The sequence below is a fragment of the Pelmatolapia mariae genome, linkage group LG16_19 (genome assembly GCF_036321145.2).
Source record: "Pelmatolapia mariae isolate MD_Pm_ZW linkage group LG16_19, Pm_UMD_F_2, whole genome shotgun sequence".
Classification (NCBI taxonomy): Eukaryota; Metazoa; Chordata; class Actinopteri; order Cichliformes; family Cichlidae; genus Pelmatolapia; species Pelmatolapia mariae.
The window spans coordinates 19,484,999-19,556,844 of NC_086241.1; the positions used below are offsets into that span (position 1 = coordinate 19,484,999).

Here is a 71,846-nt window from a genome sequence, read left to right on the forward strand (position 1 = left end):
GGGGGCAGAAAATGTGAGTTGTGCCAAAAGTCCAATGAATTTTAATCAATTCAATTTTAATTGAAATACGTTTTTTTGTGAAGACATTCTTAGTTTTGTTAAAGTTTTCTACCACACTAGTCTAAGGAGCTTGGAAAGAAAAAGCACCTGGAAGGGATTTTAAAACTGGATTATAGATGGCTTTGAACAGAGACAGTGGCTCTGTTCATTGTGTACACAATGAACAGAGCCACTGTCTCTGTTCAAAGAAGGTCGTCCACAGTGGACATAGATGGCTTTTTTCACTCCTATTTCAAACCATCTGTCTTCTCTGTCCAAAATGTGAACATTGGCATCCTTGAAAGAGTGACCTTTGTCCTTTAGATGCAGATATACAGCCGAGTCTTGTCCCATTGAGGTTGCTGTTCTATGTTGTGTTATGCTTTTATGAAGTGGCTGTTTGGGCTCTTCAATGTAGAGGTCTGAGCATTCCTCGCTACACTGTACAACACACACTACATTGTTAAGATTGTGTGTTTTCTATTTGGGATTAACCAGTTTTTGTCTGAGTGTGTGGCTGGGTCTGAAGTAAACTTGGAATCTATAATCCAGTTTTGAGATCCCTTCCCAGGCGCCTTAACACCCATTCACATACTTGACCTCAGATAGGGTGGGGCTAGGCTTCACAATGGGTTCAATGATTATGACCCACACCCATTTTCACACCTTGGCTTGTGTGATTAGGTAGAGGATCAATAGGGGGTCCGTGACCCTCTTGGGGACAATCCTATAGGTCTTAAGATATGGGAATCTCCACTAATTGCTCTTAAAACTGAAGAAGCTTCTTGGATAAGAGGTGAAATACCTTCCAAGCTCCTTAGACTATGATGACCTGGATGACTGAGAACTTTCACAGACATCTACCACACTACTTTGCTTGTATGAGTCCACTCGGTGTTCACATCAGTCTGTAACTTTGCCAAAAATGTTTGGTTTTTTTATTTTTGCAACAATTGTTTTGATCTTCTGTTAATCACTGATGCTAAAACTCTTAAAAATCACTTAATGAAGCTTTAGAGGCACTTAAAGCAAAACTGTTTAAATGAATAAACACTGCATTTACCAGGAATTCCTCACATGTAATGGATCAGCAGTGAACTACAGAGAGAGAAGCCAAGCACTGCTGAGTCACACTGGTGCATATGCATAATGAAATATTTAGTGTAAAAAACTGCTTTGCAATGTGAAAAAAAATATTTATATCATTTGTAATGTCTGGACTTTAGTGTTATTGTTTTTGAAAGAACAAGATGGCAGATACAAGTGGAGGAAATGAAGGGTGGCTGGCCTCTCCCTTAGATACTGTAAGGACATCAGCCATTCAGTAGGGGTTCAGAGTAGTGCTGTTACTCCTCCACATCAAACGGTGCCAGTTGAGGTGAATCAGGCATCTGACAAGGATGCCTCCTGGGTAAAGTGTTCCGGCTATGTCCCACTGGAAGGAGGCCACGCTGGAGAGATCATATCTCTCAGCTGGTCTGCAACGCCTTGGCATTCCCCTTGACAAGCTAGAGGGAGGTTGCTCTGGTGAGGCAGGCTCGGCTTCTCTGCTTAGGCGGCTCCCCCAGCAACACAGCCCCAAATAGGTCGAAGAAAATGGATGGATGTTTCTTTTTATGAATAGATATTTCATTTAACTATGGCTACGTTCACACTGCAGTATGTGAATCCGTATTCGTATGTGGTTCTGAATCCGATACATATCCGATGTTTTAGAAAGTGACTGCTGTTTGGCCAGATGTTAGTGAAACTGTTGGGAAGACAACGTTGGAGAAACGTGAACATTTTATTTGTACTGTATAATCTGCAGATTCTGACAGAAATCTGCAACTATCCTTTGAAGCACCGCTCCTCTCTAAAACAGCAATAAGGATCATTATTAGGTTATCTACATTATTATGTAAATAACAAAGTAACTTAAAGCAAAAATTGGGAAACGTAAAGTCCGAAGTCTTTATATTAAGGGCCATCAGTCAAACAATATTGTTTGCTCTGGGTCTAAACAGAGCGCGTTGTGTGTGACGTCTTCTTTTGCGCATGCTGGCCGCTTTGAGGGTTCCCACTAGAGCGCGTTTGCTGTAGCATTTTATCTGTAGTGTGAACGAGCAGACAAAAAAATCGGATTTGATCAAAAAATCGGAATTGAGCATTAAGACCTGCAGTGCGAACGTAGCCATAAAGACAGAATAACTTCAGCTTTGTGTCTTTTTTTTTCATTCTAGCTAGACAAATCACGTTCCTTTTTCACCTCAATACGGAACTTTCAAGTTCGACCTCATCGGCTGTATCCAGCCCAGAGTCGATCGTGACCAATTAGCCAATCCACCGCCTTTAATTTCTTATACTGTTACAAAACAAACAAACAAACAAACAAACAAAAGAACATCGCCCATAAAAATGAAAAATCACCATCGGCCACCGGGCAAATGCCCGGTATAAAATAAATAAAGTGCCGAAACACTTTAAACACTATAACTGGCATTATTTTTTCTTAGAAAATCTGTGTTAAATCAGTAAAAAAATCAACAGTAGAAGAATTTGAATGAGCGATCAGCTGATATCACCAGTTACCACAATGGCACGAAAACATTTTAAACCAAAAACAAACAAACAAACAAAATAAACACAACAAAAGAGCATCCGTTTAAGGAGCTTCATTTTGCTGAAAAGTCATTTAATTTTTCTGTGTTTGCCTGATCCTCTTATCAGCTTAGACTAAATTTAAAAACATGTACAATCAGACGCCCAGAACTGATGAATGTCCTCACAGACATCTTGAACAGTTTGGACATCAGTGGCCCTAGGTGAAGAAATCACCCCAATCCTTGAGTGTCAGTTCACATTTGGAGTATTTTAACTGTGCACCCAGCTGAAGGTAACGCTTTGGCTTATTATAAGCTGCAGTTTTAACAGTGTATTTAAGCAGCAGTCCTGTCTTTGATACAAAAGGGCACTTATCTGTGTACATTTGGAGTTTGGGGGGGAAATATTATCTATATTTGGAAAGGTTCTGGTCAGCAGATAGGTTTATTGTATGTCTTGTCTTTTGTGTCTTAAGAGACCTCTTGGTTGGATGACTTGTAGACTTTCTAATGGTTAACCAATGGATTTGCTCACCTGTGTTTGTGCCTGACATGTGCGCCCTGTGAGGTTTAATTCTAGGTGCTAGGTTTAAACTTTTAGGTGTGCTCAGCTCAAAAGCCCAATCATAATATCATCCATGTCATACCTTGTAAATCATCCTTCATAGTTAACGTAAAATTCTCAACAGAGTCCTCTTCTAGCTCACAAACTGTACGTGTGTAGTATTCCATAACTGTTCCAATATTCCTAAGAAAATACACAATATTTCATCTCATATTTCTTTATATCACAAATTACCAAAGGAGTGAGAAGTCAAAGGGGAGACATGACCAGCATCTGAATAAAACTTCATCCTCTTCCTCCTCACCTAAAGCCTCCTCTACTGTCTGGGCTTTAAAAGATGAAAACATAAACCTGCTTATTTATTCTGGATATCGTCACAATTACTTATTTTCAGCAGATTAGAGCTTGATCACAGATTAGGCTACATTCTCGATCGATCAATCAATCAATCAATCAATCAATCAATCAATCAATCAATCAATCAATCAATCAATCACTGTATTTATAAGCACATTTAAAAAACAACACAGGTTGACCAAAGTGCTGTACAAAGAAAAAAAACAAAACAAAACAAAAAAACAAGCACCAAAGAAATAATAGAAAATGTGACTTTTTTTCCATAGGTGTCCAGCAATGTTATATCCACTTCAAAGAAGGTTTCACTAATGCTGGCTGTAGCTTCCACCAAGAGAAAGCTTAAGCCTGAATTGACAGCCTCTGTTGTTTATTTCAGCAGTTTCACTCATTACAATCACAAACCTTGATTGTAGAGCTTGTTGCCATTTTTCAGCTGAAACTAAACTCATTGTTTATTCTCCCCGTTTCTCCTTATTTCTCTCCTAGTAATCTTTAGCTTTGTTTCTGTTACACCACAATTAAATCCGTATTGCTTCTTTCAAAATAACACATCCCCCTTTATAGGAAGTAAGTAAATAGAATTTATTTATATAGCACATTTCACAGATAAAAATCATAAGCGCTTCACAATAAAACCAGAAATATATATAAAATAATAATATGAAACAATGAAAAAAATAATTAAAAGCTCGTTTCCATAGAAATGCCTTCAGCTGCTTTTTAAAATAGTCAGTGGAGTTTGTACAGGATAAAGACAACAGAAGAAATTACACAACCTTGGTGCCACTGCCTGAAAAGCCTAATCCCCACATGCTTCGAACCTAGTACGTGGGACCAACAGTAACCTCTAACCTGAAAACCTGAGGTCTGAAGCATGAGGTTTTAACAGTTCAGAGATATATTGGGGAGCTTCACTATGTAGAGCTCTAAAGGTTTTTTTTTTTTTATTACTGAAACCTAAACTGGACTCGAAACCACTGAAGAGAAACCAAAACTGGAGTGGTATGTGACCTCTTGTTAGTGCCAGGTAAAGTCTTGCCACAGTATTCTGTACACTCTGAAGGCGATCCAAAGCTGATTTCTTGAAAGAAGTAAAAAGACCATTACAGTAATTCAAACGAGAAGAAATAAAAGCATGAATAAAACCTATTCATGAATGAATGAAACCTACTGACATCTAGTAGTGAGATTTTACACATTCTAACTTGTTCTTGTATTTTTACATTGTTTTTTTTTTATTTACTTGTGGGTTGTAGCTCTTTGTTAATGAGTGTACAGTTCAACAGTAACTCTTGCGGTGAGGAGAGTTGTTGAGGTGCCTTGTTCACTGAAGTTCACTGTATATAAAATTTTATCATGAAAAGAATAAATGAAAGATGAATCCAAGCAGCGACCCCAAGATATGAATCCTTCATTTGACTGGTCACATGTTCCTTAATTTCTATACAACAAGGCGGGGTTTTTATGTAACTACCTAAAAGGCTTTGAATTTTTCAGCTTTTTGATTATCAGTCCAAACTGCAATCCAGATCTGCTGGTTTTACATTGTTTTGAGCACATGTATTTGCTTATGACTTCAAACTGAAAGCATGGGAATCAAGCTGCAGATTATTGTTTTCACATTCCTCTGTCATGGAGAGTTAAGGCGGGGTATGTTTTCAGAGTCATTTTCCCAGGCCACTAGAGCATGCAACCTTGAGTGTTTCACATGTGGTTAAGGAAATGAGTTGTTACCTTACTTAACAGATGTCAGTGTATGTTCTTGTTATTTTGATCATTTAATAAACAAAAGTAATATTAATCTTGAGTAGATTAAACACCCAAGAAAATGGTTAAAAACATTAGAAAAACCAAACCTGTGGAGGTTTTGTCATGCTTGCAGTTCAATTTTTAAAGTCATCACTCTGTCATAGCATCAAGTATACCAATTTTTGTCACTGTTAAGTTACAGATGACTAATATACATTGGATGTGACACATGAAGGAGATGCACATGGAGAATATAACATGAAATGTTACAATATTTATGAAATAAACACAATCTTTATGGAAAAACAAATGATTTAATGATTTTTTTAAATATAGATGGTAATAATTTCAGGCTGTGTCACAGTGTTTGTGCAAAGTTTCGTTCAGGTTGACCTATTGGTTAGGGAGCAGGAAGGATACATACAGGCATATACAGGTCCTTCTCAAAAAATTAGCATATTGTGATAAAGTTCATTATTTCCTGTAATGTACTGATAAACATTAGACTTTCATATATTTTAGATTCATTACACACAACTGAAGTAGTTCAAGCCTTTCATTGTTTTAATATTGATGATTTTGGCATACATAACTCATGAAAACCTAAAATTCCTATCTCAAAAAATTAGCATATTTCATCCGACCAATAAAAGAAAAGTGTTTTTAATACAAAAAAAGTCAACCTTCAAATAATTATGTTCAGTTATGCACTCAACACTTGGTCGGTAATCCTTTTGCAGAAATGACTGCTTCAATGCCGCGTGGCATGGAGGCAATCAGCCTGTGGCACTGCTGAGGTGTTATGGAGGCCCAGGATGCTTCGATAGCGGCCTTAAGCTCATCCAGAGCGTTGGGTCTTGCGTCTCTCAACTTTCTCTTCACAATATCCCACAGATTCTCTATGGGGTTCAGGTCAGGAGAGTTGGCAGGCCAATTGAGCACAGTAATACCATGGTCAGTAAACCATTTACCAGTGGTTTTGGCACTGTGAGCAGGTGCCAGGTCGTGCTGAAAAATGAAATCTGCATCTCCATAAAGCTTTTCAGCAGATGGAAGCATGAAGTGCTCCAAAATCTCCTGATAGCTAGCTGCATTGACCCTGCGCTTGATAAAACACAGTGGACCAACACCGGCAGCTGACATGGCACCCCAGACCATCACTGACTGTGGGTACTTGACACTGGACTTCAGGCATTTCCCTCTCCCCAGTCTTCCTCCAGACTCTGGCACCTTGATTTCCAAATGACATGCAAAAGTTGCTTTCATCCGAAAAAAGTACATTGGACCACTGAGCAACAGTCCAGTGCTGCTTCTCTGTAGCCCAGGTCAGGCGCTTCTGCCGCTGTTTCTGGTTCAAAAGTGGCTTGACCTGGGGAATGCGGCACCTGTAGCCCATTTCCTGCACACGCCTGTACACGGTGGCTCTGGATGTTTCTACTCCAGACTCAGTCCACTTCTTCCGCAGGTCCCCCAAGGTCTGGAATCGCTTCTTCTCCACAATCTTCCTCAGGGTCCGGTCACCTCTTCTCGTTGTGCAGTGTTTTCTGCCACACTTTTTCCTTCCCACAGACTTCCCACTGAGGTGCCTTGATACAGCACTCTGGGAACAGCCTATTCGTTCAGAAATTTCTTTCTGTGTCTTACCCTCTTGCTTGAGGGTGTCAATGATGGCCTTCTGGACAGCAGTCAGGTCGGCAGTCTTACCCATGATTGCGGTTTTGAGTAATGAACCAGGCTGGGAGTTTTTAAAAGCCTCAGGAATCTTTTGCAGGTGTTTAGAGTTAATTCGTTGATTCAGATGGTTAGGTTAATAGCTCGTTTAGAGAACCTTTTCATGATATGCTAATTTTTTGAGACAGGAATTTTGGGTTTTCATGAGTTATGTATGCCAAAATCATCAATATTAAAACAATGAAAGGCTTGAACTACTTCAGTTGTGTGTAATGAATCTAAAATATATGAAAGTCTAATGTTTATCAGTACATTACAGGAAATAATGAACTTTATCACAATATGCTAATTTTTTGAGAAGGACCTGTGTATATATATATATATATATATATATATATGCTATGATAAATATAGTAAGAAGGTTATCACAATCCTAGGGATTTATCCTTTAGTCGAAGGCAGAATTTTTATTATGGGAGAAAAACGCTGTATTTGTCTGAAAAAAACTACCAAACATAAGTTTAAGATTTAGCGGAGAAATCAAGCACACACAAAGAAAGAAAAATTTGGTCTTAGTCTTCTTAGAGATTCTTTTTTCGTTTCTACTTATATTTGGCCTGATCATTAATAGGATTTTACTTTACAGCTCTCCAGGTGATTGGTGGAAGTGTGACAGTGGTTCAAGGAGGCACTGCTATCCTACCATGCCATGTCACTGGTACCAATGATGACCTGACACAGATTACCTGGCAGAGGAGGACGAGAGAAAAACCTCACAATGACAATTTCCTAACTATCTTGCCCAGAGAGGGACAACAGTTTGTCAATGGAGATGATGATCGATTTAAATATATCGGGAATTTTAATCAAAAAAATGGAACACTCCAATTAGCTGATGTTACTCTGAAGGATGAAGGCAGATACACGTGCATCTTTACGTTGTTTCCCAGTGGAAATCAGAAGACTGAGATACTTCTAATAGTGATTGGTATGTACAAAATATTCCAAAAATTCTGGGCGTTTGTATGTGAGGCAGAGACAGAGTTACTTTTACCACTCTGCTTGCATGTTGACCTACTTGTGTGCTGTACCTCTCCTAGTGCCTCCTTTCGCAAGTGTCAAGTACAATCTTCCCACTTTGGGCACAGAAGAGGTTTTATTTGCTACCTGCACGGCTGCTGGATCGAAGCCTCCTGCAGAGGTGAGGTGGCTCACTGGTGCTTTGGGAGACAAAGTGAGGATGACAACAAACTCCACCCAGTATGACAACGATACAACTACCACAGTCAGCTCTCTGTTTGGTGTACCTACGAGAGAGATTAACGGTCACCAGGTCCAGTGCGTCATCAGCAGTGACGCCATGTCTAAAGAAGAAACCCTGCCCTTCAGCATACAGATCTACTGTGAGTATCAGCTGTTAATAGAGTTTATTATTTGTCTTTTGTGTCATTTTTAATGAAGATTTTTTTTTAAATTTCACCATAAAAAATGTATATTAAAACAATATACAGATATACACAGCCATAGATTGAACTGAAAAAAAGAAGTTGAAAAGAAGTTGAACTGAATCAGGAAAAGCCCCGTAAGGCAGTATCAAATACTCTTTACCAGTCAATTTGTACTGTCTAGATATTTCAGCTGCCTTAAATAAGTTTTGTTCACATGAGCGCAGGTATCAACTTACCAGTATTCATCATTTAATATTTTTTCAGTTGCATGTATATGTTCAGGTCAGATTTAACTTACAGCAGCTAAAGTCAGAAAATGGCTCAGCAATCCAGTTGTTTTGAAGCAGAGGTACCATTTATGATTTTAGGGGCACACCACTATCCTGCAAAGTAAAGCTGCTGACGATGTCTGTTTTTAGCCATGCCTATTTTGTTTGTTTCTGGTCTACTACTTCCAGCATGACAAAACACCAAGTGACAAAGTATGTCTCAAACTTGTTTGTCACGCCTGACAATGAGTCCATTATTTTCACCCATCTCTACAGTCATAAGATCCGTGCAGTACACATGAGAAATGGCAGAGGATGAAGCAAAACTAATAGAGGCTTGTTTTGAAACTGAACACAGGTTCCTCTGGTTTTGTGCGGTGTTATGTTTCTGGTGGAAGTCCCTGAGAAGAACACAAAACTTAATATCCTTTTTTCAGACAACATGATTGTAAGTGAGCCTTTGGCAACCTTCAATGTGTAGCAAAGGATCACTCCTTCAAACTAAATAAAAGGAACCAAAATGTATGGTTTTGTGTGACATGATAGCATTCAGGCAAATGTGAAATATGACTTTGACACCATTATTTCCTCATTTCAGAATTAACACTGTTCTCTTTCTGTTTTTGCAGTCTCTCCCACAGAAGTGAACATTAGAGCAATTTCAGAGAACTCATTTGAGTGTGTGACAGAAGCCAACCCAAGCGCAAACTTTACCCGGAGCAGGTAAAGTAGTTTGAATAATGATTTAAGCTGAAACTTTAATTTGCTTCTTTTTGATTGTCTTGTGCGACCTGTTCTAGAAAAGCCCTGAGGAAGAAAGTGAGGTATTGTATTTAGTGATATACAGCAGCGGTCCCCAACCCCCGGGCCTCGGACCGGTACCGGTCCGTGAGTCGTTTGGTACCGGGCCGCGAGAGTTGAGGCTCAGGTGTGAAATGTATGGTTTTCAGGGTTTTTATCGGTTTTCAGCATTATTTTGCTATTGTTTTTATCGTTAACTCAGTTTTCCTGGGTCTTTTCACGTGTGTTATGAATAAATCTTCTTTTTTTCGGTACCGGTACTAGTTTTATTTTGTTGTATTTATCCGCGACACCTTGAAGGCCGGTCCATGAAAATATTGTCGGGCATAAACCGGTCCGTGGCGCAAAAAAGGTTGGGGACCGCTGATATACAGTATAACACATAATTAAGTTGTTGGGAGTGAATTTTGGAAAATTAAAGAGGGCAACATTTAAACTTTAGCTGATGGGTGTTTCCTGAACATGCACGCATTATGAACAGACTGTAGGTTCTGAAAAAATAATAATTTTAGGAAAATATATACATTAGAAAATATAAGCAAACTTGTTTTCAGATCACAACAGAACTGGTATGTTTAATAAATCTGCTTTTAACAAATCACTAATTAAATATTTTCCCTCTTAAAACATCCACCTCCTCCCATTTCTCTTGTATGTACAATGTTTCTCATATTTCGTTTATTTCGTTTAAGAATGTGCACCACATGGATACGGCAAGTATATGTATCCATGTGGTATATGACAAAAAAATCTTACATCTTACCATTCTGCATTTTATGCACTTATTTTACAAAGTAGAGAACTTTTGGGTATTATTGTTTTTAGATGTTTTACTAGGTTTTTGAGGGTTTTGTTCTTTTTGTTTTCCAGTTTCCTCCTTAGCTGTAGTTAAAAATGCATTAACATGGAAAGTTATGCTATGACAAGGCATCTGCCATGTGTTTGTCCTTCCACAATTCACAACAGTCTCTACCCCTAGAATATTATTCATACTTTAGTGAAATATTTACAAGATTAAGTAATGGGTCTTCACCCAAACTGGGGTCAAGATCATAACTCTCATTTTATGGGCACTTTTCTATGTTCACAAGAATTACTCCTCCTCCTGGAGTATTCGTCAAATTTTAGTGAAATTAGATAAATGTGACCTGGATATGACAGTTTGGGAGCTTTCTTGACTTGAGTGGATTTGAATTCTCATTGTTTTGTGCAATACAGCCAACCAGTGTCATTTTAACTTATAACTTTGTGAACATATCACGGCACTGGCTCCACATGTCTGAAAGCCCCCACCATCATTCCCATCTCCCAAAAGACTGGAATAGACAGCCTCAATGACTGCAGAATCATAGTCCTCATGTCGTGGTCATGAAGTGTTTTGAGTGGATAGTGTCTCAGCACATCACAAACCTCCTTCCTCCCTCTCTCGACCTCTACCAATTTACAGTTTACAGCACGAATCAGTCCACGGAGGATGCCATCACCATCACCCTTCACAGAACGCTAAGCCATCTGGAGAACAGGAAGAACTATGTGAGGATGCTCTAGGGTTCAACACCATAATCTTATCATCACCTTCAGATGCCCTACCCACCTGGTCCTGGATCATAGGTTCCATCACCACCTGGCCCCAATCAGTTAGACAGCCCCCATCCAAGTCTGTCTCCAACTTCAGGTTTCTGGGCCCCCACATCTCTACCAACCTCACCTGGACCCACAACACCATTGCCCTTGTAAAGAAGGTCCAGTAGTGGCTGCACTTGCTCCTTGTCCTGAGGAAGAATAACTTTGAACCAGTAGCTACTGCTGGTCTTCTATTTCTCCTCAGTGGAGAGCATGTTCTCCTACTGGCTGGGTGCTTGGTATGCTGCACAAGGGGGAATTAACACTACCCGAAAAATCACTGGTTGCCCTCTGCCACCCATGGAGGCTGTTACCAGATCCTCCTGTCTCAGGAGAACAAAGTCCACTCTGGACAGCGCCTCGGGTTAATCAGGTCCCAAACATCCAGACTCACAAACAGCTTCTTCCCCAGGGCTATTTAGACTGTAAACAAACACTATCCCCCACATAGTATGTGCCTTTGTATTGTATTTCTACCTCTTGTTTTGTATATATTCTCTCTCATCTGTTGCTTATTCCTGCTGTATTACTATTTATATTTGGTGTGGTGCAACCACAATTTATTTGTATATGTACACTGACAATAAACAGCTATTCTATTGAGGGTTTATGGATGGATGTTCAGCTTAAGTAGATGCTATAATAAGTCATGGTTGGTTCTTCAGATAACAATCAACAAAACAAACATTTAAGGTATTTATTTAAACTGTTTAGTTTTAAGCAGTTACTGTGAGCAGTTTCACATTTTACTGTATTCCCTCTGGCAAAAACTGTTATTACTGCAGGCTGTCAGAGTCATTACTGGCTCTGACAGTAATGCTTGCTGTAATGTTTTTTAGCTTGACTGAACAGATTTAGTGAAGCTTGAAACACCCCCAAGGTTTTACACTTGTTGTTTTTGCATTTTTACTTTAAGTGCATTTTGATCAGCAGTTTACCTATCGTGATTTTAAGACCAAAATTCATGATCCATTTCTCATTTGTGTGTGTATATATAGATATATATGTACATTTCCTGTACACAATTAGGTAAAAAAGAGGCCACAAAAGAAGGTTGATCGTGTGTAAAATGTAAACTACTTCATGAAACTGTATTTCTTTTTGGGTAAATCACTGTGGCGACTTATGTCGAAGAAGAGTCAAATGACCAAATTTATGTGAGGACACATGAAGTCTGAAGCATAAAGCCCAGCAGACAGAGAAAGTAGATGAACACTTTTATGATAACCATAATCTCCAACATGTGTTTTAGGGTTTTTTAAGCCATCTAATACAAAGGAAGCCTGACTGCATTGAACTTGGTTTGTGGATTACCCCTTTGGGCAGTACTTTGTACCTGTGCTCTCCTGGTGCTCCAGAAACCCTGGAGGGTTGTGTAAGCTGGTTCAGCTCAGCAGACAAAAGCTAAAAAGAGTTTTGAAAGATGGTTTCATTTAATTAATCTCAAATAAAAACCAATCGGTCATGTCTTGTCCAACTGTAAGGGTAACATCTTCAATTGACATGATCGAATGGGACTTATTTATGGATATAAAACAGTGGGCACTAAATAAATAACTATACGGTCAGGTGCAGTACAGACTTACCTGTTTTTTAGGGTAGGTTATTTCCATGATGTGTGCACAGTTCATATTGAACATAAGGACTTAGGTTACGTTCACACTGCAGGCGAAAGCGCATCAAATCCGATTTTTTTTGACCCTATGCGACCCATATCCGATCATGGTATGACAGTGTGAACAGCACAAATCTGATATTTTCAAATCCGATCTGGGTCACTTTCGTATGTGGTACTGAATCCGATACATATCCGATGTTTCAGAAAGCGACTGCTGTCTGAACGGTCATGTCGCATTAAATCCGTCTTTTACGTCACTGACACAAGTCAGACGCCAATTATCAGCGCCGGAGAAGACATCGCGAACGCTTCCTGGCCATCCAGTGTAGATGTTAGTGAAACTGTTGAGAAGACAACGTTGGAGAAACGTGAACATTTTATTTGTACTGTATAATCTGCAGATTCTGACAGAAATCTGCAACTATCCTTTGAAGCACCGCTCCTCTAAAACAGCAATAAGGATCATTATTAGGTTATCTACATTATTATGTAAATAACAAAATAACTTACAGCAAAAATTGGGAAACATAAAGTCCCAAGTCTTTATATTAAGGGCCATCAGTCAAACAATATTGTTTGCTCTGGGTCTAAACAGAGCGCGTTGTGTGTGACGTCTTCTTTTGCGCATGCTGGCCGCTTTGAGCGTTCACACTAGAGCGTGTTTGCTGTTACATTTTATTTGTAGTGTGAACAAGCAGACAAAAAAATTGGATTTGATCAAAAAATCAGAATTGAGCATTAAGACCTGCAGTGTGAACGTAGCCAAAGTGACCCAGATCGGATTTGAAAATATCGGATTTGTGCTGTTCACACTGTCATACCATGATCGGATATGGGTCGCATAGGGTCAAAAAAAAAATCGGATTTGATGCGCTTTCACCTGCAGTGTGAAAGTAGCCTAAGCTGCACACCTGCCACTTCATCTGTCATTCTCTCTCCCTCCCTCTCCTGTTGCTACTTCAATCATGAAACTTATCAATGATCAGCTGATTGGCTTTTCTGTCGCAAGTCCTGTCTCTCTTGTTTGTTTATCTCCCACTTTGCGCCAGAAAGAGGAAACCAGCGAAACAGCAGCACGTTTAAGCTTGATAAGCTCTTGTTAGAACTGATATGACTTTCTAGTATCAGCTGATGTTTGCTGGAGCCACAGATGTAAAAGCTGCTGGTCATGATATCGGTTTGGATATGTGGTGAGAGGGAAACATGAATATGAAACCAGGAGATGTCCTTACGGAATCATCAGAGCTGAACAGGTGATGGAGAAACAGGTTTACCTTTTAGGTGACATGAATGAGTTGAAGGGAAGTTATGAACTGATTTTGAGAGACAAAGAACACCAGGATCCTTTTCTAAGTAGCTGACAGCTGGTAACTGTGCAGGGGCGGGTCTAGCAAAGTTTTGTCAGGGGACGAGGTAGGGCATTCACAGCGAAAGGGGGGCACAAAGCAATACTTTTCTTTCTTACTCTCATTTAAAATGTCTAGCTTTTAACAAATGATTATGAATCACAATAAAAATAACCATGTACAACTCACTAAAAGCAGTTTCTCATCTAGAGTGTTCCACTGTTTGATCACTGACACTGAGGAGGAATTTGATTTCATATGAAATAATAATTTTTAATATTCTTTTTTCATTTGGAAAGAAATGTAAAAAACAAACTCTGGAAGAGCAAACACTGCACTCCTATGACAGGAAATATATTCAGTCACGGGTCTGCAAAGTAGTGCATTGCAGTTCAACTAGTAGCACTAAATTGCCCATAGGTGTGAATTAAGATTCATTATAATGATACCAAAAAACCCATTGGACCCATTTCAACCATACATACATTGCACAAATATCACATTGGGAAGACAGGTCGGAGAGAAATCGCATGGTAAGAAAACAATGAAATTCACAACATCCGGGGACAAGAGGAGAAAAAAGAACTTTACTCAGACTGAGCTTCTATAGGAGAGCAGTTAGAGAACAGAAAAAAGGGTGATTGTATATGTGTGTCTTTGTGTACAAGTGTATTTGTACGTGTGTATCCTGTGTCCAACTCGAGAGACAGAGTGTCCTTACACCTACTTTTAAACAAAAGTCAACAATCCCCTAGCTGACACAGGTGATCTTGAAGAAGTAGGAGGATAGGGCAGAGAGTAAACACAGTCTTGTAATCTGAGATTTGTTGTTCCAGCTTCAGTCTTGGAGCTTCCAGCTGGTGAGGGGAGGCCGCATGAAGGCAGTGGTTGTTTGGGTTTGGAGCGAGGAACTGCATCCACTTTCGCAGTTGATCTAATGTTAATCACTGGTCCCCAGATCTATCGATTCCCGTTGTTTGAGTCACGACATTTAGTTTTCTTCTGTAAAATGAAACCAAAAGAGCAGAGTTAGATATTCTTTCTGTTTCTAGTTCTAGGCAATCCCCAGGAAGATGAATGGTTATACGAGGGGATTTCCACAAAATGTTTTTCTCTCCTTACCATTCTCTAGTTTGGCTGGTAGCATGAGATGGTAGTTGCAAACATTTCAGGTCACACAGATAATCCAGCTACTCCAGGATGGCAAATCCACACATGCTCTTGCAAGAAAGCTTGCTGTGTCTCTGAGCACAGTCTCGAGAATGTGGAGAATATATGTGCATATTTCTGACCCAACTGTCAGAATCAGACTGCATGGAGGTGGCATGTGGTCTTACATCATTTAGTGAGATTTGTGCTCACAACCCAGCACCGTGCAGTTTAATACCTATTCCTTATCGTTGCCTGTCCAACACACCTGTTGTCACTTTCATTTCATATCCCTGAAGTTTCACAGATTTTTTGTTATAATCTGACAACAAGTGTTTCCCAATTTCTCTGAGCTGTGCACTCTTATCACATTTTGGACAGTGGCAACAAAAACTAGAGGCAGCATAAGTTTTGCAGAAGTAATCTGATCAGTCAGATTAGTTACATTCTGTTTCCGTCTTTACTGTGATGATGACACAATTTCCATGACAGTGAAGTAAAACCACTCAAGTTGTTTTTCCATTTATCTCTGTACCTTGTGCATGCTGTGAAGAAATGAGTGCTTTAAATTGTCCGTCTGTGGCTCGCAGCTTACCCACACTTTGTAAAAGCTGCATGATGGCATCAGTCAGTTTACTCGTTTGACCTATTTACTCACTCTAGCAGTTCTAAACATCTCAGTTGCACTGAGCTATCTTGGTTTCTTCAGTAATAACTTCATGGCATTATTAGAAGCTACATTAACTCGCTTTCCTATAAATTTCCAGTTTCTCTCTTCCAATTCTCTTCCGCATGTGTGTTTGTGGCCATGTTTATTTACATTCACTTTGAAGCAGCTCCTGCTTATCTGTCGAAGCTCGGCCGATTAACTCACTTGCTCCTCATTGGGTTGTTATGCTGCTGCTAAAGGTTGAAATAAACTCTCTTGCTGTCACACACTCAAACAAGGTGGTCGAAATTGCTTCAATGGTCACTTCTGTGGGAGAGACAGAAAAAAACAGAACTGTTATAATAATGAACTGAAGAAATACTGATGAACTCACAATAATGTTTCACATACGTTTGCATCCTATGATAAAACTGTTTATGTCTCATGGCTGTGAAGAGTAATTTGACTTCAAATCAGCAGTATCATCTTGAGGCTGAGATTAGTTGTGACAATGAAGCAGGCCAAAGAATATATGGTAAAGAGACCTCAAAAAGAATACATTTGCCATCAGATTGAGAAAATGGCTCAAGACTGAGCATTTCTGAGGATCCTCATCAAAGGTCCATACTCCAGAGAAGGGTTAAGTAAGTAATACATGTGCTTTCTCTCTGAAGAATTTCTTTTTTACAGCATATGTATGACCTGTTTAACTTGCACTGATAACTCCTTTGACCACATGTTTTAGGTTAACACTTTCAAATTGCAAACACTACACTTGGATCCCCACTATATGTTTTACCTCTTTAATTTATGAAGAAATTAAAAAAAACAAACATTTTTATCAACCTCCAAAAGTTGATTCTGTTCATCTGGACGTAGCGTTTTGTGGGAGAAACGTTTCGTCACTCATCCAAGTGACTTCTTCAGTCTCAGCTGACTGCAGGTTTCCCCAATTCTTATAAACAGTACATTTGCATAATGACTGAAACCAGCCCACTGAAGGAACAATGGGCTGGGAGGTCAGTTCCTTAATCATAATTATGCAAATTCTCATGACCATTGATCAACAACCACTGACCAAAACCCACTGATCAAAGACCACTGATCAATGGCCATGAGTACCATTCGCAGAGAGTTGGGGAATGGCTGCAATCACAGCATTGTAAGATGGCGAAAGATGTACCCTTAGGCCCCCTCCTCGATTCAGAGATGGTCTTTCCCTTTTCACGTAAATGGCCTCCTTGACTCCGCGCTCAAACCAGCGTTCTTCCCTGTCCAGGATGTGTACATCCTCATCATTGAAAGAGTGTCCACTGGCCTGTAGGTGTAAGTAGACTGCAGAGTCCTGGCCTGACGAGGTAGCTCTTCTGTGTTGTGCCATCCGCTTCGCCAGAGGTTGTTTGGTTTCCCCGATGTATAAATCCTGGCAATCCTCCTGGCACTTAACAGCGTACACTATGTTACTCTATTTGAGTCGAGGGACCCGATCCTTGGGGTGGACCAGTTTTTGGCGCAGCGTGTTTTGGGGTTTAAAAGCCACAGAGACCCGGTGTTTAGAAAAAATGCGTCTCAACTGTTCCGATACTCCTGACACATATGGGATCACTACAGGTTTTTGCTTGGGCAGCGGTTGTCCTTCTCTCCTGGAACGGCTGGAGCTTTCTTTAGGTGTCTTTCCAGCTTTGACAAAAGTCCAGCTGGGATAACCACATTTACTCAGGGCCTTCTTGATGTGCTGTTCTTCTGCCTCCCTGGCCGCTGTGTCAGTGGGGATGGTGTTCGCTCTGTGTTGTAGCGTCCTGATGACACCCAGTTTGTGCTCCAGTGGATGATGAGAGTCAAACCTTAGATACTGATCCGTATGTGTAGGTTTACGGTACACGTCAGCTTTTAGATGTCCCAAATTACTGATGGAAATCTGACAGTCTAAGAAGGCTAACCTGACACTTTTCATATCCTCCCTGGTGAATTTGATGTGTCGGTCCACCGAGTTAATGTGATCCGTGAAATGTGGTACGTCCTGAGATTTGATTTTCACCCAGGTGTCATCCACATATCTGAACCAATGGCTTGGTGGTGTTCCAGGGTAGAATAGCAAAGCCCTCTTTTCCACTTCTTCCATGTACAAATTGGCCACGATGGGTGAAACTGGGGAGCCCATGGCACACCCATGTTTCTGCCTGTAGAACTGACCCTTGTATGTGAAGTAGGTGGAATGAAGACACAGTTCCAAAAGCAAACACACTTGGTCGATGCTGAGAGTGGTCCTGTTGCTGAGGTTGGGGTCATCCTGTAATCTCTTACGGACCACCTCCAACGCTTCCGTGACTGGGATGCAAGTGAGGAGAGATGTAACGTCGTACGAGACCATGGTTTCATCTGCCTCCATAATGACATCTCTCACCTTCTCAACAAAAGGGTGTTCTGGATGTGGTGTTCAGAGCTGCCCACCAGCGGGTTGAGGATCGAAGCCAGAAACATGGAGATGTTATAGGTGACAGAGTTGATCATGCAGACAATCAGTCTTAAAGGTGCACCCTGCTTATGTATTTTTGGTAAACCATACAGACTTGGTGTAGACTCCCTTGGGTATAGCCTGTGGTATGACCTCCCAGCCCATTGTTCCTTCAGTGGGCTGGTTTCAGTCATTATGCAAATGTACAGTTTATAAGATTGGGGAAACCTGCAGTCAGCTGAGACGGAAGAAGTCACTTGGATGAGTGACGAAACGTTTCTCCCACAAAACGCTACGTCCAGATGAACAGATTCAACTTTTGGAGATTTACTTTCCTGGATGATTGAGAATGCATCAAGACATTTTTATCAACCCCCTTTAAAGCACATATGCTTTAAAATGAAATAAATTATAAATTCTCCAATATACAGACATGCAGGTAAATGTTAGAAGTACCTTATAAGATATCCAGAATTATAAAAGTACCATGCTGCAGCCCCAATGACATTCAGGAAAACCAAAACACCAAATAAGGCCCAAGCCGCAGAGCATGCTCCTACATAGACACAAGAATGAAGAATATGAGACTTTGATGGTATTTAGTTTCAAATTTTACATTCGGATGACTGGGACAGCATTCAAATAGCATGTAATACCTGTACCTGTACACATTCAAAAACTCGATATGACCATGAACAGAACCTATCACAAGTCAGGACATGCTCTAAGTTTTAAGTGGCAGGACTAACTTGAATAATATAATGTACTGGATGACTGGAGCATCAGTTATCTATCAGTCATTCATTCATTCATTCATTCATTCATTCACTTGTATGTTTGATGCTGGCTCTTGAGTAAGACAACTACTTCTTTAACACTGTCTGCTTCCCAAGAATTTCTAACCACTTCATTTGGATGTGGGTGGAACGGTCCATAGGGAGAGTCCATCATTTTACTCCAAGTCTAGATGTTCAAGTTTCTATTTATTTCCTTTGATTGCAGTCCACAAAAAAATAGAAAAGAATAACTTCAGAATGATACAATATGCACAAAAGTTTGGAAATCAGAAACAATTTGAGAACGATTTGGACAAAGTGCACAGCTAAATCCAAGCTGACTTCACCTGATGCCACATGCACATAAAGCTGACCGTGTTTTCTTCCATATGCATTAGATGCTTCACACTGATAGAGGCCATTTAGATCAGTGGTCCGACTCAGCAGCTGTAGCTCTGCACCATCTACTTTGACAGCAGACTGTAGCAAAGACTGGCCAGATCTGGAAAAACATGAATGAGGCGCAATGTGAAATGCACAGAGAGGGCAAAAAATGTTAGTTATGCTAAAATTCCAATGAATTTCAGCTATTAGTTTGTTAGTTGTGTTAGTCATTTTCCTTGCTCACATAAATGCTACTATGTTCTTGAAACCTAAATACATGATCTACAGTGGGGTGAAAGAGCATTTAATCAACCACCAATTGTGCAACTTCTCCCACTTAAAAAGTTGAGAGAGGCCTGTAATTTTCATCATAGGTATACCTCAGCTATGAGAGACAAAACGAGAAAAGAAAATCCAGAAAATAACATTGTCTGATTTTTAAATAATTTATTTGCAAATTATAGTGGAAAATAAGTATTTGGTCACCTACAAACGAGGAAGTTTTCTGGCTCTCACAGACCTGTAATTTCTTCTGCAAAAAGCTCCTCTGTCCTCGACTTGTTACCTATATTAATGGCACCTATTTGAAACTCTTTATCAGTATAAAAAACACCTGTCCACAACCTCAAACAGTCACACTCCAAACTCCATTATGGCCATGACCAAAGAGCTGTCAAAGGACACCAGAAACAACAGGCTGGGAAAACTGAATCTGCAATAGGTAAGCAGCTTGGTGTGAAGAACTCAACTGAGGGAGCAATTTTTAGAAAATGGAAGTCATACAAGACCACTGATAATCTCCCTCGATGTGGGGCTCCACGCAAGATTTCACCCCATGGGGTCAAAATGATCACAAGAACGGTGAGCAAAAATCCCAGAACCACACGGGGGACATAGTGAATGGCCTATAGAGAGCTGGGACCAAAGTAACATCAGTAACACATTACGCTGCCAGAGACTCAAATCCTGCAGTGCAAGACGTGCCCAGGCCCATCTGAACTTTGCCTAAGAGAGCATTTGGATGATCCAGAAGAAAATGGGAGAATGTCATATGGTCAGATGAAACCAAAACAGAACTTTTTGGTAAAAACTCTACTTGTCGTGTTTGGAGGAGAATGAATGCTGAGTTGCAAAGAACACCATACCTACTATGAAGCATGGCAGTTGGAAACATGCTTTGGGGCTGTTTTTCTGCAAAGGGACCAGGATGACTGATCCATGTAAAGGAAAGAACGAATGGGGCTCTGTATCGTGAGATTTTGAGTGAAAACCTCCTTCCATCACCAAAGGCATTGAAGATAAAACGTGGCTGAGTGTTTCAGCATGACCATGAGCCCAAACACACTGCTTGGGTAACGAAGAAGTGGCTTCGTAACAAGCATTTCAAGGTCCCAGAGTGGCCTAGCCAGTCTTCAGATCACAATCCCATAGAAAATCTTTGGAGGGAGTTGAGAGTCTGTGTTGTGTTGCTCAGCGACAGCCCCAAAACATCACTGCTATAGAGGAGATCTGCATGAAGGAATGGGCCAAAATACCAGCAACAGTGTGTGAAAACCTTGTGAAGACTTAGAGAAAACTTTTGACCTCTGACACTGCCAACAAAATGAATAAAACAAAGTACTGAAATTAACTTTTGTTATTCACCAAATACTTATTTTGCACCATAGTTTGTCTGATTTTTAAATTATTTATTTGCAATGTGATTTTTCTGGATTTTCTTTTCTCATTTTGTCTCTCAGAGCTGAGGTATACCTATGATGAAAATTACAGGCCTCTCTCATCTTTTTAAGTGGGAGAACTTGCACAATTGGTGGCTGACTAAATACTTTTTGGCCCCACTGTATGTGTAAAGCTCACTTTACATATTAATATATATATATATATTTTTTTTTTTTAATACAAAGACAGTCTTAGCTAACTCTTTGTTCAGTCTGTCAGTTAAGATTATAAAATGTTGAGACTTAACATACACAAATGCACAAACATTGCATTTATCACAAATTTCTCACATTTAATGGTTGTGCAAACTAGACAGAAAAGCCAAGAAGGACCACTGAGTGACACTGCAGTTTGATCTGAAAAAGTTTATGCACCATGAAATATACAGAGTAAATAAAACTTCATTCCCATGTGAAAAAATATTCATGTTATTTGTAAGTTCACTCTCAAAAACAATAACGCACTTTAAAATAATCGAGATGGAGCTTAAATGCTGTTTTTTTGTTGTTGTTGTTGTTGTTTTTTTTTACATTTTTTATCAACTATTACAGAATCAGTCAACACATGTAGACAAATTCTATTATTGTAAATTTGAGTTTTTGTTGCTTTTTTTTATGCTGCTGTATTTAGTACTTCACTGCAGTGGAAATGTACTCTTTGACTCTTTACTCCAACACATTTGATAACAACAGTTAAAATTTAATTCAGACAAAGGGTCAACATTGTAATTTTTATTTATTTTGCATTTTTATTTCTGAACATTTTTTGCATTGTTGTCTTTAGTGTATCACTGCTGATCACACTTTTAATTTAAAGGTGTGTCAGCAGTGAGCTGACACACTTTTAATTTTACATGTAGGATGGTACTGGAATAATGTTAAAAGAGACTGCCACACTCATGCAATACCAGGCTAGCGGAAAAATTTCACAGAAAATAAGTTTTGTGTCTAGGAAAAGAGACTTTGACTTGTTTAAAAATTTAAAAAGAATTTAAATAAAACAGTTAAGCAAATATTCACTATATTAAAAATGGTGCCTCATAGGGTGTAATAACATAGCTTCAGATGCCATTGTTGGGGGCAATGTGGACGACTAGGAAAGTGAGGATGAGAGTCTAGGAAACCTGGAGGAAGATTCTGGAATAGATTTCCTCTCATAGGTTCTGTTTTCTTTCCTTCTGTAACAATTATGTGATCAGGCATCTCCCATTGACCTCATATTACACTTTCCTGATGATTTAAGCGAATGGCCTGTATAGTTCCAGTAACTATTATTAGAAGAGTGACAGAGCATTCTCACCCTCTTGGGATCCCTGAAATGGGTACAAGAGAGAAAGACCGTTCCTGTCTAATATCACACCTGTGAAGGATACTGAGGAGGGACATGGGGCTTTCAGTTGGCTTATGGATTTGTACCTTAAAAAGTGTAAAGGGGCAGTCTTGTTAGAATTTATCTTTAATACATATTTACATCATTATTTTATCCCAAAAAGTTGATTCTGTTCATCTGGACACAGCGTTTTCAGTGGAGGAATGTTTCATTACTCATCAAAGTGACTTTGATGAGTCTCAGCTGACTGCAGGTTTCCCCAACCTTATAAACAGTATATTTGCATAATTACTGAAACTAGTCCACTGAATGAACAAAGGGCTGTGAGGTCAGTTCCTTGATCATTAATATGCAAATTGTCATAACCATTGATCAACAACCACTAATCAAAGACCATTGATGATTGATCATTGAAAGATGTACCCTTAGACACATATTTCACCATGAAAGATGGTGAAAGATGAAAGATATATGATATCGATATGATATTGTTATTTTGCTACGAATTCATTGACTTCATCCATCATTTCTGATTTTTTTTTTCCATTTGTTTATTGAGAGAAATTTACTGTTTTGGCCTTAAAAAATGCCAATGTCTGAGATGAAACTGATGGACAGTGGACAGGTGATTGTTACTGTGAGAGCTTTTGTGTTTCAGTTTATTAAACCTGCCAAAGAAAACCACAATTTTCCTGAGCTGCTCTCTCTGTGCGCGGAAATTTCTCCTCTTTGAGAGAAGAATAAAAATTCAGCAGTGATTTTTTTTGTGTGTGTGACTGTGTGTAAATGTGCACAGTCATCTTTTATAAATGTCAGTTCTAACCAAGCATTGTTTTCAAAATACTTATACATACAACATAGCTGCAGTCACTCATCCACGTGTATTTATTTAGACAAAAAAAAACTAAAGCAAGAAATTTGTATTGCGATTTTTGTAAAGGGAGCTGTGTGGCAAACAGAGTAGGACCCATGTGCATGACTCAGAAATAGGGGGGAAACTAAAAGGCAGTTTTATTGCTGAACTTGAGCTAAGTACAAAAATAATGCTGGACAAAAACAATAACAACAAAAACTCAAAATGCTGGATCGAAAACCCAGAAGCGTGACAGATTTGGCACAAAAATGGCACGACGTATATTTGTTTATGTTTGAATCCCAATTTCCCATTGATGTCACGTTGGCTGGTCACGGAGAACCAACAAGCTGGATTTGGTCCGTGGTCCATACAATGCTCAGGTGCTCAGATGGTCTGTTGAAGTAGAAATATGCATCGACAGTAGCTACTGATTCAGGTAATCAATTTGTCTTCTAGTTGCTGACTTAACTTCTGTGGTAATCTTCAGTGGCTCCTCACTATTTTTCAATTGTTGTTTTATCATATCCTTAGCCACCCTGTCATTAACTGACTGATCTATAGCAAAACCTCTGGTTCATTGTTTTTTTTTTTTTCCTGTGCATGGATTCGGCTTTAAAGCTTTCCAGATACTGTGGTGACCTGCGCAATAATAACTACATATCTGAGCCAGCAGTCTTCTCCTGGTCTGAAATCTTTTATGTATCAGGCGAATGTGTAAACATGTAATTAACATAGTTTTTCTTAAGGGTAACTATTACAGAATCAAAACATGCCACAAAAGATGATGAAACTGATGGAGTGAAACAAAGTCGATGCTTACAGTATCCAAGCCACAAACTTATAAAGGGCATGATTATGTCCTCATAACATCCTCAGCTTCTTTTACTTTCAACTGAAGAGCAATCATATATGAACATGCCACTATGTAGCCACCATAGAGTGACTACCAGGTGACAGCAAATGCAAAACTTTACAGTTAAAGCTTTTTTAAACAAATGTGGCACAGCTGGCTATGAAACTAAGGCTATGTTCACACTGCAGGCGAAAGCGCATCAAATCTGACTTTTCTGACCCTATGCGACCCATATCCCATCATGGTGTGACAGTGTGAACGGCACAAATCCGATATTTTTCAAATCCGACCTGGGTCACTTTCGTATGTGGTCCTGAATCCGATACATATCTGATGTTTTAGAAAGCGACTGCTGTTTGAATGGTCAGGTCGCATTAAATCCATCTTTTACGTCACTGACACAAGACAGACGCCAATTATCAGCGCCAGAGAAGCGCCCGAGAAGACATCGTGAACGCTTCCTGGCCATCCAGTGAAACTGTTGGGAAGACAACGTTGGAGAAACGTGAACATTTTATTTGTACTGTATAATCTGCAGATTCTGACAGAAATCTGCAACTATCCTTTGAAGCACCGCTCCTCTAAAACAGCAAAAAGGATAATTATTAGGCCATATGTAAATAACAAAATAACTTTATAACTTAAAGCAAAATTGGGAAACGTAAAGTCTGAAACAAGTCTTTATATTAAGGGCCATCAGGCAAACAATACTGTTTGGTCTGGGTCTAAACAGAGCGCGTTGTGTGTGACGTCTTCTTTTGCGCATGCGGGCCGCTTTGAGGGTTCACACCAGAGCCTGCTTGCTGTCACATTTTATCTGTAGTGTGAACAACCAGACAAAAACATCGGATTTGATCAAAAAATCGGAATTGAGCATTAAGACCTGCAGTGTGAACGTAGCCTAAGAGTGTACAGGACATAACAGTGGTGATGTCACACCAGCGAAAGCTTGCCCTCTGTCAGGGCTTTTTCAGCACAGTGTACTTTAGACAAACCTAAAGAATCAATGAAATCAGTTAAATTAACTGAAACCATTATTCAAACTGCTTTACCTGCTCCAGGTAAATTTAGCGTTTGGGTTGGCTTCTGACAAACACTCAAACGAGTCCTCTGAAATCGCTCTAATCTTCACTTCTGTGGGGGCAACTGCAAAAAAAAAAAGAAACAGAAGTGTGTTAATCATAAACTGTCAAAATAAAAGTGAACATACCTATGAATCCTATCATGGCAGGCAGAACCATGAATCTTAGTTGCTTTTTTTTTTTTTTTAAGGAGTGATCCTTTCATGCACATTTCAGGGTGTTAATCACTGGCTCACTTATAATCACTGCTGACTAAAAAAAAAGGCTCAGTAAATTCTGTGGTCATTTTGGGGACTTCCACCACAAAACAGCTTGACCATGCCACTAAAAAAAGAAACAGTACTGGAGGAGCATGCTTTCACTTTCAAATTAGCCTGAATTGTTTTTGCTTCGTCCTCTGATCATGTGTGCTCCATGGATCTTGTGACTGGGGTGGGTGAATAAAGCACAACGACATAATTTTTAAGAAGACAAAAAAGTTTGAAACCTCTTTTACGTTGTGGCATGGCGTCATGATGGAACTGGAAGGCCAGAAACAGATAAACAGATGCACATGGTTATTGACATTCTACTCTGTAGGACAGGCTGTGTCATTTAATTTCTGTATACATTTTTTAATATTTGATCAAATAATTAAACTTCTTAAATAAACACTAAATAGGAACTCCATGAGCAGCTGATACTCACAGTAGACCTGTATGGTGAAGGGCAGGGTTTCTTCTTTAGACAGGGAGTCACCACTGATGACACACTGGACCTGGTGACCGTTAATCTCTCTCGTAGGTACACCAAATAGAGAGCTGACTGTGGTAGTCGTGCCGTTGTCATACTGAGTGGAGTTTGTTGTCGTCCTCACTTTGTCTCCCAAAGCACCAGTGAGCCACCTCACCTCTGCAGGAGGCTTCGATCCAGCAGCCGTGCAGGTAGCAAATAAAACCTCTTCTGTGCCCAAAGTGGGAAGACTGTCCTTGATGTTTGTGAAAGGAGGCACTAGGAGAGTTAGAGCACACAAATAAATAAACATGCATACAGGATGATCAAAGTAACTCTGTCTCTATCACGCATACGAACACGCAGAATTTTTTAAAGATAAAAAAAGTTTAATATACCAAGCAAGTTTAGAGGTATCTCTGTCTTCTGATTTCCACTGGGAAAAAAGGTGAAGATGCACGTGTAGCTGCCTTCATCCTTCAAGGCAACATTGGAAAACTGGAGAGTTCCATTATTGTCATAAAAATTCCCGATATATTTAAATCGATCATCACCTCCATTGACAAACTGTGGTCCCTCTCTGGGTAAGATAGTTAGGAAATTGTCATTGCGAGGTTTTTCTCTCGTCCTCCTCTGCCAGGTAATCTGTGTCAGGTCATCATTGGTATCAATGACATGACACGGTAGGATAGCAGTACCTCCTTGAACCACTGTTACGTTTCCACCAATCACCTGGAGAGCTGTAAAAAGCATGAAACACTATCAGATTACAATTTCGTCTATATCTTACTTTCTGTGTGTGTGCTTTGTCTCTACACCAAATCTTGAAATTAGGCAGTTTTGCAGCATCTTGCTGACAAACAATTGCAGTGTTTTTCCTGCATAATAAAAATGTGGCATAACAAAGAGGTCTTAGCCTCCAAATATAAATGAAAAATCACTGTGACGGTGATAAATATTTTAACAATTTCTCAATTTCTTGGGAGTTTAAAGGACTCAAGCTTAAAATGAAATCTGTTTATCAAATAGCCAAAAGTAAAGTAACACAACTCAATCCTTGGCTACATGTGAACGAATCAAGAATACGCGAGTAACTTGTTATGTTACGGCTGTGTGGCAGGCAGGAATTGGACCCAAAATGCAGGACTAACAGGCAGACCATGAACTTAAACACTGCTTCATTGCAGGATAGGAAGTGATACAAAACAGAACCAGGCTAAACTGAGCTTCTGAAACCTAGGGGAACACAGGGAGATGCACACAGCATGAGGGGCAACGCAACAACGAACAGGGGCAAGCACAGGCAATAAATACAAAAGGTGAACTGGGCAAAGAGGGAACGGCTGGGAGACACGACTGATGACAATTACACATGATGAGACAGGGAAGACGCAAAACTGACACATGACGCGGACCTTCAACGTAAAGCAGGAAGAACGTCATGCATGCATACACCCGGGGCTTAGCCCTAAACGGTAGCATGCATGTGGGATTGGGGGGGGTGTAGAAATGACTGAAAAACATGGCGTGAAGTTGAAGATTTATTAGGCTGTGTTTTGAGTTTTGTTCGAAAAAGAATAACTTCATATAAGAAAAAAATATATATCACATATGCAGGACACCTTAAACTAGTTTTTTAATACAACAGCAAGGCAGAAAAAAAATAGGGCTGTATCAAGACACGAGGACTAAACCCCAATTCAACCAGACCCAGAACTGATCAGGAATTAAAACAGGGCTACAACAGTTCAAAATCAGGACTACTTTAGGACTTAACCAAAACAGAACCAGAATCAAAACTAGACGATAGTAGCACTGAAAATCATCATAGACCTGCACTACAATGACAACACCCCTTTATTGTGGTAACATGAGACTGTATCTTCGAGGCTTGAGTTTTGCGAAACTGTCAATGACATTTTCAATTAATTCAAGTATTCCTTTTCAATAGATAATATGATGAGTTACTAGTTTGTACCATATTATTTTTTTAATTCTACGAAAGTACACTATTCAGATTCAGAAAAGTTTATATAATTATTTAGCCTTGTTGTGCAAACAAACCTACATAACTTAATAAATATAGAATTTGAAAAATAACAAACCTAAAAAGAAACACTAGGTACTAGATACATGTTCTAATTAGTTTTGGTAAACAACCACTTGACTAACATGTGTGTCTCACCTGCTCTTGCTCCATCTCTACTCTGTCCTCATTCTCCTCTCCATCTCCCTCTCTGTTCCTCTCTCTCCCTCTTTGTGCTAACAATCAAGCCAATCACCAATATCATCAAATATACAGTTGAAACCATATATTTACATACTCTTCAGATAAAAATACAAACACTTTTTTAATTGTAAAACATCAAATCAGACTAAATGTTTTTTTTAGATTGATAAATATATAAACATGCTTGTTGAATTTAAGATGTAAAGAGAGAAGTTGTATGTATTTCTTAATTGCAAATGGAACCCAAATTGTATTCAAAATTGAGCCACACTTATGGAGGTCCACAATTTTTTCCCTGGTGTTTTGGTTGATATCTCTTGATTTTCCCATGTCAAAGAAACAGGTTCTGTGTTTTGGGGGTGCCTTATATGCATCCACAGGTATGCCACCAATTTGCTCACATGGACTCTACTAACCTATCAGAAGCTTCTTAAGCTCAGAAAGGAATCGTCTGGAGTTTTCTTATTAATTCAAGACACAATAAAAACGTGATAAAAAAATAGACAGCTCGCTCTCTCTTTATTCTAACATTTAACTAATTCAAAAGATATTTATTTATCTAAAACAAAACAAGTTTACTCTAAATTGATGTTTAACAATAAAAAGAATGTTTTTATGTTTTTTCCCTAAAGTGTATGTAAATATCTGGTTTCAACTGTGAATATACTGCTGTGTATTGAAATTCCTCTTGTTTTGCATAGAAATATACTGAACAACATACAAAGCATAATATATAAAATAACATTTACCAGAGTTTTTTTCTTTGCCCATTTTTTGTACATAACTGAAACCGATTTGGAGTGATTTATTTAGCTGTGGAGGGTAACAACTGAAAATATGAAATAAACACACATGTAAGCTAAGACTCTCTAAAAAACAGCATTGTTGTTGTTCGGCTTTTCATTTCACCATTTGTTGATTCACTCGATGAGCAAGTAACATAATATGGGTCAAGTGATCAGTTTGATATCAATCTTTTGTGATACACCGCCATATTTACATTATTTGAACAGTACGAATGATTTGCTTTGGTACCTGGTCGAACTTAAGCTCTCCTCTGTCTGCCTGTCTGTCTGCGTTTCTCCAACAGCAAATTCGCAGGCAGCAGCTGCTGTGCTCAGTCGGCTAGTGCCTGAGCTCGGATCATACAAAAATTAGGGGGAATTTACGACTGCGCACTATGTGCTTCGAATATTGTGTGTAGTTTTTTGTTTTATACGGTTGTCAGTCAGGCACCTAACTATGAAACAAATTACACTCCAAAAGACCCCGAGCTTCTGAAACAACAACCAGTGTTGCCAACTCCTCAGTAAGGAAAATCGCTATTGGTTGTCCTAAAAGTCGCTAGAAGTAATGTAATTGTAACCTACGTTGTTGGAGAGAGAAATAACATCGTGGAAGACACATAAAGTCAGTATAAAACGTCCTAAATGCATTTAGAATTTATTTAGAACTACAAATTAAATTTCTTTTTGCAATTATTGTTTTTAATGTCACAATTCCAACCCTGCTCCTTTATCCGGGCTTGGACCGGCAAAAGTGACCCGAAATTGAGCGATACGCGCTTTCACGTCAAAAAGTCATCATAAATAAGTCTCCAATAACACTAGAAAAAGTCGCCAGATTTGTCGCTAGTCGCTTTTTAGAAAAAAAAAGTCGCTAAGGGGGTCTGAAAACTCGCTAAATATAGCGACAAAGTCGCTAAGTTGGCAACACTGACAACAACCTGGGCTTAAGCCCAGTAAGTCACCCCCCCCCCTCCCCATGCCACTGATATGCCGCTGTGTATTCAGCTTTACACTGTAACTGCAAGGTAATTTATTTATATACGTAGAGGGCTCAGTCGTAGGGGATAAGTCTCGAAGAAGATATCAGAATCAGAATCAGAATACTTTATTGATCCCTGGGGGAAATTATTTCTTTGTTACAGTGCTCCATTATACACCAACATTAACAAAACAGACAACACGCTAACTAAGAATAGCACAATATATATATATCTATATATATATACATAAGTCACACAATAATAAATAGCAGGAAAGAAACATAAGTCACACAATAATAAATAGCTGGAAAAGAACCGTGTAGTTGTAGCAGTAACCAGTATGTTAAGCAGATGCATTATACAGGGAGATGGCCACAGGCAGGAATGATTTCCTGTGACGTTCAGTGGTGCTTTTCGGTACTCTCAGTCTCTCACTGAACGTGCTCCTGTGACTGACCAGCATGTCATGGAGTGGGTGGGAGGTGTTATCCAACATTGTCTTTATTTTGGACAGCATCCGCCTCTCCGACACCACCTTGAGGGAGTCCAGCTCCATCCCAACAACATTACTGGCCTTACGGATCAGTTTATCGAGTCTGTTGGCATCTGCGACCCTCAGCCTGCTCCCCCAGCATGCAACAGCATAGAGGATCGCACTGGCCACAACAGACTCGTAGAAAATCCTCAGCATTTTGTGGCAGATGTTGAAGGACCTCAGTCGCCTCAAAAAATAGAGACGACTCTGGCCCTTCCTGTAGAGTGCTTTAGTGTTTTTAGCCCAGTCCAGTTTATTGTCAATGTGGACTCCAAGGTATTTATAATCCTCCACAATGTCAACACTGACCCCCTGGATTGAAACAGGGGTCAAGTGTTTCCTTGTCTTCCTGAAGTCCACGATCAGTTCTTTGGTCTTTGCCACGTTGAGCTGCAGATGATTCTGCTCACACCACGTGACAAAGGAGTCGACCACAGCCCGGTACTCCGTCTCATCATCCCTGCTGATGCATCCAACCACTGCAGAGTCATCAGAAAACTTCTGAAGATGGCAGGTCTCTGTGCAGTGGCTGAAGTCTGTGGTGTAGAGGGTGAAGAGGAAGGGGGAGAGGACAGTCCCCTGTGGTGCCCCTGTGTTGCTGATTACCTTGTCAGACACACACTGTGGAAGACGTACATATTGTGGTCTTCCTGTCAGGTAATCAACAATCCAGGTCACCAGAGAAGCATCTACCTGCATCGCTGCTAACTTATCACCCAGCAGGGTCGGCCTGATGGTGTTGAAAGCACTGGAAAAGTCAAAAAACATGACCCTCACAGTGCTCGCCGGCTGGTCCAGATGGGCGTAGACACGATCAAGCAGGTAGATGATGGCGTCCTCTGTTCCGAGACGAGGCTGATAAGCGAATTGAAGGGGATCCAGATGTGGTTTGACAATGGGTCGCAGCTGGTCCAGGATGAGCCTTTCAAGAGTCTTCATGATGTGGGAGGTCAGTGCCACGGGCCTGTAATCCTGGGGGCCACTGGGACGTGGCGTCTTTGGAATAGGGACGAGGCATGATGTCTTCCACAGCACTGGGACCCTCTGCAGACTCAGACTCAGCATAAACAGTTTATGAAAGACTCCACTCAGCTGGGGGGCACAGGTCTTGAGGACGCGGGGACTCACTCCGTCTGGTCCAGCAGACTTGCCCGAGTGCAGTCTCCTCATTTGCATCTCCACCTGGTATTGAGTGAAGGTGATGGGTGGGGGAGGGGTCTCAGGAATCTCACAGGAGGCAATAGTGTTATGTGAAGAGAGAGGCAGGCACAGTGGTGTGGCTCTGGATTCCAGGCTGACTACAGGTGAGGTTGTGGGGGTGTGAGCAGACACTGTGGTGTCGAATCTATTGAAAAACAGATTTAACTCGTTAGCTCTATCCTCACCTCCCTCAGCTCCCCTGCTGTTGGTTGGCCTGAATCCAATGATGGTCTTCATGCCCCTCCACACCTCTCTCATGCTGTTCTGCTGGAGTTTCCACTCCAGCTTCCTCCTATAATTGTCCTTAGCCTCTCTAATCTTGTCCTTTAGTAACACCTGGACCCTTCTCACCTCCTCTTTGTTGCCCTCTCTGAAAGCCCTCTTCTTGTTGTTGAGGAGAGCTTTGATGTCCTTAGTCACCCACGGCTTGTTATTTGGGTAACAATGAACAGTCTGAGTTGGAACAATGGAGTCGGTGCAGAAAGTTATGTAGTCTGTGATACACTCAGTTAGCCCATTGATGTCCTCAGCGTGAGGCTCACAGAGTGTCTCCCAGTCGGTCACCTCGAAACAGCCCTGTAGTTCCACTAAGGCCTCCTCTGACCACCTCCTAATGCTCCTCATGGTCACAGGTTCCCTCCTCACAATTGGCACATAGCGGGGGGTGAGGTGAATCAGGTTATGGTCTGACCTACCAAGTGGGGGGAGGGAGGAGGAGCTGTATGCATCCTTTACATTAGCATACAGCAGATCTAGAATTTTCTCTCCCCTGGTGGGACAGTCCACATATTGTTTGAATGTTGGTAATGTATTGTCCAGTGATACATGGTTGAAGTCACCCGAGATCACAATAAAGGCACTCGGGTGCTGAGTCTGTAACCGGGCTATGGCAGAGTGGATAGTGTCACATGCAGCTGTGGGGTTAGCAGAGGGAGGAACATAAACAGCCACCAAGATCACGTGAGAAAATACGGCCTGAGTCCAACAGCACACAGTTCAATGTCCGGGTAACAAATCCTTTCTTTGATTGTTATGTTGGCAGGTTTACACCACCGGTTGTTAACTAAAACACAAAAAGGACGAGGTAAACATTCTCTGCAGGGATGGGAAGCTCGACACTGACATCAAGCCCAGCTCCGATTTTTCGAAACACAAATGTCACGTGACTGTACATTTATAAGCAGGTACATAGGCACGTGTAAAAGAAAATAACGGGCTGTCTCTCTCTATTATCTTTGCCAGAGGCGGAGCCAGACATTTGAAACACCCGGGGCTTAGCCCTAAAGGGTAGTATGCATGTGGGGTTTTGTTTTTGTTTTGTTTTTTTTTTGGGGGGGGTTAGAAATGACTGAAAGATTAATTGGCTCTGTTTTGAGTTTTGTTCAAAAAAGAATGACTTCATATAGGGAAAAATATGTATCACATGTGCAGGACACTTTAAACTAGTTTTTTAATTAAGCAGCAAGGCAGAACAAAGTCGGGGCTGTATCAAGACACGAGGACTAAACCCCAATTCAACCAGACCCAGAACTGATCCAGAATTAAAACAGGACTACAACAGTTCAAAATCAGGACTACTGAGGACTTAACCAAGACAGAACCAGAATCAGAACTAGATGATAGTAGCACTAAAATCATCATAGACCTGCACTACACTTATTTTTTAATTCTACCAAAGTACACTATTTAGATTCAGAAAAGTTTATATAATTATTTAGCCTTGTTGTGCAAACAAGCCTGCATAAGTTAATAAATGTAGAATTTGAAAAATAACAAACCTAAAAAGAAACACTAGCTACGAGATACATGAGTACCTATGATACGGTGATACTTTTGGTAAACAAATATTTGACTAACATGTGTGTCTCACCTGCTCTTGTTCCATCTCTGTTCTGTCATTCTCCATCTCCCTCTCTGTTCCTCTCTCCCCCTCTCTGCTCCTCTCTCTCCCTCTTTGTGCTGACAATCATCAAATATACAGTTGAAACCAGATATTTACAAACTCTTCAGATCAAAACACAAACACTTTTTTAATTGTAACATCAAATCAGACTAAATGTTTATTTTTTAGATTGATAAATATAAAAAACATATTTGTTAACTTTAAGAGAAAAGAGAGAAACTATCTGTATTTCTTAATTGTAAATGGCACCAAATTGTATTCAAACTGAGCCACACTTATGGATCTCCAAAATTCTTTTCCTGGTGTTTTGGTTGACATCTCTTGATTTTCCCATTTCAAAGAAACAGGCTCTGTGTTTTGCCTTATATGCATCCACAGGTGTGCCACCAATTTACTCACATGGACTCTACTAACCTATCAGAAGCTTCTTCAGCTCAGAATGGAATCGTCTGGAGTTTTCTTATTAATTAACAATAAACTTAGTGTATATGTACTCCTAAATTTGATGAAAGTGATAAAAAATAGACAGCTCTGTCTCTCTTTATTCTGACATTTAACTAATTCAAAAGATATTTCCATATTTATTTATCCAAAACAAAACAAGTTTACTCTAAATTGATGTTGTACAGTAAAAAAAATGTTCTTGTGTTTTCCATAAAGTGTATGTAAATATCTGGTTTAAACTGTGAATATACTGCTGTGTATTGAAGTTCCTCTTGTTTTGCATAGAAATATACTGAACAACATACAAAGCATAATATATAAAATAACATCTACCAGAGATTTTTCTTTGAGAGAAGCTCCTTATGTCCATTCTTGTATATCAGTACATTACTGAAACCGATTTATTTAGCCGTGGAGGTTAACAACTGAAAATATGAAATAAACATGCATGTAAGCTAAGACTCTCTAAAAAAACAGCATTGTTGTTGTTCGGCTTTTCATTTCGCCATTTGTTGATTCACTTGAAGAGCAAGTAACATAATATGGGTCAAGTGATCAGTTTGACATCAATCTTTCGTGATACACCGTCATATTTACATTATTTGTACAGTACGAATGATTTGCTTTGGTACCTGGTCGAACTTAAGCTCTCCTCTGTCTGCCTGGCTCCGTTTCTCTCAGCGCACTCGCAGGCAGCAGCTGCCCCGCCCCCTCGCTCAGTCGCTTAGTGCCTGAGCTCGGATCATACCAATATTAGGGGGGGATTTACGCACAGTTGTAAATTCCCACAGTGTGCACTACGTGCTTCGAATATTGTGTGTAGTTTTTTGTTTTATACAGTTGTCAGCCAGGCATCCAACTATGAAAAAATTACACTCCAAAAGACCCCGGGCTTCTGAAAAAACAACCCGGGCTTAAGCCCAGTAAGCCAGCCCCCCGCTCCGCCCCTGATCTTTGCCATGGGTTGTGAAGACCAGCAGCTCCTATGGCGTTATTTTTGTGCCACTATTCTGAGCGCACGTAAAAAAAATTTGAGCGCACGTAAAAAACAAGTGTTGCATTTTGAGGAGAAATTTATTTTGAGCAAAGAAAAGCTAAATTTGAGTGAACAAAATTCATTGCTGCGTGCAAAAAATGTATTTCAGTGTTTGCTATTATCCATACACACACACAATAGCAGCCCCTCTCGCTCGGTTTTTGCATTTGCGCTTGCTCGCAATGTGTAGCTCGCGCTCTCAACATTTCTGCCCGTGCGCGCTCAACTCTTTCTGTACACCGTTATATTTGTGCCACAAAACCAGCCAATCACAGACTTGGATGCAAAAAAATCTGATTGGCTGTTTTGGTCTCCAATCAGCTCGAAATGACGAAATGCAATATCCCAGAATCCATTTCGTCCAAAACTCAAACGAGGCAGTGGCGGAGGAGCACAGAGTTGCGGAGTTTGAAATATTACTCTTTCTGGGTCACAAAATAAACTTTTAAGATATTTTCATGCGAGAATGGTGCTGTGTAAGCTTCTAATATCTGCTCGATTAACAAGACATCACATATTTGCATAACTGCTCTAACTTTTCGGAGTGGCACAAAAATAACGCCATACAGGTCTCCATTCACATAAACCCCGACATTCAAAGTTTAATTAAAGAAATATCACCTTATTCAAATGATTCTAGTCACAGACGAGAGAGGGGGTGACAGAAATGGAGAGATTGGTGATTGAGCTGCATTAACTTCGGCTACGTTCACACTGCAGCCGAAAGCGCATCAAATCCGACTTTTCTGACCCTATGCGACCCATATCCGATCATGGTATGACAGTTTGAACAGCACAAATCCGATATTTTCAAATCCGACCTATAGGTTACTTTCGTATGTGGTACTGAAACCGATATATATCTGATGTTTTAGAAAGAGACTGCTGTTTGAATGGTCATGTCGCATTAAATTCGTCTTTTATGTCACTGACACAAGACAGACGCCAATTATTAGCGCCGGAGAAGACATCGTGAACGCTTCCTGGTGAAACTGTTGTTTATTTATACTGTATAATCTGCAGATTCTGCAGATTTAATTCCATTAAAGGAAACATTAACAAACCATGTGCCATTGTCAGCCTGGTACTAATTTGCACAGGCAACGTACATATTTTTCACCTTAAGGCACATTTACCATATCGTACCTTTACCAAACATACGTGAAAATTTACCAAATTTAAAGGTCATTTACAATATGTACATAACAAAATAACTTTATAACTTAAAGCAAAATTGGGAAACGTGAAGTCCGAAACAAGTCTTTTTATTAAGAGCCATCAGGCAAACAATACTGTTTGGTCTGGGTCTAAACAGAGCGCGTTGTGTGTGACGTCTTCTTTTGCGCATGTGGGCCGCTTTTTATTTGTAGTGTGAACAACCAGACAAAAAAATCGGATTTGATCAAAAAATCGGAATTGAGCATTAAGACCTGCAATGTTGTATCAACAAAGCCAGCGGTGCATTGTGGTTTAAATTCATGAAATTACCCAGCCAGAAACTGAAGGAGTAGCCTACTAATATAGTTAACACACACGCGCGCGCAGACATTAATTCAATGTGACCAATTTCTTAGCAATTCTCATGACAGAGTCTCGCCCCTCTCTTTTGTATCCCCTCTTCTGTTGTAAATATCTCATAAACAAAATGCATGCAGGTTCAGAACAATAGAAACACGCGATGAGGCCTAAACAATCACACTGCACGAGATTTTGAATTCTGCAACACTTTTCTGTGTCACTGCGTTAGTGAACATCATTATCAAGATGCGACGATCACAAAAGCAGCCAGTTCCGGTGCAGGTGCTGTTTCACAAAGCCTCACCTTTCTTCGTACGAGTCTACCTTCCACAAAAGAAGCAGCAATAACATAAAAATACAACAAAATAGAAAAAAATGTAATCGACGTACCTATTACATCTGTGCGCAGAAGCGCTACCATCAGGAATAACAGCCTGCGCAGCACCGAGTGACATCGGGACGATAAACTGGCGGTATTGCCACAAAAAGGAGAAATGTCATCCATCCGCTAATCCTCGGTAGATCAATTAAAAAAGAAAAAAAAAAAAAGATATCCACACATATCGACTTCCGGGAGAGATTAGGTTTGTTAGTAGGCTACACGACGTGCGTCTTTAAAACGCTAGAACGGAAATAAAGCAAGAGGCAGGATAGGCTCCGTGCATGTCTAATGTGTGGCTACATTCATGTGAGTACACATAAATGAACAGATAGCGCCGTTTTTATAAAGTATGAAAAAATTACTGGTAGGAACCGATTGTTCATGAAAATGAAGACGATAACGGATTCAAAAGTTGGCCACCTGCTGCTGCTGCGAGAAGAGAAACTTAGGGAGTTTCCGTTGTTTTCCTTTTTTTTTGGGGGGGGGGGGGGGGGTGGCACACAAGACTGCAACCACGCACAGTGCAAACTATAAACTATACATATACAGTTTATAGCTTATATTATTAAGTTATGTATTATATTATATTATATTAAGTTTACAAAAAAATTATACATTTTCTCATGAAGGTCACTGATCTCTAAAGTCCCCAAAATGTCTGTGAGGACATCAGGGACAGGTGTGTGAATCTGTTTTTTCATTATGGTTATCCACAATCATGTTTTTAACTGTATGATACTTGGATGAGGCAAACTCCAAGAGCTTTCAGAGGGACGAATCTATCTAATCTGATGCTCATCTGCTGATGATAGATGGAGGCTGATGATTATTTAAAAAAAAAAACTGCATGCTCCACCACAAGTCCCCACTCCTCAAGTGCAGCTTGAGACTGCTGCATCAAACCCGCAACCTGCTTCAGAAGCCGTGCCTATATCTGCCTCCACATCCACAGCCCCCTTAGCCTGCTTGCCTCCGTTGCCTCCTGTACCTCCTGCTTTAATGCAGCCTGCATTGCCCATTTCACCACCTCCTGCTTCTCTTGTGATGCCTCAGCCACTGTCCCCTATTACATCACAGCCAGAACCACATGTGCCTCAGTCAGTGCCCCCCACCACACCATTACAGCCTGAGCATGCCCCACCAGCAGGCACGTGCAGAGGGGGGGGCAGCAGGGGCTTGAGCACCTGCCCCTTTCCTGATGGGTGACCAAAGTGCCCTTTTGTTGAGGCAATCTTTTTTTTTTAATAAATTTTTTTTTTCAATGTGTGTGTGCAGGGATGTGCAGAGACGTTTAAAGGGGCGGGTGCTCAAAGTTAAAAAGGGGCACATTGAACCAGGCTGAATAACAACAACACACATTCAAGAATCTAATATGGGATCGCATCATACTATATCACTGTTGTGAGGTGGCGACAAGGCAAAGCAAACGTAGCCTATGTTTTACCTGATGGGTACAATGTTGCTGTTGAGGGGTTCCTGCTGCTCCTGCTGCTGATAGTGCTCGAGGGCAGGGCTGTGTTGATCTGAGACTGTAGACTGTAAAAAGCCCATAGGAGAGATGGTAGCTGATTAAACAAGTTTTATGAAATAATAATAACATGCAAAGATAGGTGACAGTGCTTGGAACCATAAGGCAACAAAAAACTGTGAGAAATTAACTAGGCTCTGCCTGTGAATCACTCTTTGCCTCTCTTCCTCCTTCTATTTCCTCGTCTCATCTATCACTCTCAACTTGCTGTCCTTCATCATCGTCCAGCAAAACATTCCTGGAATACCTCTCCAACAACTGGTACATGTATTAATGTTACTTGTGCTCTTTGTAATCCAGCTGCTGAGGAATCCACTGCCTTTAGTAGCCTCACACAGCTATTTTTGTCACTGTTTCCTCGTGTCCTTACCAGGCATGTCTGGACAATGCTATATTATTAGTAAGAATTTAAAAAATTTATACACATAAAACACACACACACATACAGTGACAATTTAGACCTTCTTCAGAATACTGTATATACTATGGGCACAAGTTTCCATCACGGTGCTGATCCAGAATCCTTCCCTTATTATTTATTTCCAGTGCTATAATAATAAAGTAAAAAGAATACATAAGTAAATAATAATTATAAAATAATGTATGTTTGCAATCTATTTCTTAATTTATGTTCTTTAAGAAACAGTGTGTGTTTTTTAAATATCACAATTTTAATCATCCATAATTATGTGGACATGCTTGGTTATGCAACACTGGACATTGTGGACCCTGATCCCATTACTCCTAACCTTCTGCTTATGGGGCGGAGAGACGCATCCCTACCACAAGCAGTGTACAGCATGAATGACCTACTGGGATACCGCCGCTGGAGACACAGCCAAGTGCTTGCTGACCATTTCTGGGTTCAGTTTACTCGCAAATACTTACCTAACCTTCAGCTTTGTCAAAAGTGGCGCATCTAAACCTCAGATCTCACTGTAGATCGAGTGGTTGACCCACAACTACCAAGGGCACTGTGGCCAGTTGGGAGGGTAACTAAAGTAATCCCCAGCAATAATGCCAAGATATGCACAGCTGAGGTTGACATAAAAGGGGCTAAATATATTCGCCCTGTCACTAAACCTATTACTCTTCCAAAAATGCCAGAGGACTAAAAGGGTGTATATCAGGGATGGGCAACTCCAGGCCTCGAGGGCCGGTGTCCTGCAGGTTTTAGATATCACCCTGGGTCAACACACCTGAATCAAATGATTAGTTAATTACCAGGCCTCTGGAGAACTACAAGACATGTTGAGGAGGTAATTTAGCTATTTGAATCAACTGTACTGGATCAAGGACACATATAAATCTGCAGGACACTGGCCCTCGAGGCCTAGAGTTGCCCACCCCGGTATATATTATTCAGCAGGGACATTTGTGTCCTGCAAATTCACTTAGTGAATTTGGGGGTGGCTGTTCAAATTTCCTGCTTTCACTTGGCATGTCTAGAGGCAAGAATCACATCCAAAGGGAATAAGCGCATCAGTGGCCATGTGCTCAGCACGTAGAGGGAGAGTAGGAGTCTAAAGGAGCAGCGGCAGAGCATAGCAGTTGTAATGCCGTTTTGTGTGATTAATTGTGTATTAATGAACCTGTAAGTGTTATTCCCTTGAACAGATTCATTGGTATGATAATGGCTATAGTTGTTTGTGCATGTTAAAGTTATGCCTCAGCATATTAATACCATGTTGGTAGGATTATTTAATTATTTAGTACTAAGCTAATAGCAGTGGCCAGAATCTCCCATGATGATTACATCCAGCATTTAAAGGACTTTTCTATTGTTTATTGTTTAGTTTAGCTGTTGCTAGCTTGCCATTTTCTTGCCTCACTACTAGTCACTTATTAAGGCTTGTGCCATATAGCCAATTTATGGTCTGCAGTGACCTCTTGTGGACACATTATAAAATATTACTGTGTCAAGTAGATGATGTGATTGTTTTCTTAGTTATCTTCGACTCTATTAATTATAGAATTGCCTTCATCTCCCTGTCTTAATTGGATTGGACTGCACAGAGCTGCAGTCCAATCCAATTAAGACAGGGAGAAGAGAGATCATCCAGACCAGGATAATCCAAAACATGCCGTCCAAAAGTATGATCAATTAAATTTTCATTAAAAAATAAATAAAAAACAAAACAGCAAAACATCTCAGTCACAAACAATTTGATATTTAAAGTCCACCAGGCATTTTCAGAAGAATCAGAGGCTACAGATTTAATTAATCCTCTCAAAGTGGTGTCTGTCCTGCATACTTTGTTTAAGGTCTTCCTATAAAACACCTAATTTTAACTACATAAAAAAGGAATAGCAAGCACAAAAACAAGAACAAAAAACAAAACATGGAAAGCAAAGACATGACTGAGAACACTTTGTGAGAAATAAGAATCTGAGTCATAGCAAAATTTGTCTAACATCTCCGCAGCAAATCAAGTTCCTGTTCTTCTGGAGTCCTAGTTCGTCTTTTACTGTAATCACATGACATTTTTGTAACATGTTACTGTAGTAAGTGTAGAAATGTTTAGCTTATTTTAGAGTTTAGACATGCAGGAATTTTTAGTTTGTTTCAGAGTTTAGAAATGTGTTAGGATAGAATGTAGAATTATGGTAGAGATACTGACATTGCCCTGGATATAAATAAAGGCCTGACTGTGTCATGAACTTAGGAGTAGATCTTAGGAGACCCTCCCCAGTTGAACTGTGAAAGTAAGACAAAGAGGAGTTAATGCTGAGTGGAAATTCCCCAGAGGATACCTGTGTGGGGGTCTCAACATTTGTAAATTGATAACTGTGGTCTGGAAGGGAGATGGTTTTTATGGCCCCTAGGAAGAGACACACACCCACAGTGTTTTAACTGTTACACTCACACATCCACATGCACACTCACTCACGTGCACTCACATAGACACACGGGTACGCGCACACACAGGCACTCACGTGCTCGTGCATACACACACAGACATACAGAGTTTCCAGCACACCATGGGGGATTTATGATGGGGTCGCCTCTATAAAGCTGGCTGTGACTAACAAAGGGGTGAAGATTGTTGCAGAGGGACACCGGCCTCGTCTTCCCTTCTAGAAGTGCATGCTTAAATAAAGATGAATAAAGATTTTTGTAAAAATGACTACTGGATCCGGTGCCATCTCTGGAGGCCCGAGGAATAAAAAAGAACCGGGATAAAACTGATTTCCCAACAGTTTTGGTGCCGAAAACCCGGGATTCGCTCGAGGCCCAGAGAGGAATTGGCAGAGCTGAGATTGTGAAACGAGGCGAACAGAGAGCTGGCTCACATGATTAAAAGGTAAGCACGACCTGTTTATTTTCGAACCGTGCATATTGTTTAAAGCCTAAATTATCTGTTCGCTAAGTTGAGCGTATCTCAGTGTAAATTCACTCAGTAGCATAAAGGGGCAGCTAGGTCCGTCCCGGCACAACTAAAGCAAGAGACTTTTGTTAAGAACTTCAGGTTGATGTTTAGCGCCCCGTAAGAAAATCTCCGTGCGGTAAAGCAGGAGACGCTTGTTACGGATTAGTTGAATCGGTGTTTCATCCGTTTTAGATATTAGGAAAAAGTGGCGGTGTGTGATCCGTCCTCCATGCGTTAAAGCAGGAAACATGTGTTACTATTAGTTAGAAAGCGGGGCTGAAAGGCCTCGTCGCCAGCTCAGTGTGTGTTCCGGGCTTGGTTGCCCCACCTATTCTCGGACGCGGGGGTAGGACCTGTGGGACAGGAGATCCAGGCTGGTTACCTAGGCACCGGGGACGCCTTAACTAAATCTAGGTGTTGGATCCTAGTCGCGGTTGATAACCTGCATGAGAGTGGGGGCAAGTTGCTTCACTGACTGCAGCGTGTGTAGACTGCGCAGTGTGTGTGTCAAAGCGCCGTTAGAGTCGGCGTCTCGTTTGAAGTACGGGAGTCAATTAAAGTAACAAAAGAATTCGCGTCTAAAAGTGTGTGTTTGGGGAAATGTGTGAGTGTGTGTAGGAACTAAGAGATTTGAGTTTAAGATTGTGTTTTTGTGCTGTATGTGGACGGGAGACCGTGCCACTGATTGTTGCGTATTCTGAGTTTATTGGGATTGAATTTGACTGTGTTTTGAGACAAAAGAGAAATCGCGGTTACAGGCTGCGATCTGAAGATCGTGAGTTTATGATTTTGTTTTTGTTGAGTTCTAAAAAAGCGGACCATATCTACTCTGTGTGTTGATCAGGGCGTTGTCCTGAATCACAGCAGAGAAGGTGTCTTGCAGAAAGTTTGAATGAGACTGTGAGAAGCATGAGGTGTGTGTGAGCCAGCCTCGAGGGGCGGGTTCACAGGTGGAACAAAGGAGGAGTAAAGTGTGTGTGTGTGTGTGTGTGTGTGTGTGTGTGTGTGTATGAGAGAGAAAGAAAGGTGGGGGCGAGTGACCAGCCTGTGAGTGTGTGTGTGTGTGAATTCCTTGATGACAAAAGAGGGGAAAAAAAAAAAAGTACATTAGTTGATTTCCTGTGAAATAATAATAGTTAAGAAATCAAAGTGATTAAATAGGAGAAAATGAACTAAAGTAACTAAAGAAAAACTAAACAGTGGATTAGTGTTAAGGTAATAATAAATAAATTGATAAAATTAACAGTGACATTTAAAGGTGACCAAGTACTCAAGAATGGATGGAGAATTTGTTTGCTGACTGTATGAGAGCTGTTGGGGTGAAAGAAAAATGAGGTTGGAGGAGTGAGTTTACAGGATTAATGTGTGGGTGTAATACAATGGGGTAAAAAAAAGAAAAGAGAGAAAAAGATAAAGAAAATAATGACAACAAAGAAAATAAAAAGTGTGGAAGTGTGAGTGAGAAATTGTCTCCAACTGGGGAAAGCAGTGACACTACAGGTCACCTTCTTCCCCTGCTGGACACAAAAGAAACATAATTTGGAGTGTTGTGGATGAAAATAATTAACAACAACATCAAGAAGTTTTTTGTGTTTGCGGTTAAGAACAAATAAAATTTTTTATTGTTGGGGTTTAAAGTCAATAGGGTTCAAAACAAAATAACCGGAGATGTGTTGCTTTAGGAGTGATGAAAACATATGCAGTCACAGTGAATGATGAAAGTCTCTCAGTCTGTCGTTTACAGGTGGGGAACGGACCTGGATCAATTCTCCACGGGCAGCAGTCGGAAGAAAATTATAGGTTAAGATCATTAGAAATAAAAAATAGAAACACCCAGCCAGAATTTTTGGCTGAATTGTTTTGCAGCTTCCCGTCCTCATCCTGAAAAAGCAAGCTCCAAGGAAGCTAATCTCTCCCTGAAGACACAGAGTGCAGTTCCAGAAGCACGAGGATGAACATTAACAGTGGACAGCAGTCCAAGAGACAATACCAGAGACCTGAGCAGAGAGGTCCAGCAGCACGATGGGCAAACGGCATCAGAAAGAGAAGATCCGTCATCTTGATTGGATGAATGGAGATGCGTTTCCAGCAAGCTGCAACTTCACTGTGTGTGAAGGACCTTTGAGGAGATTGTTGGAGTTTGACACTTGCCGTGTTTGGAGCAAGATGGCAATGAAAGAGACAGTGGGAGCATACACGGGACAAAGCTGAAGAGAACTGACTGCGATTGGACTGCAAAGTGGGAGAGAAGACCGGAGAGAGAGGACCAGAGTGAAAGAAGAGGAAGGCTGTTTTAGTGTGGGGAATCAAATTGGGTTAAGGAATCAGGGGAGACAAACGACTGCCTGGAAGTGGAGGATTGATAAAGTGTCCAGACCACCACAAAAGGGGGAGGAAGACAAGCACTGAGGTATGCAAGAGTACTGTTAGAGAAAAAGGAAGGACAACACCACACATGCACATGACATCCACTACAGAAAATACAAAATTATGCATAAAGTTTCACACATCCAAAGAGGGTATTTGTAGAAGGGGTTAATAACACACAGCGTGGTTGCCGATGGTAACGTGCAAGCATTTGGGGTTTAGCTGTGCCTGACTGAGACGGAGATTTTCATTTAGATGTTTCTGAAACAAAACTTGGAGTGAACGGAGTTTTGTTTCAGAAAAAAGGGGGAAGGTACATAAAAGAACACACAGAAATAGAAAATGTGTTAACCCTACTAACACACATACACGTAATAAAGCTCATTAGGATCAAACACAATTTTAAGTAAGTAATACTGTACCATCATTCTGTCTGGTTTATTGAATGGGTTGAGAAGTGATACATAGACGACTGAAGTAGTATTATTTTGGGGAACATGATAACAGGGGTGAACAGAATCCTGCAGCCAGAGTTTAAATGAGTGAAACTAGCAGATTTTTGTTTTTTGTTTTGTTTTGTTTTTGTTTCTGATGTATGGGGAAGGTTGTACCATGGCACCCACTCTTAGATTTGGTGTGTTTTCACCTATTAGAAAAAGAATATTCTGGGACAAGTCCTAAGACTGGGCTTCGGTATTTTTATTTAATTTTGTTTTTCATTTTGATCTGTTATTTTTATTTTTATTTTGTTTTTTGGACAGTGCACTGGGAGTTTTGTTTGACAGTTTTGTTTTTTATTTTTATTTTATTTTTCTTTTGAGCAAGTGCACTGACTTGTGTTTGTGAATTTCTTTTCTTTAAGCAGATCTGCACGACGGGAATTAAAAGCACTACACAACATGTCGAAAAAACCGTTGCAAGTGAGTTTCTCCAAAAATTACAATGGGCTCTGGAGGAAGTCGCTTTTTGGGACAATTAGAAAATGAGAGTCCCTGCCCAAAAAGGATTCAGCGAGATAATCCGATCTAAAAGTTCTTCTTTTCTTTTTTTGAAATGACGTCATTTTGCTGTGGGTGGAAATGAAAATGCGACGATAATTTCCACTATCAGCAAAGAAGGAATGAATGAATGAATGAGTGAGAGAAAAAAAAAAACTGACTGACTGGTAAAAGCTGACAATAGCTGACAAGACTTGACCACTACTCAAGGTTAATCTCCACCTAGATAGGACAAAAGGGTGGATGAATTTATGTGTTTCTTTTACAGGAGCAGGAAGATGACAGCAGCATCCTAGGTTGTGTGCTGATTTAACCTTTTAAATGCCACTTTCTGTGTTTGTGAATTTGTCAGGGGTGTGTTATTCATGGGCTTGTGCGCAGCGTTAACATTTACATTTCTTTTCTACAGCAGATGTGTTTGATTATGTGAGTTACAGCAGGACACACTAATGGTTAATGTTCTTTCTACTACAGGATTACTGGGTTTATGAGTGAAGGGAACTGTGTTTACAGGCTATATGTTGATTATGCTATTACACTGTGTCGTTGGGAAAATGTTGAATATTATGGGGGAGAAGTGAAAATAGTTTGAAACACATCCTGTGTTGAAATCAGTGTCATTCCTTTTACAGCAGGCTTAACTTTATGACCTTTTACGGCACCTCTGGAACCTGTCGACCTGAGCCTGACCTCCAGGATTGTCCATGTGTGTTGTTAATGTTTGTTTTTCTAAGAGTGCATGTAGAGGATTCAGCAGAAAACAGACAAGTGACATGAGAAAAAAACTGAGAGATGCAGTGTTTATGGAATAGTTTAATATGGGCTCATTAGCTGGCCACTATTGAGCTCATAGTGATAAAATGAGTGGAGTGACATTGCTTAAGGAAAGTCACCGATTAAATTGTGGAATAAATTGGGATGATTCATGATTTGGGACAAATTATGATAATAATAGTGATTTAATGATTGGAGAAAACCTGCACATGATACTTGTCTTTTATGTTGAATACTTTATTACTTTTATGATCTATAGTTGGTTGCAAATGTGTAGTTGTTTTAACTTAAAGACTTTATCTTCCAGGATACAGGCTCCAGGTGGAGCTGGGAGTTAGACAACCTAAACATTTACTTGCTGACTGATGTTTTTACAGAGGGTTACAGGTTGGAGTATGGCTGCTCCAAGTGGGAAACCCTGGAGATTGTTTTAGAGAGAGGGTACAACATTCTTGTACATGTTTCGTTGGGGAGTTGACACATGGCGGAAGCCATGTGGGGAGAGGAGTGTTATTTTTAATTTGCAGATGTCGTGAGGTGCCATGATGAGAAGGAGTGACTGAGGAGATCGTCCATAAGATGGGAGCTGAGGCCAGGAGAGAGTCTTCAGGAGGATCAGAGATCACCTTCAGCACAGCAGACATCGCGCAGGAGATCGTCATGAGGAGACTCTGCACAGCAAAATCTTAAATAAAATGAAAGAGTGTCGACGTTGACGTTGAGGAAGACAACTAAGGTGTATGACGTGCTCTGCCTTAAAATCTTCAGCAGCGTTGGAATGTGAGAATCGAGGGATGGAGAGAGCGTGCCAAGTTCCAAAAGTGACAGCGTAGAGGAAGTCCAGCGATGGAATTGTGATTCTGTGAACAGCACAAATGATTTGATGCTCTGCAGAGAAGCCTTCTGCATGGGAAAAGATATAAACAGACAAGCCTTTCATCTAAATTTACATCATGTTAACTTGTCTAGGCTGGTTGAGGGGGAAATTGGAGAGAAACAGTAGTGTTAGGTGTGATAACTGTGGTTATTGTAACTGTGATTTTTCTTATAAGTGAATTGCCCAGAGACAGACCTGAATCCACTCCGGTGACTCCACCACCACAGGCCACGGGAAAGCGAACCAAACGCAGTGAAACAGGTAAATCAGATGAGTGTCTGGATTATTATGGCGGTATAAAGTTGGACCGCGTTAAAGGGTCCACAGCCTCGTATACACTCGACCTTTGTGCTGTCATTAAATGTAAAGGTTCAAACAGTTCATGGTGGGGATATGATGTCTGGGTAGGTTACAATCTAATGGTAGATATAGAGTGTAATAATTAGAAGTTTGGTTACCCCTATCACACTTATTGGAAGGGCCCGTGTGAGTACTGGTCTACTATAGTGGAGTATTCTGGCACGTGGCGCCCCTACAAGGACACCACGTGGCAGAAGCTTGGGTTTCAGCGGGACTTCTCAGCTGGGCAGAACCCGTTGACCCTGTCACTGAATCGTTGGCATGACACCGTGTGGCCCGCTCGATCTGTGGTGTACTTAGGAGTACTTCCCTGAGTAGACGTCTCAGGGAAGGATCCATATGGTTTGGTTAAAATTAATTTTAGAGATTCTGCACCTGAGGTGGCTGAAATAATTGTATCAACATCTCCCGCACCATTGTCACTTTCTGAATCGGGCCCACAAATACTTGAGGTAGATTATACAAGATTAAAACCTAAACAGCTCATTTCAATGGCCACTGGCTACCGTGAAAGTAATTTGTGGCTAGACTGGCTTATCCAAAATGGTAGGGAACAGAATGTTTCAGATTGTGTGGCGTGCGCAGCTGCCCGCCCACATCTTTTCACAGAACCAGCTCCTTTATATCCCGAAGACCAGTGGGGATTTAAGTGCATGCTCAGACTCACCAGAGAAGCGGTTTCTGAAGGTAATTGTACTATGTTAGCAAGTTTGTTTCCACCAATAGGTAATGATACTGTACTTGGTCCTTTCACACCGAGAAGAGCCAACTACGCGTGTTTTAACTTTACTGTGTTTTTCTCTGGCAGACATGAGCATGAGGCCGGAGAGATTAACGCTGATTGGTGCACTGTGACGTACCTGGCCAGAGGAAAGTTATCAAGAGACACCGGCACTGAAATAGGCCTGTGGGCACGTGCTGGTTTGTATTATTATTATGGTGGGTACAGGTTGTATGTTAGAATTCCTAGTGGGACTTTTGGTCTCTGTGCCATGGTACGTTTAGGTGCACCTCTCGTTTTAATAGGAGAAAAAGGGGGCGTTTGCGCGATGTTTGGGGATATGTATTGTACTTTTATTTTAAATAACACAGCTCCAGACGGCTCTGTGACCCGAACTCTGGAAGGCCTAAAGACGTTGTCCACCACAATGTATGAGCATTCAGGAGTGGATAACCTGCTGGAAGCGTGGATGACCTCTGTCTTTGGGCAATGGAAAGGTTTCATTATGTCAATTATGGTTTCTTCGTCTGTTTTTACTGCAATATTAGCGACATGTGGGTGTCGTTGTGTGCCTTGTATCAGAGCTTTGTTCGTAAGACTCATCAATCGTGCTGTGGGAGAATCTGATACAAAGTCCAGCACCAGGATGCCACTTTTGGGAAAGGGGGAGTCACAGTATGAAAACATTATGGTGAAAGATTTAGTGTAGTTTTATCTGCCATAGGGCAGATAAAAAGGGGGATTTGTAGAAATGTTTAGCTTATTTTAGAGTTTAGACATGCAGGAATTTTTAGTTTAGAAATGTGTTAAGATAGAATGTAGAATTATGGTAGAGATACTGACACTGCCCTGGATATAAATAAAGGCCTGACTGTGTCATGACCTTAGGAGTAGATCTTAGGAGACCCTCCCCAGTTGAACTGTGAAAGTAAGACAAAGAGGAGTTAATGCTGAGTGGAAATTCCCCAGAGGATACCTGTGTGGGGGTCTCAACATTTGTAACTTGATAACTGTGGTCTGGAAGGGAGATGGTTTTTATGGCCCCTAGGAAGAGACACACACCCACAGTGTTTTAACTGTTACACTCACACATCCACATGCACACTCACTCACGTGCACTCACATAGACACGCGGGTACGCGCACACACAGGCACTCACGTGCTCGTGCATACACACACAGACATACAGAGTTTCCAGCACACCATGGGGGATTTATGATGGGGTCGCCTCTATAAAGCTGGCTGTGACTAACAAAGGGGTGAAGATTGTTGCAGAGGGACACCGGCCTCGTCTTCCCTTCTAGAAGTGCATGCTTAAATAAAGATGAATAAAGATTTTTGTAAAAATGACTACTGGGTCCGGTGCCATCTCTGGAGGCCCGAGGAATAAAAAAGAACCGGGATAAAACTGATTTCCCAACATAAGTAATTACAATAATTAAATTACAGCTACAACTATGTCATTACTTGTGTTAATAAAGGTTCTTCAGTTACCTGCACGCCAGGCACTTCCTGTGCACTTGCTCTATAGGGAACCAATTTTAGTTAATGTGCTGTGAAGAGGATAATGCTGGTACAGTGATACAGCTTTTCAGGAGAGGACATATGGGCATTAATTGATTTTTATTGAACTAAAGGAAAGGAATGCAACATTAACATCCGTGAGAGTTATTAGCACAATGCTACTGCAGGAAACCTATTTAGTTTGCCAGTTGTATTACTTGTGTATTAATTGTATGATAATCAAGTTTTATATCAATGCAGCCTGGACTATCAGAGTAGGTATACTGCATATTATTTAAAGCATACAAATTATAAATAGTTATAACAATATAATGACAAAAGAACAAATAATAAACAGTTGTTACAGAACCTAATTCAAATCAAAATGATGAATACAATTCATTCACACAATTCAGAGAAATTGTTTGTCCTGGCAATCGGGATAAAAATTTAACATTCTCTGGATACATTAAATTTGTTTCAAATGTTCAGTTTAGTCAACCTTTTAAAAAAACAAAACAAAAAAAAAAACAGCAGGTATATCTTAAAACAGTTCCTGTCAGCATTAAAAAAGCCATTGGAGACAGCAGTACAGGCTATACAGTATTAAATAATAATACTACTAATAATAATAATTAATGGTGATGAATAGTTTTCTGACAACATGGAAACCTACTTGTGTAATGCTTTAACACAGTGGTTCTCAAACTTTTTCTGACATGCCCCACTGTATAAATGAAAAATGAAATGAATGAAATTAAATAATAAAAAAAAGTTTAGTGTCCACATCAAGGAGTTTGTAATTAGTTAAGTAATTAATTACTCATTAACAAATCAAAAAGGTACAAGATGAATTTTAGTTCAAAGTCAGCATTGAAAGCAACAGACTCTTGTTTTTTTAATGGCTTTTACAAAAACAAAAACAAAAAAAAAACAAAACCTTTTTTTTCCATGATGCTTCACCAGTGGGGCCATGTTCCACAGCTTGAGAACCACTGTTATCATGTACGGTGCATGGATATACTTTAAAAATGAAAACATTTTTAATGATCTCACTTTCTTAAAAGGTTTAAAACCATAAAGTGTCATGTCTTCATTGTTAGGTTTAAAGGAAAGAAAAAAAATCTGATGAATAATATAAAGTGTAGAGTTAAAATACACACGCAAGTGAATGCTAATTGCTAATGCTAACAAGGATTAAAAAAGTTATGTAACTAAATTTACAATATTCAGCAGTATGCAGGAAAAAGGCAAAGAATATCTTTACATCCATTACTAAATCTAAAAACAGATTTAGCAACAAGATCCAGACAAGATGAGTCAGCAGTTTCTATCCTAAAATATAAATAGTATAAAACAACACGCTGCTATGGCCCCCTTCAAGCTTGTTTGTAACAGCAGTTAAATATGCGAATTAACTTTTTACAAAAGTGAAGCAGCTTAAAACAAAAACTTCAGGCAGTACCAGAGTACACTTCTAAAAAGTATAAAAAGAGGTATTGTTTTTGTAGCAATTATTAATAGCTGCAGTTTGCTTGACTATTTAAAACTGTAAAAAGATTTATACTGAAACATCCACATATGTACCATCATGACCAGTGAGACAATGGAAACTGTGAATCAACAACACTAGAACATTAAAAACAAAGCAAAATAAAACAAACCCAGAATTTAATGATAATAATTTAGAATAAGCACTTAACACTTGAAAACATGGAATATGATTAAAATTTTTCTTTCTACTTAACATCACGCTAACATCCTCACACAATACGCGCCTTCTGCTCTATCACATAATATTTCAGTCAATGACAAATCTGGTGGGAAAAAAAATCTAATCATAAAACAATTAATTTTTGTTAATTAGCAGTACATTTAATAAAGCCATGTGTGAAGTGTGACTTTATAAGACTGGTCACTGCTCTCCACCTACAGCAGCTGGAGTGCAGCTGTTAACAAATCATTAACAAAGCTTGTTTTGCCTGAGTGGACATTTTAGAAAACCTTTCTCATTATGTATGATACTCAACATAGTACACTGCTCAAAAAGGAACACTTGATTATCACCGTATATCACAAACCAGTTTTAGCACCTGATCCACATAACACTGGACCAATATGGTCCCTCCAGCAGGTGATGGGTTCACTGGAGTAACTGGGGTCAGCCAGGACCCATGAATAATGGGTCTTTCCAAAAATAGCCCCTTGACTAAGTTTGGCCTTATGAAGGGGCCCTGGTAACCAAGATTTTGTCAAGTAACTTCTCATCATCGAACTCTTTTGAATCACACTTGGTCTGGCCCTTTACCCATGAACACTTTGCCTTGGGAGGCCCTACCAGGGCCAAACTGTCCTCAACAACATAGCTCCTGGGATCAGAATGGCACGCAAACCCCTGTGATAAGGTGGTGATTCATGAAGGGGGATGTAGGGAATACTTCTTTCCTACACCTGAACAGACCTTTGCTTTTACTTCTTTATCAATTACCCTATGCTTACTCTTGCTGATCAGTCGCTGTTTTTTATTATTCCTCACACTGCACATTATGACAAAGAGCGAAAATAGGAAGATAACATTGAACTAATAACTTATTACGTGTGTGAATACTATAAAATCATAAATAGCTTGTTTAATTTTCTCAAACTTTTCTTTCCTGGTTGATACTTTTAGTCAAGATGCTGAAGCAGACTTTTAAACTGCAGTGTGTTGAGTACCACCACAAAATTTCCAGCATTTTAGTGTGTATGCTTTGGTGTTCTGTTCTAGTTTGACATTAAACATTGACCAGCATGTAATCTAAATTAATACAGTCATTAAGATTAATGATTAATGAGAGAAATGTGACCTTTCTAACTATACTCGCCTGGAAAATGCTACAACGTACTGCTTTTTACAGTTAAATTAAAAAATTTCAGAAGGGTGAAGACCTTTGATTTTCTTCAAATTAATTAAAAAAACAAAATGAAACAACCAATAATTCAACACAGTAACAAAACCTCACTAAGATTTTTTAAAAGATGTTTTTTTCTTTCAAATTTCTTTGTATGTTGCTTTATGTTAGATTATCCAAGCAAAACATCTGCCGTGCGCTAACAAGGGTGGGGCTCTATTTTTCAAGTGTTATGTACTATGTGGTAATTTTACTGGTTCGGATTACAAGGTAATCAGACGGTGTGCTTCACTTGACTGTTTGTGCTGTCTGTGCGAGTCTCTGTGGTGTACTGATAACACTGATAACATTGTTTTAAACAGAAGCCCTGTGGGTTGAAATCCTCAGTAGCTTAAAGGCTTTTGTTATCAGGAGATGCAAATGTCATAGAAAAACTGCCATTCATATTAGCCAGAGCTGGTATGTCAAGGTAGAACCCAAATGCCATGGCAGTGACAAGAAAGCAATAAAGAAACTTCATTTAAAACTAAGACATGATAAACAAAAGTGGGGCAGAGAGATAAACGGACACCGAGTACCTCCACCTGTTCTTCATCTGTTCATTTAGCAGCTGACTCTAGAATGTCATGTTGGTCGAGCATTCAGTCCAGATGTTGCTCATCCTTTGCTTCCACAGCTGTCACAGAGATTGCTGAATTTAAGAGAATTTGTTTAAAACGGCATGTAATTTCATCTGAACATGCAAAGACTTTCAGTGTATCTGCATATTTTTAAAAAAAAACTCCTACAACATTCAATGCACACATTAATAATTAAAAAGATTTACTTTTGGAGAAGGGCAGATTTAATAAAATGACTTGTACAAAACTAAAACTACAAATATATCTGCCATAACTGCATAACATAATTTTACATTAAATAAAGTAAATAGCACCAAAATATTTGGAAAGAGAAATTTAATTTTGACTGGAACAAAAATGAAAACAAAACAACAATGGCACATTTCAGTGAATTAACTGTTACTGACCTCCATCTGTTGTTGTTCTTGTTGCGCTGCACTGTCACCAGCTGGTTCATTTGTTGGGACACGCTGCCAAAAAAGTGTAAACCTACGCCTGGAAATTTTGGGACAACAATTCGAAAAGTTCAGTTTCCCCTCCAACACCACCGCACTAGATTTAAAATAAAACAAACAAGTGCATGAATAACCCAACGTTAAAAGACAGATACCCAAATATGCAAAACAAAGACAAATGGCAAACGAGGAGCTTGTCCGAAGAAGTGCATCATGTATTGTCTGGAAACACTTTTGATTTTAGAGCGATGCACTAATTTAGGTGCATCACCTGAGACAGTACAATACAACTTTTTTTTTAATTAAAAAAAAACATCACTCAATACTCATTAAATAATCATATTCTCCATATTGATTGAAATCATTGAGATTAACATTTTACAAGACTAAATTCACTGTGTTTTAAAGAGGATATCTACTTATCAGATTATCCTTTTTTTATGTTTCCATCCTTTTCATTTCTACTATTTTGGTACCAGTTTTACTTAGTTTCATCTGTACAAAAAACATTGTTCACAAGCTAGTCTTCCTTTCCCCCCTCGCTGAATGAAATCTAGCCTAAAATGTCTATTGTAACACGCTAACTAGTGCACTTTTTTGCCCCACAGAAAGTATCAAAATTGCCAATTAGGCCATTCCTAACATTTGCACTCCCTTTCTGATTAGGTTTTTTTTTTTTTTTTACATTTTGCAGCATATGTACTGCCTGACTAATTAGCATTAAGAGTCCACATTTCCATACGGTTTTTCTCTTTATTTTAAGAAAAAATGAAGAAGCATTCAACACGGCTTTGAAATAAATTGTCCAATGAAATTCGAACACCCTAAAATAGAGACTGTACACACACACACACACACACACACACACCTATATATATATGTGTGTGTGTGTGTGTGTGTGTGTGTGTGTGTGTGTGTGTGTGTGTGTGTGTAAAAATAAAGACAATTTTGAATTAAAGAGTCTATACTTCAGTTTGGACAGTAGGTCCACATGCTTTAAAGTCAGGTCTACTAAATATTATTCTACATTTTGAATACGTGCAAGTTAATGTATGAAGTACCTTTGATCTTCATGTGTATAAAAGTACCATACTGCAGCCCCAACGATGCTCAGGAAAAAAACACATATAAAAACACCAAGTAAGGCCCATGCAGCAGAGCACGCTCCTGCAGGGACACAAGAATGAAGGATATAATGAGGATTACATTATCTGGCATTTATGTTTTATATTTCATATTTAGATGACTCAGACAATAATTAAAGATATACCATGCACAAATCAAACATGTAGCTCATGTAGGTTGAGGGCAGGTTAACAATGATCGCTTCTGGTACTGTTGGTCAAAAATGTTCTGGTGAAAACTTTTCTAGTCTTGGGCGAAGATAAAGGAAGAGAAGATGAGAAAGGTGTGTAAGAAAGCTGTCTGATACAGTTAGGGAAAAGCAGAAAGAAATGAACTGTCTCTAATTTTTATGGTAGTTTAATTTTAATGGTAAGAGACAAAATATCAACCTAAGGTCCAGAACAAATAGCCAGAATTCTGGTTTCAAAGGCCTGAACTGAAGAAACCACAGAACTGGTTCCTTCTTTTCTAACTCAGCACCATGGGAAAGACCAAAGAGCTATCAAAGGACATCATGGACAAGACTGTTGATCTGCTGTAATGGATTACAAGACCCTCAGCAAGTAGCTCAGTGAGAAGGTGACAACTGCTGGTGTGAATATTTGGAAAAGGAAGAAATATAAAATGACCATCAATTGCCCTCAGCCAGGAGCATGACAGTGACCCAAGGTCACATAGTAGGTCACAAAGGAGTCTCTAAAGAACAGCGGTTTCTCGACCAAGTACTAAGTGATACTTTGCTTGGGGGAAAACATAACATGCAAATGAATTTATAACTTATGAGTTTTTTGTTGGGGTTTTCTTTGGTTGATATTCTGACAACACTAAAATGAAGCTAAATGAAACCATTAGAGCCTGTTCATTTCTTTGTAACTGAGAAAAATTATTAATTCACCAGGGGATCAAATAATTATTTCCTTAACTGTACCTGTGGAGGTACAGATATGTCTAGGAGAGCGGACAGTAAACATTTTGACAAGAATGTATAACAGAGAGTGTTGGAGAGTGGGATGATGTCTGAGGAAAATGAGGCTATAACATGAAGATTTGAGAGAGAGTTGCTGAACCTCGGGTAAGACGAGAGGTGGGCAGCAGTATGGCTTCATGCCAAGAAAGAGCACTAAAGATGTTTTCTTTCAGAGTATTGATGGAAAAGTACAGAAAAGGCCAGTCTTTATGGATCTAAAGAAAGGATATGAAAGGGACCCAAGAAAGAAACTTATACTGCATGAAGAAGTCAGGAGTGGCAGAGAAGCATGTGAAGGTGGTGCAGAACATGTATGAGGACAGCGAAACAGTGAGATGTGCGACAGGGGTGACATATGGGTTCAGGATGATTGTGAGATTACAGCAGGGATCAGCTCTGAGCCCCTTTTTGTTTCCAATGGTAATGGATAGTTTAGTCCACGGAGCCAGACTTTCTTTCTTTCTTTCTTTAAAGTATTTTTTCATAGCTTCTCTAAGGAGAGCAGCCGAAAGAAGACTACTTGCACCCACTGCACATTCAAAAACTCTCAGACTAATACAGTCTGAGGCTAGGGCTGCACGATTAATCGTTAGAAAATCGCGATCTCGATTCATACTTATGTGCGATCTCATTTCCAAATGACAACGATTTAAAAAAAAAAAAAGAAAAAAAAAGACGACGACGATTGTACCGCATTTTGATCCGGGACGTAATCTGCATGAAAACAAGCGCTCACTCTTCCTGCTCAACAAATGACCAGGGCGGAGCCTTATACCACGTGATACAGAAGCTGTGCCGTGATGCTCAAATTGGCAGGGAAAAAACAACGGAGAACACGTCAGGGATGACGAGAAAGTGACAGGAGAAAATCCGTCCCGGTCAACCACCCAAACATCAATAACGGGAACCTTATACAGCGCTTCCCTATACACGTCGAACTCCCGCAGGCACAAAGAAATTACGGAGGCTATTACTTATCACCTGACCAAAGATATATCAACACTGTGCAAAACGAGGGATTTAGGAAAATGATCAACACCCTAGACAAACGCTACACAGTGCCGTCCCGCAACTATTTTTCTATTGTTGCATTACCTGCTCTATACACGCAGTGACGAGCAACGGTGGAAACGGAATTTCAAGCAGTACAACATTTTGCGGCAACCACAAAATGTGAGGCATTTATTGTTTTTATGTTCAGTTTCAACTGTTACGAAGTTGATGTGCAGTTAATAAGTGCAATAAATATTTATATTGGAAAAGAAAATCGTGAGAGAATCGTGATCTCAATTCTAAGCAAAAAAATCGTGATTCTCATTTTATGCAAAATCGTGCAGCCCTATCTGAGGCATAAGAAACTTATATGGCCATGAACAGAATACAGTGGAACCCCGACTTACGAAATTAATTCGTTCCAGAGGGTCTTCGTAAGTCAAAATTTTCGTAAGTCGAAGCACCTTTTTCCATCGCCTTTTAAGTGAGGCGATGGTTGCTGAAGATCAAGTTCTTGGTGGAGGAGAGGTGGCGGAGGTTGAAGAAAGCATACGTATGCATGCATACATACGTACGTGTACATGTACATAACATTATGGAATTTAATTTATTTATTTTTTATTTTCTATTTTATCTATTTCGTTACGCAGGCATTTTGCCGTACCACGGGCAGAAATATTGCCGTTAAGTGCCTTCGTAACTTGAATTTTTCATTAAATGGGGTCTTTGTAAGCCACGGTTCCACTGTATATTTAATTTATGACATGCTTTAAGTTTTAAATTGTAGAACTGACTTGAGTAATATGTACTGCACTGAATCATTTAGTTGTCTGTTTTATGCTGGCTCTAAGGTAAGGCAATCATTTCTTTAAGCTATTTGCTTACAAACGATTCCTAACCTCTAATTTGGATGTGAGTGGAATGCCTACAGAAGTCCATCATTTTACTCTCATAGTGGATGTTTAAGTTTCTGAAACAGAACAACATCAGAATGACACGACATCCAGATAAGCTAAAATCCCCCAATATCAGAAACCAGTTCAAAAAGATTTGGACAAACTGCACAGCCAAAACCAAGCTGACCTCACCTGATGCCACATGCACGTAGAGCTGGCCGCGCTTACTTCCATATGTGTTAGATGCTTCACACTGATAAAGGCCATTTAGATCAGAGGTCAGGCTCAGCAGTTGTAGCTTTGCACCGTCTACTTTGACAGAAGACTGCAGCAAAGACTGGCCAGATCTGAAAAACATGAACGAGACCTGATCATGAAATGTACAGAGAGGGCAGAAAAATGTGAGCTGTGCTAAGAGCTAAACATCTTTGTAGACGGTGGCAGTTTTATAAATTATAGTCGAGGAGGACATTGAGTGGATGGATGTAGGTCAGAATTGGAAGTAACCTTCATGTCTCTTTGAAACTGCTTTGCATGACATGTGCTTGGTGATAACACTATTTTCTGGGGGAGTGGCTGTAGCTCAGGAGGTAGAGAAGGTCATCTACTGAATGGTTGATGGTTCGATCCCTGACTCCCCCAGTCTGCATGCCAAATATCCTTGGGCAAGATACTGGCCAGATACTAACAAGTTGCATCCATTGGTGTGTAAATGTTAACTAGTGAGCACTTAAAAAGCATAGAAGAAAGTGCTTATCTGAATGGGTGTGTATAAAGCGCTTTGAGTGCTCCAGGAGAGTAGACAAGCACTATATAAGATTCAGTGCCTTTATTATTACCACTCCTGTGAAATGAAATGAATATTTCAAATGAAACCAATATTCAAACTACTTTACCTGCTCCAGGTAAAGTTTGCATTTGGTTTGGCTTCTGTCACACACTCGAACGAGTCCTCTGAAATCACGCTAATGTTCACTTCTGTGGGAGAAACTGCAAAGAAAAGAAAGCAAAAAATTAGAGACCTGTGTTAATTCTTAACTGAGTACATCTTAATCATATCAAACAACTTTTCATATGTATTTGAATCAAAACAAAGAAATGCATTTTGGGTACCTTACACTCATTTTCAAGCAGAGATCATTTTGTACACATTCAAGCATGTTGGTGCCCTGTTTAAAAGCATGGCTTTTATGGGGATTTCAAGCAGAAATACAACACCACAGACAAACCGTGTCATTTAAAAAAAGAGCCCACAATACTGGAAGAGCATGCTTTAACTTTGAAAACAGTCTCTAGTGTTTTTGCTTCACCTTCTGCCATTTCCCATGTGTACTGAATGGATCTCAAACAAATGAAGTAATTGTCGAGCTTTACAAACAGGTTTAAGCTAGTCTGTGCACCGTGGTGTTGTGTCACTTGCCTCAACTGGTGAGAGTTAATTTTTAACCTGAACATCTGCACTCTTACCGAGAACAAAACTCATTCAAGGGAGCTAAAATATCCAAATTCAGGGTAGACATTATTCATTTTGTGATGCTCTCAAGATTCAAATGATCTAACTGGTGTCAAAAATAGACATATTTGTAGTTCTACTTTTCCCCTACCAAAGCCTTGCTGGTACACGCACTAATGCACAACCTTATTGAGTTTGCTGCATTTCAGCTGAACTGGGTGGTTGTGTCTCAGGACACAGATCAGGTTCCATTACTCGTCTCATCTTTCGCAAAATATTTATCCAGCTATTGTGAAAACATGGGTGAGTGACAGTAGCATGAGAAGAAGGATAAAGCTGGTACCCCATACTGGGAAAAAACAAAAAAATCAACTCATGAACAAAGGAAAAAAAGCAAAACCGTCTCAACTCTTAACACTTAAGACTACCTGAAAGTATGAAGTTTTGAGGGTTTAAGTCTGCTTTTATTCAAAACAAAGATGCAGGGTATAGTTTTAAAAAGTGCAGCTGTTACTTTTATTTATCCATAATTTATGAAACTATTTCTGTTGCATGAGTAGATAATACAGATTAACTGGTAACGCCATAAGTTCTATAGTATTGCTTTGTAGCTGCAGTTCCAGTTTAATCAGTTAATCCTGGGTGTGCATGTGTACTTTTAATATTTGACTAAATAATTAATATTCTTCAGTCAACAGCAACACAAAAGAAGACAAATAATAAACTACATGAGCAGTTGACACTCACAGTAGATCTGTATAGTGAAGGGCAGACTCTCTTCTTTAGACAGGGAGTCACCTCTGATAACACATTGGACCTGTTGACCGTTAATCTCTCTCGTAGGAACGCCAAACAATGAGCTGACTGTGGTAGTTGTATCGTTGTCATACTGTGTGGAGTTTGTTGTTGTCCTCACTTTGTCTCCCAAACCATCAGTGAGCCACCTCACCTCTGCAGGAGGCTTCGATCCAGCAGCCGTGCAGGTAGCAAATAAAACCTCTTCTGTGCCCAAAGTGGGAAAATTGTCCTTGACGCTTGTGAATGGAGGCACTAGGAGAGTTACAGCACACAAATAAATAAACATGCAAGCAAGATGGTGAAAGTAACTCTGTGTCACACACAAACACCCAGAATATTTTAAATAAAATGCTTTCTTTATACCAAGCAAGTTTAGAGGTATCTCAGTCTTCTGATTTCCACTTGGAAACAAGGTGAAGATGCACGTGTAGCTGCCTTCATCCTTCAGGGTAACATTGGATAACTGGAGAGTTCCATTTTTGTTGTTAAAATTCCCGATATATTTAAATCGATCATCACCTCCATTGACAAACTGTTGTCCCTCTCTGGGTAAGATAGTCAGGAAATTGTCATTGTGAGGTTTTTCTCTCGTCTTCCTCTGCCAGGTAATCTGTGTCAGGTCATCATTGGTACCAGTGACATAGCATGATAAGATAGCGGTACTTCCTTGTTCCACTGTCACACTTCCACCAATCACCTGGAGAGCTGGAAAGTACAGAAAACGTGATTAAGGCAGAGCTGAAAATAGAAACAAAAGAGAATCCAAGGACATTCATATCAAAGTGTGATGAACTCTTGTGTTTTTGTGTGTGTGTATGCTTCATCTTTCAAACAAATTTTGAAATTAAGCTGGGTAGACATTGAAAAATAACTATGACAAATATTTAGAACTAGTTTCTTGGGGGTTTAATCTACTGACGCTTGCAACTTATTTTGTTCATCAAATGATCAAAATAAGAAAATACACAGATGTCTGGTAGGTAACGTAACACAGCTTATTTTCTTAACTCAATGTGAGCCAGTCAAGGTCGTGTGAGTAGTCATGCGCCAAAGCATAGGAAAATGGCCCTGAAAACACCCACCTCCACTCTTAACAGAGGAATGAAAACAATATCCTCCAGCGTCCTCACCATGCCCTTATATAGTTACATATTAACAGTTAACTACACAAAAACTCTGTATTGTACAGTAGTTCAGTAACAGGTGACCATCCTGTTAGGTCATTGCTTGGATTCATCTGTTCTCTCATTTACTTATAAATAACATTATATGAAAAATGAACAATAAGCAACATTCCTGAGGGCATTTGGGGAAGAGAGTAGTGTTACTAATTATACAGCACGTTCATGAACAAAGAACTACAGTCTAGAACTTTGTGGATGTTTATTGTATCAACACAAACTGAAATTACAAACAGAAACCATCGATTTCAAGTTAAATATGCATATGTAACAAATAGATAATAAATGATAATACACCACCATTCACTTTTATGAACCACAAAGCTCGTTTAAAAAATAATAGTATTAAGACCCCGCAGCGAACATTGACGCCATATGTCTTGTAAGCCAAATCTCTGAAGCGTGAATGTTAAAATAAGGAGCTGCAGTGGACAAATACAACATTCAAATTCAGTTCATCGCAGCCTAGGTACTACAAAATACCTTCTACATCAGCACATAGAAGAGACAACGTCACGAGAAGGACACGTAGTAGCGCAGAGTCACATATGGACGGTATATTGTGGCAGAAACTGCCACAAAAGGAAGCAGCTCCATCCATCCGCTAATCATTGCTGTCCATTAATCATAATATTTACACATTCCAACTTCCGGGAGAAAAAAGTCCACAGCCCAAAAATGTTAGAACACAACAGGACCGATGATTCTTTTGTGAGTCTAGCAAAGAAAGGAGGCGGGCTGAAAATGGCTGAAGACCTACAGCGACACAGAGAGAGGAGGGGCGGAAACAAAACCTTTCACACATGACATGAATTAAGGATGCAGTGTGCTTTCTGTTCAGCCTTTTAAACAGCGTAACCGACGAAAACACACGTGGCTTTACCTTAAATGTACATCAAAACAACGGCGATCACGGGGAGGACCAAAATCCTTGCTGTCTGCGCTGTCTGAGAAAAGAGTGGGGTTTGTTTTTTCAGGGGAGCATCCAGGATTTTCCTTAATTGGGTGCCACAGGACCCAAAAACCAGGCAGAGGGGCTCACATGAAATCTGAATAAAACACTGTGTGCTATTTTCAGGTTAGTATACACCACTGTGTCTTGTTCTCAAGAAAACATGGTGCTGCACAAGGGTTTAAGTATCATTTGTGTTGGATAATTGTTTTACAAAGCAGGAATAATGTATTTAGATTTTTTCCTTCAGTAAACAGAAAATAGTGAAAGCCTCTTAGGTAGGATGCTTAGGTAATTCACATCTGGGAGATCTTAAAATTAAAAAAAATATATACAAATTATTATTTTATTATTTGTTGACATTATTTGAATTTTGCTCCTCAATTTAGATGATGCAGTAAAACCAAGAGATGCGTGATGAAATGTGTGAGCTGATTTCTTGGCACTAAGTGATCAGCCAGAGACCATTCATTAAACCCTTCTTTGCGTCTTCTCCAGTTAAGTTCAAACAGGCTGCACAGACCTTAGAGAAAATGTTGTAGAGTGCAAGGGGTGGGTGTCTTTCTGTTCAGACATACAAACATCAGATCACTCAGGTCAAAAATATTATTTTACTGACTTAATCTTCCAAATTAATGAGGTACAAGATCAGGACCTTTTGAAAAAATCAAACAAAACAAAAGGCTTCTTAGTCTTTATGAACTGTAACATGTCTCCTGTTTTCATTCTTTGTAAATCACTGGAATTAGAATGTAAGTCATCTAGTCTGGCAACTTCCTGAATAAAGAACAATTGTTAGTTGCATGGGCTTGTTTTTATAGCAGCTCCTTCCTCCTCATTGATCAAACAGTGCCTCTTTGTTTAGATTCCTTAAACCGTTTCCTTTTGTCTAGGATTCTCACTAACAAGCCTCTTTTTATTTTTTATTAAACCTTTATTTATACAGGTAGTCCCACTTAGACTGGGCTTCATACCATCTAATGCTACGGATGATCAGCAGGGAGTATGCACAACTCCCTGCTGATCAGGGGCGGATCTACAGGGGTGGCATGGGGTGTAATCTCCTGCCACCCCTAGTGGCAACCTGATTTTGCAAAAGACAGTGTTGCTTATTAAAACAAGCTAGCATTAACACCTTGAGCCTAGCTACACTAAACATTGAATAGAAATTCTACAACTACATAATGTATTGCATATGATTGCCCCCCCCCCCAAAATAAAATAAAATAAAATTTCCACACAGCCTAACTCAGTGATCAGGCTCACCATAAATCCTAGCATATTTCATAATTTATATACAAAAATTAACATTTATATTCAAGAGAACAAAAAGTCATGGCCCCAGTAAATAAACAAAAATGTTTGTTTATTCTAGAGATATTCTTTTCTTTTTTTGTCTTTTTTTTGTCTTTTATTGTCTTGTTGCATCTATGTGTGCGATCCAGTAACCTTGTTTTGCAATACAAGAACTACACAGATAATTATGGATAGTTATTGTTATCTTAGGGGCGATCGTGGCTCAAGAGTTCGCCTTGTAATCGGAAGGTTGCTAGTTCGAGCCCCGGCTTGGACAGTCTCGGTCGTTGTGTCCTTGGGCAAGACACTTCACCCGTTGCCTACTGGTGGTGGTCGGAGGGTCCGGTGGCGCCAGTGTTCGGCAGCCTCGCCTCTGTCAGTGCGCCCCAGGGTGGCTGTGGCTACAACGTAGCTTGCCATCACCAGTGTGTGTGAATGGGTGGATGACTGGATGTGTAAAGTGCTTTGGGGTCCTTAGGGACTAGTAAAGCGCTATACAAATACAGGCCATTTCAAGGTTATTATTATCTTGAATAATGTTCCAAGTGTGCCCTGGATCAAACGTGACCCAGTGTGTCCTTTCTCTTATATTCTCTGACCAACATGCACAAGCTTCTATATTTAGCTTTTTAAAAAAATGTCTTCTTGTCTTGAGCTTTTCAAACTGCTACCTGTTATGTACACTGCAAAACGTGTTGCTTGTTGAGAGGCCACCTATGGATTGATCAGGTTGAGCTTAATTTTACTACTAGACTACTAGAGAATAGCAAGCAAGTACTAAAAACAGAGGCTTAGTAAAGAGAGCATATCAGTCACAGCATTTTGTGAGAAATGAGAATGTAATAACAAGTTCCTCTAACCATTTCTCACAGCTCAACATGATACTATACAACCCAGTTTCTGAATCTCATTCAGGTCCCTGCCTGGGGCTCTTGAAAACATGAACAAAACACAACAGGAGCTGTGGGTGAAATACATTTTGAAAATATATGTATTTTTTTATAATACTGGTGGTACAATTGCTGACTTACATTGAGCCGGTTTTTAGGGCGTACCTATAAGAGATTAGCTCAATACAAAACAAGTGATCAGCACAACAATATTATCACAGAGCATATGAAAAGCATGTGCAACGTAATTTGATAAGGATGCCTCTGGGGCATGTTCCACATGTATGCGGTCCCCGAGATAGATCCAGAACATGCTGGCAAGTTTACATCACTCAGATGGCTTTATATGATTGGAAAAGGTGACATAAGTAGCTGGGATGAGGAAGATCTGGGCATGTCTAAGACTGCAGCTCAAATGGATAAGTGGTAGCAAATGATTGGATGGAAGCAAAGAGAAATCCAAATGTAATAATATGGAGACAGGATTTTGGAAGAATTTCTGAAAATGTTTTCCCCCTGTATATGGATAGGAGTGCAATACTGTGGACTGTTTCTCTTTAGAATTCAGAAGATTTTAGCAATTGTACTGATAGTGCAGATCTATGGTTTCAGATCAGCTAAAAAGACACAATGAAGCTAATAAAAAGTTTAGTTAGCAAACTCAACCAGTGGAATTACTCTAAAAATATCTCTCTGCTCACAGCATGTGAGAGACTGAAGTTCTGTTTCACAAGACTTTGATAATTATCACATATTTCCTGTTTTTGTGACAGAAGTCAGTCCCAACCACATGATCACATGCTGAGTTATGACACTTTGGTCTGTGTATCAAATTTATCCAAAGTATCCAACTGTGATCCTAAAAAGTCCCTGAAAAGCCTTGAGTTGATTCAACATGCTGCAGAGTACTGACAGGGACTAGAAAAAGAGAGCATATTTCTCCCATACTGGCTTCTCTTCATTGGTTCCCTGTTAAATCCAGAATCATATTTAAAATCCGTCTCGTCACATACAAGGTCTTGAATTATCAGGCCCAGTCTTGTCTCAAAGACCTCATAGGTCTGTACCAACCCAGTAAAGCATTTTGCTCTCAGACTGCTGGTTTACTTGTGGTTCCTAGGATATTTAAAGGTATTATGGGAGGCAGAGCCTTCAGCTTTCAGAACCCACTGTCTGGGGTGCTACCTCATGAACAAAAATATCACTTTGGGCTAGACTGCTTTAATATTGCAAACCATGCCAGTCCTAAAAATATAACACTGTGCAGACATGGATCAATATTCTACTTAGACAAACAGATTTTTTGATTTTGTGCAAGATTGAGATATGCAAGCCATTTTTTTTACATTACAATGTTTTCAGTTTTAATATTATTTGATATAAAAATAAAATAGACATTAACTTTTCTGAAGGAAGGAAGTAAATAAGTAAGTTATCTAACGCTAGGGAAGTCAAGCAGTTTCTTCTATGTGGACATTATGAGTTTAATTTCTCTTTTTCTTGTTAATGGACCATCCTACCTTCTTTACTCTTCGGTCAGTCAAGAGTGCTGGCACCTGGACCAAACCAAATCATGAAATAAGGAAATGAGGAGGGAGGCGGGTTCAGAGGCTGACTGGATTTTGCTGTTTGTTGCTGCACAACAAACAAAACTAATTCTAGGAAGCAAAAGGGTTTATAAGTACCCTGTGAAGGAAACATTTTATGGTGATAGGTTAATCATTATTTCAAACAAAACTAAGTAAAACTACTGTTTTCTATGGCCTCTGATCCCTTAGAATCATCAATTTTTCCTCCCACACAGCGCCATTGCCAGCTCCACCTTGGATTCCATTGAGACAGACATAATCTACCTGGATCAGGTGACCTGAATCCACCCTTAATTATGCTGGGATAGCTGCTGGGGGTTTCCCACAATGCACTAAGCATTTCTCCTTTTGTACCCCCTTTCATTCGCCATGTGTTTACACAACCAGTCGACTTGCCTTAAGCTTGTATACTCCTAACAAATGAACAACACAAAACAGATGATGGAATAGATTTTACTGACATTACATTGAAAGCTTTTGTGTCAACACCAGTGAAATGTGCTAGTTAGGCTTTTACATTTTGTAGCAGTTTCTGGAAAGGGAAGCAATGTACAGCAAAGACTGTAGATAATGTCACAGTACATTTAGAGCATAAATATTTCTTTATCATTATTTTTAACAATTAAGTAAACTGCTGAGTAACAATAATAAAATAAAATAAAGGAGACACTCGTCACAGTATAGCACAAACTAGCAACTGAGGATTAGTCCATCAAGGCATCTACGTTTGATCCACATTACACTGGAGGACCACAGCTCCTTCATCAGGTGATCTTGCTAATGTGGCTCCTTTGGGCTAAGCCTGGTCAGGGCCCATGTACTACAGAGGTGCTTTACAACATGCCCCTTGTCTGAGCCTGGGTCCAGGTTGGAGCCATAGTAACTGAGGTAACTTGGTCAAGGTAACATGGTCCATTTTTGAATTTGTCATCACAGAAGTCTGTTAAATTTCACTTATTCTGATCCCTCACCCATTACCAATTTGCCTTGAGAGACCCTACAATGGCAAATTGCCCCTGGCAGCATAGTTCCTGGGATAACTAGGGCATACAAACCTTTCCACCAAGATAAGGTGGCAATTTATGTCTGTAGCTGAGTTGTTTCCACTACAGTGCAGTGTTGTCACTAAGTTAAGTGTATGGAGTTAAAGGTCTGGACGAGGACAAAAAAACAACAACAAAAATAAAAATATCATTTTAGGGTTATTCTCCTGGGTTTTTAAAACTTTTTTTTGTGCTTTCGGACTTTCAAGTTCTGAAGTTCTGTTTATTGTTAAATAAATATGAATATTAAGCAAACTAATACATAATTTTACTTTACTTTTTCTTCAGATTTTTTTCTTTAGGTTTTAAATTTTATATTTCATATTAAAATTGTTTTCTCTGTTACTGTCCCACATAGCAAGCAGGTCTGGCCCGGATCTGGTATCAAGCCAGCACTGCTGGCTGACTTCTGGCATGATAAGACGCATGTCATCCAGATATGGGCCAGGCCTGCCATAGATGGGACTGTCTATGTGATGGCATGCCATATCTGGCCCAATTATGGTTTGGTGTATGTGGCCCAGGCTCATAGAAAACAGGTCTGGCCTGGATCTAGCATCAAGCTGGCACTTCTGACTGACTGGTGTCATGGGAGAGTGCATGTCAACCAGATGTGCGCCAGGTCTGACAATGACGCCACTGTTTATGCGATGGCATGTCATATCTGGCCCGATTATGGTTTGGTTTATGTGGCCCAGGCCCATAGAAAACAGTCCTGGCCGGGCAATGAGGCACTATTTATGTTCCTATTTTAGTTAGAAGACCCAAATGCCATGTTGCAATACTATACAGCTATGGTAGCCAACGTTTCAAATGCAGGTTTGACAGGTTTGTGAGTGTACACTTTATCCAAAACCTAGGGAGGATTTACTCAGCTTTGCTAGTGGGTGGCTGTAGCTCAGGTGATAGAGCAGGTCACCTATTGATCAGAAGGTTAGTGGTTCGATCCCTGGCTTCTCCAGTCTGCATGTCGTGAGTGTGAATATTTATGAATGTAGTTAGGAAGCACTCAGTTAAGATAAAATGTGTGGTTTGGTAAATGTGGCATGTTGTATAGAGCACTTTGAGTAATCTGGGAGAGTAGAAAAATGCTATATAAGAATCAGTCCATTCACTGTCTGAATAGAGTTTTGTCATGTTACTTTTGCACTCTTATGCACATGTTGTTATTACATGGCTTAATTAAGGTACACATTAGGCTGACATCTGGGGCCAGAGCTGAAACTGTTCTGGGCCACGACGACTACCAAAGTAAACAGGAACTCACAAACGCTGAGACACAGAGATGTGAAGAGACAGCGAGAGCGTGAGACATGACTGGGGAAACAGATAGTCTTGTCTCCATGTTTATTTGCCTGACTTCACAGCGAGACGCTGAGGACAAGACACAGAGACGACACAAAGACAAACCTAATATCAAACAAGACACCTTGAACTAGAAATACAGATAAACTCAAGACTAAGAGACTAAACTCAAGCTTTGTGTATGCTCTATAAACAAAATTGAATTGAACTGAATTGAGTTTGAGTTTCATATAATTCAATCTTAAAACATGCATGTGTCATGGTGGGTCTTCAACCAATTTTGAATTTATTATGGGCTTGTGATTAATTCCTTTAAATTTAAGAGATTTTTATATTCTAGTTTTTATTTTCTGTATTAGTTAGTCCTGACTTTTGTTTTCTTTAATCCAACTGCATTTATTATTTCTACCTCCTGGCTGTTAAGTTATATGGGTTGCCTTTTGTGTCTAGTTTCCCTGTTTTGTTACCCTTTGTTTCCACGGTCATGTTCCTGTGTTTGTCTGGTCTCTCTGTGTTTGTCTCACATCCCCGTGCTTTTATGTTAATCTGTCTGTGGTCCAGACCCTGTTGCAGGTTCACATATCACGTATAGTGTCCAGTTCAGGCAGGGGCATCTGTCCTTCATCTGTTTATTTACCAGTTGACTTTAAAATGACATGTTGGTGGAGCCTTCAGTCCAAATAGTGTTCATCTTTGCTGTCAGAGAGATTCCTGAGGGATCATACGGAGCATTTGTTTAGACTTGTATTTAATTTCAACTGAAAATGCAAATACTTTCAGTGTCTGCAGATTTAACAAAGAACATTTAAACTTCTATAAGACTTAACACACACATTAATAGACAGATTTAATAAAATCACTTGTACACAACTAAAACTATAAATGCGCCTCCAGTAAACTGCACAACAGTAGTTAAAATTAAAATAAATAATTAATGTACTTTTTTCAGAGACCTATTTAACTGTAGGAGAAACAGAAGAAAGCTATGAAGTATATGAACAAATTAACTGTTACTGACCTCTTGATCTCTCTGTAGGTCTTCTTCTTCTGGTCCGTGATCATCGTTTCTCACACTCCGGTGAAGTTTTGTGTCATGCTGCTTGCCACCATATTGGATTAAAGACCTCCTAACGTACAAAATAGTGACACAATATTCAGTTAGGCTGCAAATTTGTGGACATTAAATCAACTTTTAAAATTTAGCCTCTGTACACTAGAACAGTAGATTTGAAATAAAACAACAAAGGTACAATTTAATTGCAGACTCAGCTGCAACTGAAGGATTTGAACAAAACTTCTGTATTACCTGCAATCATAAACAAAGTCTGAATACTTTGCTGAATACTTTGCAGGCAGTGAGTCTTTTTACTGCATCTGTCTTCAGTTACAATATATTTGTTCAGGGATTCACTTTTATAAAGCCAGGAAAAGACATGTAGGATGTGGTTCAATTGGGGTGAGACTAACACAAACCTAGACAATGAGGAGAATGTGATGGACAGGTGGAGAGAACGTTTTGTATTTCTATTGCACCAAAGTAACTAGAGCACTTTGCTTTTCACAGAATGTAACAAAAATTTGACTTGGCCCCTCGTAATACTGGAAAAAAATCATCTGGATATCTATAGTGATGTGGACTGTGTAATGTGTAAGGAACAAATGGATGCCACATTGTTTAATAGAAATGAAAATTATCTACCTACAGAGGACTGAATTCAAAGCTACCCTGAAAATCAAAGGGGTTTGGGTGATTAGTACCAATTCTTTCATCTGCCTGCATATTTTCACCTAATAAGGTCAGGCATTATTGTACAAGAGGAGGAAACCAGGATCAACTGAACCAGCGTAGGGCCTGGCACTGTGTTCAAGGATTTCATCCTGATTCCTAATGGCAACCTGTAAAGGTCTCTGCGTCTCTCCATGGATTTGTCTCCCCACATCATCACTGACCTACCATCAAACTGTTCATGCTAAATGATGCTACAAGCAACATGAACTTCTTCATGGCTCCTCTCTACCCTTTCATGTCTGTCACATGTGTACAAAGTGAACCTGAACTCATCTATGAAAAGCACAGAGCACCAGTGGTGGACCTGCCAAATCTGGTATAATATGGCAATAGCCAATAAGGCTCAATGGTACCGGGCGGTGAACCTACATGAAAGGGCTTACTAGAGGATGTCAGGCCTCCCTGTAGATTAAACTTTACAATTAAGACATTAGGTACATAAGCTTTAAAATGAGAAGTACTACATATTATTCTAGATATTAGATACATGCAAGTTAATATATGAAATACCTTTGAAAACATCCATGTTTATAAAAGTACCATACTGCAGCCCCAACAACATTCAGGAAAAGCAAAAGACCAAATAAGGCCCAAGCAGCAGAGCATGCTCCTACAGGGACACAATAATGAAAAACATGAGAATGAGATGATTGTTCTTTCCCACTTTCAAGACATTTAGTTTTTTATTACAAACTTAATTCATAAGACTGAGACAATAAGGAAACATAATCTACCCAACACAAGTCAAGCACATGGCTCACAAAGAGTGAGATTTCCACACTGGATCAGTGGGTGGCTGGGTTTATAATGACTTTTGGCCAACAGGATGCTGGTAGAAACTGTGATACTGTTGGCCAAACATAAAAGAAGTGGCAAAAGTAGCAAAGGGTAGGGGTATTTGAAGTCAGCAAGAGAGAAGCAAAGATAGGAGTATGAAGGTGAGACTTTAAATATAGGGACTATATGCAAACAAAGAGAGCAGGTTAATACAATGTAAAGAGAGAGTAAAGGAGAAAATTGGAGGACAGATGATTCTGGATTCAGTGAAAAGGTGGTGAACGCTTATTTGGAAGACAGAGGAACACAGGCTGACCTATGAGTGGGGGAAGATCCACACAGGGGGATTATATTTTATGTAGGAAGGGAGGAAGGTGCAGGAACGAGACAGGAGACTGTAAAGTAGTGTCAGGGAGGAGCACAGCTAGCAAGCATTGCATGGTAGTCTGTTGGATGACTCTGGAGGTCAAGTAGAGAAAGTGAGTGAAAACAGAGGCAAGGATCACACGGTGGAAGCTGAAGAAGGAAAAAATGTGCACAGAGTTCAGGGTGGAATTGAGACAGGCTCTGGGTTCAAGATTCAAGACTCAAAGTGTTTATTGTCATGTGTACAAAGAAAAGCATTTCTCTGTACAATGAAATTCAGCAAAGAGAGAGGTGGCAAAAGAAAAGGGTTTATAGTTGAGCTGAGTGTGAAGCTGGAGACCAAGAACAGCTACTGAATCTCGAAGTGCATCGGATTATTGTGAAAAGAACTGAAGTCAGCAGAATATGTGTGTGAATGAAGAGGAGACAGATGTAACAGTGAATATGGAGGAAGCAGAGATACGGAAGGTAAATTATTTTAAATACCTGGGGTCAACCATCCAAAGTAACAGAGATGAAGCAGAGAGTGCAGGGAGGGTTCGAGTGTGTGGAGACGAGCGTCACGGGTGATTTGAAATGAGTACATCAGAGTTGCAGCTCAGATTAAGTGATTTGCAGACAAAGAGAGCAGGGCTGAGATAGTTTGGACATGTGCAGAGCAGGGATAGTGGACATACTGGACAAAGGATGCTGAAGTTGGAGCTGCCAGGCAGAAGGAAAAGCACAAGACCACAGAGGCGGTGCACGGATGTAGTAAAGGAGGACATGGTTGGTGTAACAGAGGAGCATGCTACAGATTAAAGGACTTCTTTAAGATAGTTTCTTACTAAAGATTTTTAACCTCTAATAATGTCCATCATTTCACTTTTAGCTTAGATGTTCAAGTTTCTATTTATTTTGCTCATAGAAGTGCA

At 39.8% G+C, this 71,846-nt stretch overlaps 4 protein-coding genes across 7 annotated transcripts in view; 1 reads left to right on the forward strand and 3 right to left on the reverse strand.

Annotated features, from left to right (window-relative positions):
• The first annotated feature begins 1,466 nt into the window (after positions 1-1,466).
• LOC134644464 (nectin-3-like) lies at positions 1,467-9,407 on the forward strand. Its single transcript, XM_063497540.1, has 4 exons — positions 1,467-1,566; positions 7,595-7,951; positions 8,064-8,366; positions 9,310-9,407. Exons 1-4 carry the CDS (start codon positions 1,467-1,469, stop codon positions 9,405-9,407), a joined length of 858 nt encoding a protein of 285 aa, XP_063353610.1.
• A 4,222-nt stretch (positions 9,408-13,629) lies between these two features.
• On the reverse strand, positions 13,630-37,456 carry LOC134645370 (nectin-2-like). Of its 3 annotated transcripts, none has more exons than XM_063498785.1 (8): positions 37,056-37,456; positions 26,430-26,771; positions 26,008-26,310; positions 25,291-25,384; positions 19,472-19,599; positions 18,778-18,877; positions 16,092-16,193; positions 13,630-15,070 (listed from the first exon to the last, which is right to left on the reverse strand). In XM_063498785.1, the coding sequence occupies exons 1-7, from the start codon at positions 37,168-37,170 to the stop codon at positions 16,181-16,183; spliced, it is 1,095 nt and encodes a 364-aa protein (XP_063354855.1). In that variant the 5' UTR covers positions 37,171-37,456; the 3' UTR covers positions 13,630-15,070; positions 16,092-16,180. The 3 variants fall into 3 exon arrangements, with proteins under 3 accessions (XP_063354855.1, XP_063354854.1, XP_063354856.1); XM_063498784.1 differs by having other exon boundaries at positions 14,199-15,070; positions 19,445-19,599; positions 37,056-37,454; XM_063498786.1 differs by lacking the exons at positions 13,630-15,070; positions 16,092-16,193; positions 18,778-18,877; positions 19,472-19,599 and adding an exon at positions 21,623-23,778.
• Positions 37,457-49,655: 12,199 nt separating this feature from the next.
• LOC134646138 (nectin-3-like) lies at positions 49,656-61,668 on the reverse strand. Of its 2 annotated transcripts, none has more exons than XM_063499867.1 (8): positions 61,409-61,668; positions 60,108-60,449; positions 59,694-59,996; positions 58,390-58,483; positions 57,686-57,840; positions 54,574-54,679; positions 53,465-53,552; positions 49,656-53,128 (listed from the first exon to the last, which is right to left on the reverse strand). In XM_063499867.1, the coding sequence occupies exons 1-8, from the start codon at positions 61,524-61,526 to the stop codon at positions 53,117-53,119; spliced, it is 1,218 nt and encodes a 405-aa protein (XP_063355937.1). In that variant the 5' UTR covers positions 61,527-61,668; the 3' UTR covers positions 49,656-53,116. The 2 variants fall into 2 exon arrangements, with proteins under 2 accessions (XP_063355937.1, XP_063355936.1); XM_063499866.1 differs by having other exon boundaries at positions 53,465-53,609.
• A 6,388-nt stretch (positions 61,669-68,056) lies between these two features.
• The window catches only part of LOC134644465 (poliovirus receptor-like), a 10,456-nt gene continuing 6,666 nt past the window's right edge, over positions 68,057-71,846 (reverse strand). Inside the window, exons 6-7 of the mRNA XM_063497541.1 lie at positions 70,300-70,399; positions 68,057-68,069 (exon numbers count right to left, since the gene is read on the reverse strand). Of these exons, the coding sequence (XP_063353611.1) occupies positions 68,057-68,069; positions 70,300-70,399 (113 nt within the window). The remainder of the gene's footprint in view (positions 68,070-70,299; positions 70,400-71,846) is intronic.

What these genes read in the sequence shown, in the direction of transcription:
- LOC134645370 (XM_063498784.1), bottom strand. Translation starts at nt 37,170, where the DNA reads ATGGATGACATTTCTCCTTTTTGTGGCAATACCGCCAGTTTATCGTCC. An exon ending in CTTCACCATACAGGTCTACT is followed by an intron (nt 25,385 to 26,007) that starts GTGAGTATCAGC and finishes TTTTTTTTGCAG; the next exon opens with TTGCCCCCACAGAAGTGAAG. An exon ending in TTATGTGCATGTGGCATCAG is followed by an intron (nt 18,878 to 19,444) that starts GTGAAGTCAGCT and finishes GTGTCTATGTAG; the next exon opens with GAGCATGCTCTGCGGCTTGG.
- LOC134644464 (XM_063497540.1), top strand. Translation starts at nt 1,467, where the DNA reads ATGTCCCACTGGAAGGAGGCCACGCTGGAGAGATCATATCTCTCAGCT. An exon ending in GCTAGAGGGAGGTTGCTCTG is followed by an intron (nt 1,567 to 7,594) that starts GTGAGGCAGGCT and finishes GATCATTAATAG; the next exon opens with GATTTTACTTTACAGCTCTC. An exon ending in CTTCAGCATACAGATCTACT is followed by an intron (nt 8,367 to 9,309) that starts GTGAGTATCAGC and finishes CTGTTTTTGCAG; the next exon opens with TCTCTCCCACAGAAGTGAAC.
- LOC134646138 (XM_063499866.1), bottom strand. Translation starts at nt 61,526, where the DNA reads ATGGATGGAGCTGCTTCCTTTTGTGGCAGTTTCTGCCACAATATACCG. An exon ending in GCAAACTTTACCTGGAGCAG is followed by an intron (nt 57,841 to 58,389) that starts GTAAAGTAGTTT and finishes CATGTTTTTCAG; the next exon opens with ATCTGGCCAGTCTTTGCTGC. An exon ending in TATACACATGAAGATCAAAG is followed by an intron (nt 53,610 to 54,573) that starts GTACTTCATACA and finishes TTTTAAATCTAG; the next exon opens with TGCGGTGGTGTTGGAGGGGA.